Source organism: Macaca thibetana, chromosome 5, assembly GCF_024542745.1.
Source record: "Macaca thibetana thibetana isolate TM-01 chromosome 5, ASM2454274v1, whole genome shotgun sequence".
Taxonomy (NCBI): Eukaryota; Metazoa; Chordata; class Mammalia; order Primates; family Cercopithecidae; genus Macaca; species Macaca thibetana.
In genome coordinates, this window is record NC_065582.1 from 71,232,927 (window position 1) to 71,293,746 (window position 60,820).

General features: G+C 35.8%; 1 long non-coding RNA gene across 1 annotated transcript; it reads right to left on the reverse strand.

Annotated features, from left to right (window-relative positions):
• Nucleotides 1-23,558: 23,558 nt before the first annotated feature.
• LOC126955613 (uncharacterized) lies at nucleotides 23,559-60,570 on the reverse strand. The gene is made up of 2 exons (XR_007726003.1): nucleotides 60,212-60,570; nucleotides 23,559-24,046 (listed from the first exon to the last, which is right to left on the reverse strand). It is a non-coding gene; the product is annotated as an uncharacterized LOC126955613 (long non-coding RNA).
• Nucleotides 60,571-60,820: the final 250 nt, after the last annotated feature.

Consider the following 60,820-nt stretch of genomic DNA (forward strand, 5'->3'; position numbering starts at 1 on the left):
AGTACTTTCTAATCCAGTAATATTAAGGTAAGGGATGACTCTCAGTGATGTGAGAGTATAGGTGGCCAAACCCTTTGTTAAAAAACCTAGTTGATATCTGAAGCTCCTATGTTGCCTCTTCCTGGTCCAATGTCATGGCTAGTTCCTTAGCTCTGTTTCTTACTGGTTGGGTTACCTGGCAAATGAATGATGCTTAAAGGAAAAAAAGATCAAGTAATTTTCTCTCACTTTACCTGGTTTTGGCCCTGGTCTCTCACCCACTAAGTTCAGTGACTTCAAATAAATCTTCGACTGAAACAAAGAGACTGTCCCTATGGGCTGGACAATGGCAGCATCCTTTTGGCTGGGATAAATGGCACTTTTATTGTCAGAATCCCTTCTTTTTCTCTTTCTTCCTCTCCCTTGCACTAACTGAAATGTGTATGTAGTTATGGCAAGGACCGAGAAGGGGTTTTTCCAATAAAATGACAGACTACCATATTTAACAGTTTAGGTTTTTTTTTTTTTTTTTTTTTTTTTTTTCCCCTCACCCAATCAAAGTGAAAGCTTTTGTGGAAGTAGACAAGACAACAATCAGGATGTGGTAGTATCAACAATATTTTACAACTTATTATTTTTGCCATGATTTTTCTATAAAGTGGATACGGTTTGCTTTGTCAAACTAGAATGTGTATATAAACTGTGTTGACAGTCACATACTGAATCTCACTTATGAGTTTAACGCTGCTTTAGAGCAGTCTGAGTGGTGAGGGAACCTAAAGCACAGACTACAGGAACATAGTCTGCATACAGTCCTTTTCCTGGGGAATTTTTTTTTTTCTTTTTGGAAATTGCGGCAAAGCTACACAAATCAATAGTAGCGCATTGATAGAAGAGAAATTCTTTGGAGGTGCTACCAGCACATGGTGTTTAGGCCATAAAATGTGATATAATTGATTCTTACAGCCCTTGCTGCTTTCTAGCATCTTTATGTATATTTATGTATTTATATGTGAACAACAATCAAACGAATGAACGCCACTGACAAATGATTCACTCTATTTTTTTGTATTGGTTTCCTTCCTGTGCCCTCATTTTTTTGGTTTGTGTCTGTGTTGTATAACCTATATAAGCTGTCACAGCTGTTTGTCAGTTCTTTCTAACAGCCTTTCCTTCCTGAGAGAAGACTAGATCATTCTGGATACTTGGCTCCTCAAAGATGTCTGGAATTCCATCCAAGACTCCCCGTCTTGGCGATGAATGACTTTTCTTTCAAGTGGTTGAAATATAACTTTGGAAAGTGATTAGTTTCGGGAATGACATCTCAATGAATCATCCAAGGCTTGGTTATTCTACCTTGAGTAACTTTGCAAATACAAAAAAATAGACTAATAGGCAAGATACAGCTTTAGTTTTCTATTAACAGAGCTACCCAGGAATAGCCCAAAACAGCATGAGAGATTTTCTAACATTTATCCAACATTGTTGCTTATTTGATTGAAAGAGTAAGCTAGTTTTTGGAAGACTGTCTTACCTAGTATATAGGTAAGTTTAAATTTAGTTTTCTGTGAGGAAGCTCTGGAAGAAACAGGGCAGGTTATATTCACTTTTTAAAATTCCCAGCACATGGTTGGCATGTAATTTTTTTTGGATAATAAGGGTTAAACATGACGGAATGCCTGCATTTGCATCCACTCACTCTGCAGTAAAATGACATTAAAATAATTTTAGATTAGTTGAAGCTACCATAAAAAAAAAACCAGAAGAGCAGAGAATTTAAGCAGCAAAAATAGATCCTTAAGCAGTAGTTAATTTAGCTGACAGAAAAATTAAAACCTAAACTGGCTTGTAGAGAAACTTTCAGCCCCAACAACTGGCCTTGGGAAGGGGATCAGGTAGGGGGCTGGCAATTAGCTCTATAAAAACTCTCAAACATTGGGATTTGATGAGCTTCTGAGTTGGTGAATGTGTCCATGTGCTGGAAGGGTGAACATCCTAACTCCATGGACAGAAGCTCCTGTGCTCAGGACCCTCTGGATTTTGCCTTATCTACTCTGTCACCTTGCCCTTTATCTGAAGGGATGAAAATAAATGCATATGTTCAAGCCTGTTTAAAAAAAAAAGTCAGAAGTGTTTGTTTCCCACTAGGCAATGCCAGAAATCCTCAGGAATTGACAACAGCAATAACCTTTACAAAAGGGGATGGTGGTGGTGGAGGAGGGGCAATGGGACTGAAAACATTAAAAAGCTTCTGCACGACAAAAGAAATAATCATCAGAGTAAACAGACAACCCACAGAATAGGAGAAAATATTTGCAAACTATGCATCTGACAAAGGACAGGTATCCAGAATCTATTATGGAAGGAACTGAAACATATCAGCAAGGAAAAAAAACAAAACAAAACAAAACAGTAATCACATCAAAAAGTGGGCAAAGGACAGAGACATTTCACAAAAGAAGATATGCAAATGTCCAACAAATATATGAAAAAGTGCTCAACATCACTAATCATGAGGGAGATGCAAATTAAAACCACAATGAGACACCACTTTATTCCTGCAAGAATGGCCATTATCAAGAAATCAAAAAAGCAATAGATGTTGGTGTGAATGTGCTGAAAGGGGGACACATACACTGCTGGTGGGAATGTAAATTAACGCAACCTCTGTGGAAAACAGTATGGAGATTCCCTAAAGAACCAAAAGCAGATCTACCATTTGATCCAGCAACCCCACTCCTGGGTATCTACCAAAGGAAAAGAAGTTATTATATGAAAAAGACACATGCACATATATGTTCATTGCAGCCCAGTTCACAGCTGCAAAAACATGGAACAAACCTAAGTGCCTGTCTACTGACAAGTGGATAAAGAAAATGATACACACACACATACACACACATACACACACACACACACACACATGCAGTAGTTAATAATGAGATTTTCTAACATTTATCCAACATTGTTGCTTATTGGATTGAAATGGTTATATATATATACACACACACATATACATATATATACACACACATATATGTGTGTATTATGTGTATATGTGTGTGTGCATATATACACACTATATATACACACCATGTATATATATACACACATACCATGTATATATATACACACACACACACCATGTGTATATATATGTATATATATACACACACACATATACCGTGTGTGTATATATATACACTATACACACACACACACACACACACACACACCATGGGATGCTATTCAGTCATAAAAAAGAATGAAATGTCTTTTGCAGCAAGTTGAATGAAGCTGCAAAGTGAACTAACTCAGGAATGGAAAAACAAAAACCATACATTCTCACTTATAGGTGGGAGCTAAGCTATGAGTAGGCAAAAGCATGCATAGTTGATATAACGCCCTTTGGAGGCTTAGAAGGAGCAGAGAGAGAGGAGGGTATAGGATTAAAAACTACATACTGGGTACAATGTGTACTACTTGGGTGACGGATATACTAAAATTTCAGAATTCACCACCACTATGTAATTCATCCATGTAACCAAAACCACTTGCACCCCAAAAGCTATTGAAATAAAAATATATACATAATAAAAAGAAGAACTGTTTGAAAGTCTCTATATAAAGCAGTTCCAGCAGTTGACCACCCCCCCCCCCCCCCCCAACAATATCACAGTTGTCACTCTGAAAACCGGGTGAATGCACCTACCCCAGGCCTGCAGAGACTCTGGAGGGACAAAGAACCTTAGGGACAATGAATTCAGAAACACACATTCCATGCTGATAAGTGGATGCAAAGGGGGATTGGGAAACGTAATTCCTGCTGGCTGGGAGTGATAGCTCCATTGTGGGAAGTGAGTACGAATTTTGGACTACGCACCATCAATGCCTCATTATGATAAACACTAACCTTAAGGAACTTCGTGAATAGGACAAGTTACTTGCTGTAGAATAATACTGATTTTTGGTTTCACTTTATTCAGTGGAAACTCCCAAATCAAATTATTTTAGTTTAGGCATTTTGACTGGTGACCCCATCAACCTCATAATAAATATCTGAATTTGCAAATATGTCCCAAAATACAAGGGGTTATTTCTTTATTCTGCATGACCACTAGGCCCTGTGCACTAAAATCTTGCTAGTTATCTGTGACAAACTGCAATATGAGAAACTTTAGAAATCCCTTAAGACTTTCAGGGATCTAGCATATGGTATGATGTAAATGTGTTTATGTAGTTAGTTTCATTTGAGCTGCAGTCTTTAACTATTTCTTTAACTCTGGAACAGACATGTTTTGTACCATGCACCACATCTGCTTGGCTCACCTGTGATTTTAGAAGCAGTTGCGGTGGGGTGTTCCTGTGCACAATGGCGGCTTTGCACCTCAAGCACTTGCTGTGTTTCTTAGCATTTTCTGAAGCCCTGGACAGTTCACTTAGCCCAAAAATTGGGCAGCTTGGAGGTGCAAGGAGTTAATGCCCTTTGGGCAACCTTAACCAATAAAAGAAGCAGAATGGACAGATAAATCTCTCAATCACTCATCTGTCAGAGGAACAAATCAGAGATGTGGTCTACACAGTTTCTCGGAGGATTTCACTTGGGATTGACATCCAGATGCTTTAAGTGGTAACGAGCTTAGTTACCGCAGCCTTAATTAGCTTTCTTCCTATCCCTGTGTCACGTTTCATGGCCCTTCACTTCTGCTTCCTGAGACCACTTCCTATATATGACACCTGCACTGAGATTCTTGTCTTAGGCTCTGCTTTAGAGAAAAACCAAACTTAAACAATTCCCATCAAAACATTTGTTATGTCATAATGAAAACTCTGTTTGTTGTCCCAGTTCCACTCCCCTATGGAGCGGAGGGAAACAGGTGATTAGAATTCTGCAAATACATGTCTAGATTTTTATTGGACTTACCTGCCTTAGGAGTGGTAAGGGTAACATGATTACTAGCATTTATAAGAGATAAAACCTTTTGTATTTTAATTACTGATTCATAATAAGACAGGAATTTTAGAAGCTAGCATTTTGTATTAATTTAAATGCTGGTAATTATAATACATTGTAAAGTGGGCCTACAGTAGCAAAGGAGAATGGTTAGATATGTGGTCACCCCCACAGAGATGCCTGCAGCATTTGGAGATTCCAGAATGAAAGGCCTGCCTCCTTCTTTGCTCTTTTCAGAAATGATGGCAGTTGAGTTTGGAACTTTGCTGATGTGCACAGAATGTTAACCTAAGGAACCAGAGGAATTAAAAGAGAGTCTCTGACAAACATAAATTTCCCAACTTTTTTTTTTTTTTTTTTCATTTTTCTGCATCTTCTCCTGGCCTTGGATTCTGGAACACCTTTCATTTTTTTTTTTTTTTTTCCTTTAATGTACAGATTGGCAGACCCCTAAACAGAAAATATTTCAAATTTTATGGCTCTATTTTTTTCTGGAGCTGATCTCTTCCTGCCTAAAAGAGCCTATTCATCATCCCAACCAGCTTCACATTGCTCTACTCACTCTCACACAGAGAAAAGAGCAGAGGAACACTGAGAAAGACAGGCTAAAAGGAAGAGACCTTTTTTTTTTTTTTTCCCCAATGATGCTTGTTTAATTAAAAACTTAAATTTTATTTCAAATGTATTTTAGTTATTTATAGAATAGGTAATATAAATAGTACAAAGTATTTCTTTCAAAGACAACCACTAATAACAGTTGTTTTGTAAATACTCTAGACATATTGTATATGTATATGTACATATATATCACTATGTATCATATGTCTTTAATATATGTAATATCTAGTGGTATTATATAATGTTATATATAAATGAATATCCGATATATAATCAGTAATAGTAACATATATGCATGCTGTTCTACCTGCTCTGTTTCTTGTTTTTTCCACTTAGGGTATCTTAGAGATTTTCCATGGTAAAAATATGTAACACAATCATTATTTTTAATGTCTTCATAATGCCTAGTTTAGGAATATGCCATTAAATGTTTTACCAACCTTCAGTATAGGAGTTCAGTATGGATCTTTGCACTTTTTGTCAATCTTTTTCTAATGGAAACAATGTTATAACAACTATCCTTCTCTGTATCCCATTTTCCCCATATGTTACCAAATCTGCTATAAAGTCCTAGTAGAACTGCTGAAAGAAAGAGTTTGGAAATTTATAATTTTGATAAAAATTATGACATTCTTATTCTTAGAGTATTATTAATTTCAACTCTTATAAGTTATATTTGAGTTTCATTAATTGATTAGTAAGATTCTTATATATAAGGAAATTAGCTTTAAGTTGGTGATATAAGTTGTAATTTTTTCCTGTTTCCCATTTGTTTTTTTTTTATTATTTCCAGAAAATGTAAATTTTTATGCAGTTAAAAGTATCTTTTCTTTTATGTTTCTGAGTTTTGCAAACATCCTCCAGAAAGGCTTCTCTTTTCTAAGATTATATTTTTATGCTTTCTTTTAGTACTTTTAGAGTATGCTTATGTTTAAGTCTTTGAGCTATTTGGAATTGACTTTGTGTGAGGCATGAGTTAGAAAAACATCCTAATATTTTCTATGTATTTGGCAAGTGATATGAACTCCTTTATTAAATAATTCATATTACCCATATGTATTTGAAACACTATTTTTATTATACTAAATTCCTGCATGCATTAGATCTAATTATAGATTGTGTCATTTCTCTTTTATTGACCAATTTTGTTCATTGTACATAAATACACATTTTTAATTACTATAGTTTTATAAAAGGTTTTAATATCTGGACAACCAGTCTCTCCCCAACCCTTATTACCAGCCTTGTCTTGGTTATTCTTGCAACACACACACACATAGACACACACAATTTTAGAAGTGCCTGGTTTTATTTTTTAAAAGTAGTATTATTGGGGTCATATTAAGATTATTTGTTAATTTAGATAAGGGATATCCTTATGATATCAAGGGTTCTAATTCAAGAATGGTATTGTTTTTCATCTTCTGTGTCCCTTGGTAATATTGTAAAGTTACCATTTTATTCAGATCTCACGTATTTCTTAAGTACATTTCTAGGTGTTTTATCATTTTGATAGTAGTTATATTTGGCATTTTCTTCCTTTAGCTTCTGTTTCGTTGTTTGACTCTATGAAGACTATTGATTTCTCGATATTAATTTCATACTCAGGTGTCATAATAATTCCTCATAAAATTTGTAACAGTTTTTCAGTTGATTTCATTCACCTTTCCTAGCAAATAATAATATTATCTACAAATAGTAATAAGTTTATTTATTGTTGTCCAATTTTTATGTCTCATGTGCTTCTTTCCCTGAATTCGTTGACTGGTAGTTGTAGAATGAAGCTTAAAAATAGAGGTGAAAAGCATATCCTTTTTCATGTTGAGTATTTTTTTTCTTTCACTTCTTTTTTCAAATTTTATACTCTATTATTTTTGTAAATAATTCAGATTTTTTTCTTTTTTCTTTTTTTGAGATGGAATCTCGCTCTGTCGCCCAGGCTGGAGTTTTTGCAGTGGCGCGACCTCGGCTCACTGCAAGTTCCCCCTCCCGGGTTCAAGCCATCCTCCTGCCTCAGCATCCCCAGTAGCTGGGACTATAGGCGCCCGCCACCATACCTGGCTAATTTTTTGTGTTTTTGGTAGAGGCGGGGTTTCACCGTGTTAGCCAGGTTTGTCTCAATCTCCTGACCTCGTGATCTGCCCGCCTCAGCCTCCCAAAGTGCTGGGATTACAGGCGTGAGCCTGCGTGCCCAGCCAGAAATAATTTTTATAGAAAATAATAATTTTCTTCATAAAAGATAGGCGTCCTTATTTCATTGAGGGCTTTAGGTATTAGATTTAAATTTAACAAACGTTAAAGCTTATTTAAAGTATGACTCTAACATAGACCACCAGTTTTCACTGGTAACATGGTAACATTTTGTTAGTAAGTACATTTTGTTTGGCATTTTCTCCCTGTTTCTTCTGTTCTCTGTTTTAAAAATCTTTCCAGTATCTTCTCTGGTTTGTTTCTAGTTAATATATTCTTGTGAATGAGGTGAAGTTTTTCCGTATCAGTTACTTGCAACATGTCCATGTGGAGACGGGAACAGGGCTGTCTTCCCTGTAGCAGGAATTTTCTCCATAACCTATGGTTATCCACAGGTGAGTTCTTTTCACTTGTATTTTTCCCCAGCTCACTGATATTGGCACTTTAGACACCTCCTAATGCAGTCTTTCTCCTTCCCTGTCCAACTGACAGATGGTGTTCTGCAAATCGGCTATATTATGTGAATCCTTGTTCAGTGCCATTTTCTCTGCTTCTTAAAATCAGATGACAGGCTAGATACAGGTAGTCTCCCTCCACCTCCTTGTGTCCCTGTTGTTCCAAACAAAATATTATTGATCTTGAATATCAAGTGTTCCCCTTGTTTAGAGAGTTACGTTCTGCAACTTTGTCTCAGCTGCTTTCTAGCATTCTCTCTCAAGTTTTTCTGTATCCTAGTTGAACTTCACTGGTTTCAACAACCCTTCATCAAATTTTGTAGTTTTAGTTTGTGGAAATCTTCTAGTGTCATTGAAATTGGAGTTTGCATTTTTGTTTATCTTTTTCATTATTTTGGGTGATTTCTAAAACAGAATGGAGGGGGGAGAAATTATCTTATTAATGTGCTGTTATAAACTAAAAATATCCAGAACCTACAAGGAACTTAACTGAATTTACAAAGAAAAAGCAAACAGCTCCATCAAAAAGTGAGCAAAAGATATGAACAGACACTTCTCAAAAGAAGACATTTATGTGACCAACAAACATGAAAAAAAACTCATCATAACTAGTCATTAGAGAAATGCAAATCAAAACCACAATGAGGTACCATCTCACGCCAATTAGAATGAATGGCGATCATGAAAAAGTCAGGAAACTACAGACTCTGGAGAGGATGTGGAGAAATAGGAATACTTTTACACTATTGGTGGGAATGTAAATTAGTTCAACCATTATGGAAGACAGTGTGGCGATTCCTCAAGGATCTAGAACCAGAAATACCGTTTGACCCTTGAATCCCATTACTGGGTATATACCCAAAGAATTATAAATCATTCTACTATAAAGACACATGCACACGTATGTTTGTTGCAGCATTATTCACAACAACAAAGACTTGAAACCAACCCAAATGCCCATCAATGATAGACTGGATAAGGAAAATATGGCACATATACACCATGGAATTCTATGCAGCCATAAAAAAGGATGAAAAGGATGTGTTCATGTCCTTTGCAGGGACATGGATGAAGCTAGAAACCATCATTCTCAGCAAACTAACACAGGAACAGAAAATCAAACACCACATGTTCTCACTTATAAGTGGGAGTTGAATAGTGCGAACACACAGACACAGGGAGGGGAACATCACACACCAGGGCCTGTCAGGGGTGAGGGGCTAGAGGAGGGATAGCATTAGGAGATATACCTAATGTAGATGATGGCTTGATGGGTGCAGCAAACCACCATGGCACGTGTATACCTATGTAACAAACCTACATGTTCTGCACATGTATCCTAAAACTTAAAGTATAATAAAAATCAGTAAATAAATAAGTAAATAAACAAATAAATCACTGTAAAATCAAATTCTGAAATAAATAAAAATAAAAATGCCTATACTATTTTGGAAATTCAATTTTTCTAAGGACTACTACTTCATAATATCTACTAAATCCAATTTAACTTATTTCTTTAGTTTCTCAATCTTGGCTATAATCAACTTTTCAGGACCAGATATGTTTAAACCTTGATAAATGTAAAGACATACTTTAGGTGAACAGTTGCAGGACAACTTGGAGGCACCGAGTTGGACGTGGGAGAAAGAATGTGTAATAAGGAGAAGTAAGGAGTGTATACTATGTTTATTTAAAGTATGACTTTAAATATTTAATTCCAGGATTCCAGGATTAAACTAGAATTTTGATATTGTGCATATATGTATGTAATTTATTTGGTTATAATAGTTTTATAATTTTGTGATGTTATATACTGTAATTTATAGTATTAAACTTGTTCAGAGCTGTTCAGATAAGAGGAAAAAGTGATGGTTCTTTCTTTCAGTTAAACAAAAATCAAAAATAGTGGCTATAAAAGTTACTCTCAAATAATAATTTAATGCAATTGCCAATGTTTCGTAAGTTCAGTTCTCCAGGGTGAGAAAACATATTATCAGGAATTATTCTGCATTATCAGATTAATTGCGCCATTATTACCTTTATTGGCGTCTCTAAATTAGTACATTAGAATATTAATTTCAAAAGCAAATTAAAATTAAGTGAGTCCTTTGTTGAGGCATATCAACCCTTTTATTCAAAGTTGAATCTAAACTATTCTAAGTTCTAGACTGAATTTCTAGGCACATTTAATAAGGCAAGGATAAATTTTGCCTTAATTTCTGCTCTTTTGATAAAGCTATCTAATCTTATTAAGCACGTAAAATCTGCTAACTGGTGGAAAATACTTTTAAAAAGTAAAATGAAATACATTTGATAAAAGTACTTATCAGGAATTAGTTGGTAAATGTAACCATAGAATTCTACACATAGTACATAATTTGTAGAAATTATTTTGCAAAGAATCCCCCAATAGCCCAATTACATGTTGACAATTTGACTTTAAACACTGCTTGCTGAATTGAAGTAAAAATTTACAATGTCAGGAAATAATAGTTAGAATTTATTAATAATTTCATCTAGATGAGAAGTAAATCACAAAATATAGCCATGACACCTATCAAAATATGAATAAATTGTTCTGTAATAGCAATAATCCATTATGTATGGAGCTAAAAGAAGCAATATACAAACTGGAAGGATCATGGGCTTCGAATACAAATTTATCTGTGCTCAAATTCCCTCATCCTGCTTCACTTCCTATAGGGAATGTGACCTTGGTCAAGTTACTTGACAGTCTCTTTATTTTTGATTTTGTGATAATAGTTGCCATCTAACAGCATTCTTAGGAAAGGTACAAATATTAGACCATTGCAGTTTGAAAACAAGGTTTGGGCAAAGGAAGGAGTCAAGCACCTATCACGATATGTTGTAATTTACATTATTGTGGGACTCAATATTACAGGGTTTTACAGCAATTTATTGCCCATTTATCTTTACTATTTTATCTTCATTCTTTATTAGTTCAAAACTTTAGCAAAAAAGAAGTGATATTTGTGAGACCCCTGAAAAGCTCAATAGAAAAAAAAAAAAAAAACCAGCCACAATTAAAACTAGGACAATAGGCTGAGGAGGCTCAAATTCTGGCTTTACCACCTACCACATGGGGCAGTTACTTAACCAATCTGTGCCTGGTTAAGTGCAATTCTTAGTGTGCTGTTAGGGATCTGTGCAATCCCTCCTCTATCAAACAGGGATAACAATAGTAGCTATCTTCTTGTGGCTTATTACATGTAACAGTGAACAGTCTTAACTTACAAAGCTTACTTGTTCTGTGAAAAAGTAAGGAAAACCATTAATTGTGCTGTGAATATTAGGAGAGCTTTAGTTTTACAAAGAGGAGTTCGACCACAGGCCTCCCAAGACAAAGTTGTAAGCAACAATTGTATGGATGTTCATTTAATGTTTGAGGTTTGCAGCACCAGACCATCAACCACAGACTAATCTAAAAGTCCTCTTTTAGATTAGAGAAAGTTTGGAGTTGATAGGGAGACTGTCAAAGGGAGACTATCAAAGCAGTGGATATCTGCTTCACTAATAGTCTTGACAATTCATGAGTTAGAGAGTAGTAATAACCATCATAAAAAGTACTATTCCAAGAAAGAAGAAGAAAAAACAATTCAGGCAAAACTAATAGTTCTGGTTATCCGTATTCCATCTGAGCATCTTATACTTGAATTGTGTTAAAGAACACTTACTAAGGGAAATGGTAATAAATGTTTTGAATAAACTACATTGAAGTTCTACTATGTCACAGAAAGAGTAAAAATGAAGGAAATATTCCACTTATTAAGTATCTTCTCATCTAAAATAGTAAACACATATACCAAATGTAACACAATATTTCACTAGAATTTAAAACTAAACATATAATACTCTTTATTTCTGGAAGTAAAATGGTCTTTGTCCTTATCCAGCTTTCATTAAACAGAAAAAACTCCACCTGAGACCTCAATTCAGCACCTAAAGAATATGTCCTGTGGATATTCTTAGGGCCTTAAGGTCTCAGGTAGGTCTTAGAGAAACATCTACCTTTTAATTTTGACCTGTGTATTTGGGATATGAGTCCTTTGTCAGATTTATGTATTGCAAATATCTTCTTTTAGTATGTACTTATCTTTTTATTCCCTTAATGGTGTTTTTGATGAGCAGAATTTCTCTTTAAAAAGTTTACAGTTTTAATGATGTTCAATTTATCATTCTTTTCTTTATGATGAGTGCTGTTTAAGAAATTGTTGCTTCCTCAAGGCAAAGGAAGAGAATGCCAATATGAATTCATCTGAAGCATAATTTTGTCTGATATGTGACATATAGGCAAAAGTACTATCATTTAATCAATCTTGTTGGCACCATGTAATTCCCATTTTATTAGAAACAAATTATCAATGTAAGAAGTCATGAATTCTATTATTTTTCTGACAGCAATACACACTTAAGTAGCTAATACGCACAGAACACTCTGAAAATTCACATAAAATATTTTATTTTTAGATTGAACTAAAAATTAGTCTAAAAAAGTTTTAGAAATTTTTATATATAATAATTCAAAAATCTACCTTTCTGAGCCTTCTAACCTATTGGTGCTGGCTCTTTTCTGTGATACTTCATGAGACATCTAGTTTTTTTCTCTATATACCCATTCTTCAGTACTTAGAGGTGATTATCATCTTCTTACTAAGGCTTTGCTTTTAAAGAGCATCACACACCTGAGTAAAAGAGAGCATTTAGTTTTGAGGTGATGGGGAAGAGAGTCAACAGGTACAGAAAACACAAAAACGGACATCACCTTCTTTCTTTCTAACACATTTCACATATAGAACTCTTTGCAAATTCATTTGGTTTCCTGTTCTTCTAAATACAGTAATCCATTGACACCATGGATTTGTGTAGAACAATACCAAATCAGATCTAGAGCTTAGAGGTCATTTCAGAAACTTACGTGATTTAAGAAACCCTGGAACTCATTTGACTTGGAAATGTGTAATCAGTAAGCATGAATGTTTGAAGGATGTTTTCTTGGGACATTTCCACTTTTATATAAGGGTGAAAAAGGTACAGGGGTAATGAAGCCAAGGTTGAGAATCCCTTGAGCCCAGGAGTTCAAGGATACAGTGAGCTATGATCACACCACTGCACTGTAGCCTGGACAACAGAGTAAGAAACTGTAAGAAGAAGTAGAAGGAGAAGGAGAAGAAGTAGAGGAAGAAGGTAGAATCATTAAACTCATACAGGAGAGTTTATAAAAACAGCAACAACGTCAGTGGCTACAGAGAGTCAATCGAGTTAAAGCCTGACAAAAGGTCTTGGTATTTGTTGACTTTTAATTCATTGGTGCAGGTATGCAATTTTAGTTAAGTGAGGGATTAAAAGCTATATATTAGAGGGTTAATAATAAACTAGAATAGTTATTATGGGTATGAAAACCTTTTCTGTTTAATGGTATTGAAAAAATCTTGAAGCCTGGAGTATCTAAAAGTGATAATGTGAGGGCTGTTAGCTCACTGGTAAGAGAAAAAGTGTTGAGATCTGTGGTTGTGTTGAGAAATTTGTGCTTAAACATGAAAAAAGTGATACTTAAATTGTAGAAAAAGATTGGCAATGATGAGAAGTGTTTTTATATTCACTTGAGGGTGCTGTCTACTTTGTGGAAGGTTGCCACTTTACATTTTGCCAATCATCTGAGGAGTTGCATGCAGAAACCTGAGCTAACTTCTACAGATTTCTGACTATTCAGACTGTGCTTTGTTGCCCTTACAGATCAGTTTGGTTGAAAGTTTCCTTCAGTCATCCCTGGACCATTTGTAAACATATGGTTAAAAAATAGGGCATTTCAGAAAAGGAAGAGGTTCAAGAAAATATGGGAAGATAAATAGTACTTAGAAACTAGGAAAAGTAGGGCTTAGCCTTAGAAAATAAACTTTGAATCAGAAAAAGCATGGCATGGAAATCAAGAGCAAATGAGATAAAGACTAAGCTACAGAGATATGTAAAGGTGAGAAAAAGAGGGAAAACTTTAACTATTTAAGAGCACCAACCTCCTTGTAGAGTAAGGAAATTGATAGTTAAAAATTTAAAAAAAGAATGATCAGTTATATTTAGTTTGGAGAAGAGTGAAGACAATAATTTGCAGTAGTGATTTTAATGATCATAATAGTCATGTTATAAATAAAATGACATAGGTAACAATTATATTAGTGATTAAAAGAAAGTGCATTAATACCATGGATTTGTGTAGAACAATACCAAAGCGCACACACATGTAATTAGGTAATAAAAGGATTATTCTGTTGGACCCTCCCCATGAAAACATTCTGTTTTCTGCGAGCTAACCCTAAGTCAGGATTTTCTCTGATGCATAATCAATCCAAGATTGAAGGTCGATTGTTCAGGAGAGTCCAAGTTTCCTCACAGCAGTAGATATTTATGTTCTCCAAATATGGTGAAGTTCCTGGAAGTATTCCTCTTCTTGCCATCCAGTTTTTAAACTTGGGGACTTTCTAAAACGTCATCAATCTAGACTAGGAATCAGTCCTTCCTTATCAAATAAGGTGGTATTTTAGAAAAACAGACATCACCTTCTTTCTTTCTAACACATCCCACATACAGAACTCTTTGCAAAGTCATTTGGTTTCCTGTTCTTCTAAACATATCATTTCAAATTTACATTACTTTTTTTAAGAACTACTTAGAATAATTTTTATCCTTTTATATAGTGTATAGAGAGGGGACCTTTCAGAAATTAAGAATTTAAGTGTTAATTTCAGAGCCCAATTCATGACTGTTTCCAAGATACTAGAAAGGCTGAATTAAACTAGATACTAGAAACTAGATCGACTCTGGTTTATTTTATGTAGGCCTACAATATGTCATTGAGTTGGCTTACAAGTGAAACAATTACAATCTTCAGTGAAATTTGGAAGTCAGTATAATGTTTGCTAACATTTTTTGCAAATGTGGAAGGAGGATACTGCCTCACTTCTTCCCTGATCTTAGTGCTGAGTGGTAGCTTTTCCTAGGCCTAATTTAATTTTCTGTAGTGTGGCTATCCTCCATGCCTATCCCAGAAAGGGATCCCATCCCTGTAGAGAAATGAGATTTTTGTTGTTGTTGTTCACTATTCTATGCTATCTATCAATAAATGTACATGTGAGATTTTAAGCAGTTGGTTTGTGGCTATTCACTAAGAATCCAATTAGTCATGCAACAGACATTTATGTAGTTCCTGCTAGATCTCAAGACTAAGGAGCAACTAGGTGAAGAGATGAGGTACTAGTCTAGGTGGGAAGCATGACAGACAAATCATGACTTTCTTGGAACTTAATAGAAAATGGGCCAGAGAATTTTAAATGATTGGTATGCTATGAAGACAATAAACAGGGTAATGGGATAGAGTGAGTGGGAGAAGCTATGTTAGATTTGGAAATCTGAGAAAACCATTCTATGAAGTTGTTGAAATCTAAATGATTAGAACGAGTCAGTCCTGTGAATGTCTGAGAGAAGAATCTTGTGAGAAGAAGGAAAGGTGAGTGCAAATGCCCTAATGTGGAATCAAGTTTGTATATTCCAAAAGCAGGAAGTGATTGGTGTGGGTGGAGGAATGTGGAAGAGGAGAAAGTTATGAGAAGGTTGGGCAGGTGAGCAGAGGCCAGTTCTCAGTGTATATGAGAAGCTGGAATTCTATTCCAGGTGCCACTGAGAACCACCGTCAAATTTTGAGCAAGAAAATTGTATGATCTAAATTTGATTGCAAAATGATTATTCCGGATGCCATGTGCAGAATGCAGGAAACAGCTGATGCAGATAGACCAGTTTAGAGACTCTGTCTATAGTCTATGTGATCAAATTATGGAGACTTGTACTAGGAAGGTGGTAATGCAGATAACAGACAGTGGTAGACACAAAATTTATTTTAGGGTTGGATTTGACTGCTTTGTTAATTGATTATATAGAGAGAATGAAGGAAAGAGACAACTCAAGATTGATTCCTGGAATTTTGGCTCTAGAAACCAAGTAAATGATGGTGATATCTTTGGATTACAGATAGCACATGTATTCCTAGAGACAAGGATTCAGGATGACTTTCTAATGATCCAAGATTCTGATTTTTGCAGATCTAAAATATTTTAGGAGTAATCTCAGGACTCATGGGGAGCCTACTCCTCCAGCTTCTTTAATCATTCGGACAGCACATAATTCCTTGTATTACATCTCCTTATCTTTCAGGTGCTACAGTGATTCCTATTTCTTGCACCTGAACTCTGATAATGTGAACTTGAGGAAAAACAAGAGTATAACTCCAATGAAGACAAGATAAAATAGTGTTTTCAAACTGTTGACTGTTAAATGCTGTTGAGAGACCAAGTGAAATAAATAAAATATGTGATCTTTGGTTGTATAACATGAAGGAAACTGGTGATAATGGTAACTATAGTCCAATAGAAGACTGGAAAGAGAAGCCCAAGAGGATGATGTTAAGGAGGAATAAGAAGTCCAAGAAAAACTAGACAAATTAAACCTTTTAAGTAGTTTTGTTGTGACAGGGAACAGAGAAAGGTTAGAGTAGCTAGACAGGAGCAAGGGTCTAAAGAAGGACATTCTTTGGGTGAAGATACTTAATGTGTCAGTTATTTTACTGTTGGCTATAACATACAATTGAAGTTGGCTTAAGCAATAAAGAACATTGAATGGTTCATGTATCTGAAAAAGTCCAGAATTGGGGGCTCCAACTATATTTTTCTTCAGCTCTAAGTTCTGCAGTTTTTGATATTTTTTTTTTGCACTCAGTTTCAACTTTTATCATAATAACAAAACAATAGTATCTGATCTTTTAAATCTTCAGAGCATATATTTCAGAGTGAGAGGAAAACAAAAGTCCCAACATTTACTCTGATCGGAGCCACATATATTGAACATAATTTCCAGAGGAATTTCATGAACTAAAATGGCTGAGGTTTTGGTCCTTGTCACACCCTCAAACAATAGCCATATATAGGCAAATAATGTGCCCTTAATTGCTTACACTCTGAAGGTGTAGGTAGGGTTCAATGTCATCCAACATTTGACTGATGGACAATGGAGGTGGAAAGAATGATTAAGTTTCACAACTTAATCATTGGTTTTGTGTGATGGAAAAGAAGCTACAGAAAGAAATTAATGATAGACCAGACAGTAGAGGTCATTTGGGTGTAAGACCTTCAAAATCTAAGAAGGGTGCTCCATAGCACAGGGGCAGGGGCTGGCATGGAATAGGACAAGGCTTTCGTTATTCACTGAGTTAGGAGAAAGGGAGAAAGGGTGGCTGGGGAAGAGAGTAGCTGGCTGCGTGTGGGAAGATGGAGTTCCTACATGACGGCTTTTATTTTCTCAAGAAAGCGTGAGACAAGATTATCAGTTGATGGTGGAGGAGGCAGAGAGGCAGAGGAATGAAGAGGCAAGAGGAGGAGGTGTCAAGTCATCATCTTGGAGAGTGTGAAAGTGAAATGTGGGGGATACACAGAATGAGTGAGCAACTGAGAACCACTATCATATTTCTATTTTTGTTTAGGAGAACTGAAATTCGCCTAGAAACTCACGTTAGCAAACTTGAAGTGATTATTTACTCTCTTTGGTTTTTTATTTTTGTCACTCCTAATTTCTAAAAATGATATTCCTTAGGATTTTTTTCTTTTTTAGTATCCATTTTTTGGTCTCCCATCCCACTCTCACTCCCCTGGTACAGGCTGTCATCATGGCCACAGGGGGATTATTGTGGCAGCTTTAGCAGAAATCTCATATTCAGACTCTTCCTTCCCTGATCTAATCACGCTGTCAGAATAATCATTCTAAGTACAGCTTTTGTCGTGTTGTTTCCTTGTTCACCACATCTACCCAAGTTTCAAAGGTCTTTAGATTAGGTCTTCCTTATATTTTTTCCCTCTATTTTCCAATATAAACATTTCTAGTTCTGTCAATCTAGTCTTTTCCTTAGAATTTAATGTCGTATCATTTTCTTTTTTGTTCTGTGTTCACTCATGATCTCCTTGCTGGAACTCACAAACTTGACGTTTTTACTATGTCAAATTACATTCATCCTTTAGGACTTTATGTAATAATGTAAATATTCTATATCTGCATAGTCATATGTAACTATCAAGTATTTGAAATGTGGCAAGTGAAGAAGTTATGTTTAAATGTTATTTTATTTTAATTAAATTTAAATTTAAATGTAAGCAGCCCAGTGTGGCTAGCAGCTACTGCATGGACAGCACACCTTTAGGATCCACACCTTATCCTACTGTTTCCTAAAGTCTTTCTGGACCACTTAACCACTTAGCCTTTTGTAGCCACCCTTCTTCTCAGAAGTCCGGCAGCGTTCGTAATCTATGCAGAACAATTTTGTATTTATTTCTATATTTTCTTACTTTCATGCATTTACATTTGCCTTATTTGTCCCTTTTTCTCTTTTACTTACAACATAGAACTCATAGCATAACCTTTGGTATATGCTTACTGAGTTTTGAGTCATGTTTATGTAAGGGGAAGCTTGTCTCCTATTGAAGCAAAATAAAAAATCAGGTATCAAAAACAGAAGCATTCTGCCAGGCCAACCTTTTAGCAGGAACGGAAATTCAAAATGGCCTCTTTTTCTTGAATTCTTTTCTCTCTTTTGGGTTGCTCCCACATTTATTCCTGCTTGGATAAATTAAGATATCATTGATGTTATTTGCATTGCAAAGACTATTTTCTGATATACAGTGCAATAATACTTTATTACTATTAAGACAATAGTGTTTTTACCACTGTTCTGTGGGATTTTAAAAGTACATTGTTACTTTTCCTCTGGAGTTACTCAAATGTGTAACATTTTCCTGGAAGTTATGGAACTATTTGATCTTACGTTACTAGTCTAAATTGTGCTCTAGCAATTAAACCTAAAAGTCTTTTAATTTGAAGACATTCAGCTTTTTAAGTGGGAAGTAAAGGGGCATATTGCTGGTCTGGAGTGAAGTTAAATGGATTATTCAGTCATTCTGCTACCACCCCTCTTCTGAAGGGTTATTCAAATCTACTCACATAATACATGCATTTTTCTGTAGTGATTAGCCCACAAGCATTCAGTTGAAAGAAATGTAGCATTCTCCTTTTCCCTCCAATGGGAAGCTGGCCTTCATTTATGCAAATGATGGCACACATGCTGGGGGCTCACCAGAGACCCTGACACAATTGCTTCAACAGAGATATAAATCCCCCCACAAGCCTGCCTTTCCTATTCATGAAGCTGCTTCCGCATTCAGTAATGTTCATTTGCATGTTAACACTAGCAAAAAGTATTCCAAACATAAATGTCCAACTTTTCAAATGGGAGGAGGGCAGGCAGCCAGGAAGAGGAGAAGGGAGGAGGAGAAGCCTAGGACAGACAATTGAGTTCGATTTTGCTTTCTTGACAATGAAAGCCTAGGAACAAAATCAACTTGCCAACTCACCTTTTCTGAAAAATAGAAAGGAGTCAAGCCATTTTACCCCTTCCAGATTAGGCAACTTAACTTTCTCCCAGTGTTTTCTTAAACTTGGATTTAAACTCTTTCAAACTTGTTTTATAAGGCATATCAATTCAAATACTCACTGTGGTTCGCACATATCAGAGTTTGTTCCTAAGACTCAGAGTTTTATCTTTTTCATTTGCTTCCTCATGAGCACTTCCTTATTATCCCTTCACACACATACATGTAAACCCTCTATCAAGTAAATAATGTAATACACTATATGCCATACATCAGTGTTCCGCATAACGACAAAGTGACGTGACTTGGCTAAATTCTGTTTTATTTAAAATGACTAATACTACTCTATGGTATATGGAGTCCTCTGAATGATTTAAATGCTTTCACTTCTATTATACCATATGAATAGAGATGCAATGAAACAATAAGAGAACATAAAATGTAATAGTTTACTTAAATGGAAAAGTCTGGGGGACTTTTAGGAAAAAAGGGATACTTCAAGAATAGTAGAGCCAAATAGGATATTTAGTCGAATTAAAAAAAAATCTGGAGGAGAAATCAGGACAAGAACAACAAAAAAGAATGTTTAAAGGAGAGTAGTTGAAGAGAAATCTGACATTTAAACCTAGGCCCCTAATGGTGCCCATGGCAACTCTTCTGACAACTGGGTTTAAAAAAAAAAAAAAAAGACAAAAAATCTATTCTCTTCTTTGCTTTCAAGGATAATCCTTGCTTTTTATTTTTTCTTCCTGGGAACCATGACAATTTTTTTTTTTCTCTTTTGGGACCATGCAGAACTTTCTTTTATAATCGACCTAATAAATAATGGAGGGTTAATGTCCTTTAGACAACTAGCTGGGAAATTTGATCTTCCCAGAACACGTTTTTACACTGGTGTACAAGCACAGAATTATGTGATCTGTGTGCTGAGAAGCATAAGTTAGTTGTTTTATATTTGGGATTTATGCTACTTTACTATTATCAGGTTGAATAATACAGCATGAAGATGAGTAATAAACTTAAATTTTTCTTTTGAATCCAACAAGTGGAGGTAATCATTCTCTCTCTCTCATTTTTTTTTTTTAAAGATAAAATTCTTATCTATTCTTCTGGCATTCAGGTATCTCTGGTTGTATCATTGCCCAGGATTTGATAAAAATAGTAGGTGTACACTGAAAGTATGACATTTACCTTCTCATTTCAAATATAATTTCCAAGTTGAGACTCATTTTTCAAGAATTCTGTTGCAGCATCAGAATTGCTTTTCATTTAGAGCTGACCCCATGTGAGCCTAAACACTGGTGTGGGAACAAGTATTTGCAGGAAGATAGTGTTACTACTGCCCAACGGCCTTACTGCTATTTTGCACATAACTTGCTCTACATGGTTTTCTTTTCTTTTTTCGTTTTTTTTTTTTTTTTTTTAAGTAGAAAATGGAAAGGATGGTCACATTTTCACCATCTTGTTTGCAAAGCACAAGTCTGAATTTTAGGAATGCCAGTTTACTCTTAAACTTGTTGTTTTTGCTTTTAAGATAAAAATGCTCATACTCAACAAAATTAGTACAGTTTAATAATACAGATTACCCCTTTTATGTTTTGGAGAAGAATTTCCAGGAAGATTTAATGTCTCTAAAGGATCTTCCTGTTCATAATTTCCCAAAATATTGAGATTATTTTCTGAAAAGATTAATAATACTTTAGCAGTAAGGATGTTTATTGAGCATGGATTCTGTGCCAGGGCCATTTTACATAAACTATTTTTTATCCTCTTGACAGATCCATATGATAATATTTTATGCTCATCTTCAGGTGAAGAAAAATAAAAAGGAAGTTGTCCAGTCACATAATTCAAAGGCAGCTGAGCTGGCATTCAAACCCAAGCCTATCTAAATCCAAATGCTCACACCCCTTTTTGTATCTCACCTGACATCTCAGAATCAGCACCATAAGTCCCATCTCTCTTCTTGAGCAGATAAATTAAAGCGCATTACAAAAGAGATTAAAAAGGATGTTGCTTTTTGTTTTCTTTTCCTCTACAATTTTGTTGTAGTTATTGTTGAGTTCATGACTGGAAAAGCCTAACCAATCATAGGGTGTGGAAATGGCAGTTTTCTTCATAAAAATGTCAATGACCAATTTGCCTCTTCATCGCTGATATCAATTGCACCTGACATTTCCTAGCAGAGAGCTAAAAATTAACTAGTCACAACTATGAAGATGAGAAATCTTTTCAACATAGAATCCTATCTTGGCATCTGCTTCTTGGAGAACTCGAACTGACATATGCGTCAAAGTATTTGAGCTTGGAGATCACACACACTGAATATATGTTATCTCATGATGATACTGTTTCTAGGTGTTGTCAGTGTTATCCTAACGATCTAAAGAACCATAGATCTTTTGTAACTAAAAGTATATCAACGAATTTAAATCCTGGTCTTCATTAACATAAGTGCATTTGAATAACTGTCTATTTGTATAAAATCAAATTTTGGACGAAAAGATTAAGATTTCTTAAAGGAATACACCACAGTGTTTACTAAATTCTCCATAGACTATATGTAGGCATATAGGACCATGATGCACGGAACAAATAATTCGATAATCAAACTTACCACTAAACGAGGCTTTAGCTCTAGAATTATTTAAACAATACACTGAGATTTTTCTCATTTGAACTTCAGTGTCACTATCCCTTTTACCTAAGCACCATCTGAGTGCCTTCTTTATTGGAAACCATATTTCTACCTGATCCAGTTAATATTCTTAACACTAGCCTGTTAGTCCCCAGTACAATTCTACTACTGAATTTCTTTTAAATTTTCACTACAAATCTAATGATCTTTCTTTATACCAATCACTTACGTAGTGTCACTACCTCTGCACCTAGCTGATTCCCCAACCACTATCTTTTTCTCCTGAAGGACTGGGCTAGGAAGGCATAAATTTTCCCATCATGAGGAATTGGTTGACTAAGTTGTTCATCAGTCCAGGGAAGCAAGTATGTTCAGTTCCGTAGCTGTAAGTTTACAACAGTTATACTGACAGCTGATAGATGCTATAGAGTAATGTCTCTAAAGTTATACAACCTGGTAATTCTAACTCTACTGCTTATTAGTATTGTGACTTCTGAAGTTTATAAATCACTTTAAGTCTTAGCCATCTGCAAATATCTGTTTTTAATAGCATCTATTCACAGAGTTGTTATAATGATTGCATTATGATCTACATAAAGTAAGTAAATCTTACACATAGGAAATCTTTGATAAATGTCAGTTATTATTATTATATGTTGTAGTTCAGTGTGCCCAAAAATAAATACTTGACTTTCCCTAATCCAGATTTTTTCCTCAAAGTAAGCTAAAATGAAAACACCTCTCCTATAAATCAGGAAATTAAGTAACCATACAAATATGAGTTTGCTATGTTATTTATTCAAGCTCTGGATTTTCACTGAAGTTTTGCTTTTTATTCTTATTTATAAGTGTATATTCCTATAATGTGGTTTTCTTTAATTAAAGGCACATTTCAACCATTTTAGTAAAAGAAGGTAAATAAGTACATTAAAACATGGCCAAATCTACAAGTGGTTCTACCTCAAAAACCAGGCTGAAGATAAGACGGTATCTGGGATTCTTCAGCTCTCAAACTATGACATGTGCAATTTCTTTTAGTAATTATACTAATTGTGGAATTTAAAATACTTAGTAATCTCTTGTTTAAAGTGAATGTAATGAGAAATATGATTGCCTCTCACTTGAATTTCTAATGTCCTTTAAATGCGTCTTTTTCTCATTGCATTAAAATTTGCAGTTAAGCTTCAATGTTTTCTCAAAGCAAATTACTTTTCGGTTACATAAGAAATAAAACATTCCGGTTGTGCAAAGTTTCTTGTGCACATCATTTATGACATTTGAGAATAAATACTGGGCTGAATGGGACTTCTGGTTTCTATGTTGCACCTTATTTGGGACTCAAGATGTCCTTTTGTGACACCACTCATACAAAAGTATCCATGTGATCTCTCTTTGATAAAGACTGTTGAATAGCAAGTGGGCTACAGGTAATGGGTCAATAGAGCTGGAATGAAGAGAGAGTGAACTTTCAAGAGGAGTTACGAGTTCAGGTTATTTTCCTCCTTCCCACTTCAAAGACTTCACCTCCTTCATATGGTCCTCTCTCATCTCAATCTCTTCCCCATTTTGTTTCTTTCTCTCCCACATTCCTTTGTTACCTAATCTTTGGGGTGGAAAATGAATCTACAAGAGGTATCAGACTTTTTCTTTGTTGGTATCTGTCCAAAAGGTTTTCTGGGTTTTTATTTTTACTTTCGCGTTAACTAGAGTTGTCCTTAGAATTCCAAGGAGTAAGCTAAAAGAGAGGGAATTAAAGAGAAAAGAGGTTAATATTAATATTTTATTTTTTTTTTTTTTTTATTTGTTGGTCATGGAAGCATTCAGACATACAGAGTGGAGAGAATAGTACCATGAATTCGCGTGTTGTCATTATGCAGCTTAAACAATCACCAACGTGAATAATTTTTGTTTCATTTACCTTTCTCTATTTTCCATCTGTTTTTGATCCTGAAGTATTTTAAAGTAAAACCCTGACATATTATTTCACCATTAAGTACATCAATAAAGATTTCAGCAGATAAAGACTTTTGCTTCTGTTGATGATTTTACTCTGAAAAGTGGAAAACAGTCAGTACAATTTTCTTCCGTATTCTATGATAACCTTTCACACTAAATATATTGCATATAGTTGTGAAAAAAACCTTGCTTTGTTCTCAAACAACAGTAAGATTTTCTTACTGCTTATCATGCTAGCTGTGTTTACTATTTAATGAGAAACCATTTGGAGGACCTGAAATTCTATGTTGATAAACTCCCTATAGTATAGATATGGTTTTCTTGTTTTGTAGTAAAACTATTATAATTTGGGGTCTTAGCAAATGCAATAATACAGGTGTGACATGCAGCATGCAGTAGCATGTTAACTCTTCTTTAAGTCCTAATGTCATTAGTAAGATGTTTTAAAAAATCCTTCCAAAGAGTTGAACCTCAAGAGGTGAGACAAAAAAAAAAAAAAAAAAAAACAAAACAGGACAAATGATGTGTTCAGAGACACAGCATCCTATTTGGCCGGCTATGTAAAGGGTTCATGTTTTAATCCTAAACGTAGAGGGGAGAAGGCTGTCTTGGAGGAGGGAAGACTGAATACTAGTCCCAGGAAAGATGTCACCGTCATGCTTTCTCCAGCCACACTTAGTACAACTAATTCCCAGCTATTGTAGATATGATGACCAACTGCACATAAGAAGACACAGATGAGGTTTTGATCTCTGTTTTCTTTCTGAGTTATTGATAGCATGAGTTGGTAGGTCAGTAAACAGACCCCTGACCATTGCACTCACTCTAAAGAAAGAGTTATAGCACATGTAACCTCTGGGCTAACACATGTTAATCTCAACCATAACTGCAACAATGCTGGCATTTCTGTGCCTGTTCAGGATCATGTTCATTTCTTTGAGGGCAAGGATTTTATCTCTTTTTGGTACATTCATCTAATCTTGAGTCCCTGCTGGAAGCATATTTTTTACTAGCTACTTCTTAATAAATTCTTTATATCAAGTTTCTCTTCACTACATATCTCTTCAAAGGATAGGAGAGTGTTTATCCTGTGTCTCTACTTTTCTATTGCCTTTTGCTCATTTGTTTAGCTGCTTATAAGCTTTTATGGAAGATACATTTCCTTGATTATTTTATTCGTTCCAAATTCTATTCAATAGCCTTTTCCATAAATCTGTTAAGATTAGAATTAGAATTAGAGTTGATAAAGAAGACATTCAACTCTCTTCGCCTTTCCCTAAGGATACCTCTGATGTCCTTGACTCTTTTGCTAAAATATTTCAAATGTGCCTTTGCTTAATAAACTCAACAATGAGAAGTTTTTCAAAATAGTCTATTTCGTTATGGAAAGGCTTAATTTATTAGATTTTTTTTTTTTTTTTTTTTTTTTTTGGTATAAAACTGCCTCTCTAGCTTATACCCATTCATTTTTTTTTCCCTTAGGAAAACCGTTTAGATATTGGTAGACATTTCAAACATCCCTTTGTTAACTCAGGGACGTGTAATATAGGTTACAACTCCTACTAAGTTTAATTACTGAAAAGGATCTTTTTGTGCAAAGCTACTCTCTTGTCTGACAGATTAAGTAAAATTAAAATTTTTATACATTAATAAAGTAAAAAGGTAACTAAAACAGAACAGAGTAGAAAAAGAGAAAGAGAGAAAGCTTAAGTTTCATCCTTCTAAGCATCTCCATAATGCTACCTGAATGTATTCATAAATGAAGTTAGATTCACCAATATAAATATTCACGTACAAAATAAATGTCTTTGGAAAGTTGAAACATAAAAGTAGATTTAAAATATGAAGAAGTGAAAAAAAATTAGAATGCTAGTTTTGTTAATATTATTTTCTAAAGATAAAAAGAGTTGTACTATATACAAAACACACATCTGGTATTTATTTTCTTTCTAGCTTCTGAGATTTAAAAAATTTTTAATATTTTATATCTTTGTCTTTATATTTTCTCATGATATCTTGTATAGGGATTGAAACATTGGCATTTAATGCTGTTTTGTAAATGGTTAGTGATTGTTCATTGTCCAGCAACGACAAAAACAAAAACGGTCATATTTAGCAAATCATGACTGCATTACATTTTTATTCTTAATTTCAGAAATATCTATGTTTATTTTCAAGGGAGAAAGCTAGACTTAATGAAAAAAGTATCAAGAGTTCTAAATCTTTAACCAACAGAAATGTTTTCAATTTCAAACTGTTTTGAAAGAGGTTGAATGTAGAGAAGTTTAATAAAGTCTAGACTCTTCTGTTTTCTTCTTCTTTTTTTGTAACTAAAGAGGAAAGCTTAAATCACATCTTAATACCAATATGTGGCTCAAGGGGTCAAGAACATTACAATATTGAAAAATAACGTTAGCTCAATCTATCCTTTTCTTTCTAGCTTCTGATGCAATCAGGAAATGATTTAATGTGTTCCTGTCATTAATAATATAACAGGCTGTAACTAGAATGTACTGAACAACAATCAATTCATTTTGTTTTATTTCAAAATGAGGAAGAGAATGAAAAATAGAGCTCTCCAAATTGCTTAGTAAAATAACTACCCTTTCAAACTAGCAGCTTTCATTAATTCAGTACATTGGCACTGTGGAACTGTGGTGACATTTTGTAGCTCATTACCTTTCTTGAGAAAAATTAAAACACAGTGAAGTTACGTTTGTGTTCTTTTTCACTTGCCAGCAAGCTATTTTTAGTGTAAATTATCCATAATACAGATACATATCTTTAATCTTCATCTACTTTTGCACACTTGTATTGCTTATTTATATACTTCATTTATAACATTTTCTTGAAATCTTGGCGGATATTTGCTTTCAAGACAAGATTTATCAAATTTATGAACTCAACACTCTGTCCTCTGTTAACGTAAAACCTAGGAGGAAAGGTAATTCATACTGGGTCAGAGTGATTAATTTGTTAACAAGATTTAGTGACCATTTGTCTATCTTTACTTTGTCTCTGGTCAGAGTTATAAACTAGCATAAGATAGATTTAGTGACTATTTCTCTTTTTCAACTTGACTGTGTTTGTCATGAAAAGTCTTTTATTCTAAGGGAGTCTATGCCTTTTCATTACACCATACAGTACAGAGTGTTTAATAATATTTCATAGAATAAATAATAAAATATCTTTGATAAATAAGTGATAAAAGTACTTTATACATATATTTGGTATATAAAGAAACTGGGGCCTAGAAGGAGAAAGAGTGAAACAATTTATCCTTAAATTTCATCCTTTGAAGACATCACTTATGGTGTCTGGCAATCTGTTCAATTATTTCTCAGCCACTACAAGTGTGTCTTCTGCAGTGAGACAAGAAGAGATTGAATAGTTCTATTTAACAATAGTCCTCTTAAGTTACTTTCTGACAAACTGAAGCTATGAATAATTTGTTGAATTTTTCAGTAGATCAAAACATTACTCCTTAGCAATAGTGATTCACATATTACTCCCTCACACACATATCTTCAAGGAAATACTAAGGAGAACGCATTTTTTAAACTTTATTTTATAGTTTCAACTCACACACAACTTGGAAAATTTAAATTAATGATACCATATCTAACATATAACCTCTAACAAACGCAGAAAATATTCTACTTTTACATCTAGGGAGAATCTTCCTATACCAGTTTTTTAAAAGGTATTTCAGATGCTGCCTCAATGTGTGTGTGTGTGTGTGTTTGTGTATGTGTGTGTGTTTAAATATAAGAGGACTTCAAAAATTCATGGAAACTGAAATTAAAAGATAAAAAAAAAAAAAAAAAACTTTACTTCTCAACACAAGCTCCATGAAGTTCAAGATGCTTTTTGTAGTGATGATATCAGTCATTTATTCCATTCCTAAAGAGCCAAGGGTCCTGGGAATTCTACATGTCAATGGAGTCCTTTTTACTTTATTAACAGAGGAAAATGGGTGCCCATTAAAAATTGTTTTCATATTAGAAAACAAAAATAACTCAGAAGGAGCCAACTCAGGACTGTAAGGTGAATGCTTAATGATTTCCCCTTAAAACTCTCTCAAAATTGCCCTTGTTTGATGAGACAAATGAGCATGTGCATTGTGGTGATGGAGAGGGACTCTCTGGCAAAGCTTTCTAGGGCATTTTTCTGCTAAATCTTTGACTAATTCCAAACACTTATAACAAGTAGATGTTACTGTTCTTTGGTCGTCCATAAAGTCAACAAACAAAATGCCTTGAGCATCACAGAAAACTATTGCCATGACCTTTGTTTTTGACTGGTCTGCTTTTGCTTTGACTGCACCACTTCCATCTCTTGTTAGTCATTGCCTTGATTGTGCCTTTGTCTTCAGGATCATATTGGTAAAGCCGTGTTTCATCTACTGTTACAGTTCTTCAAAGAACTACTTCAGGATCTTGATCCCATTTGTTTAATTTTTTTTTTTTTAGATTTAAATTCAGCGGGGTACATGTGTATATGTTTTACATGTACATATTGTTTTATAGTGGAGATTGGGCTTCTAGTGTACCCATCACCTAAATATTGAATAGTTTACTCAATGTGTAATTTTTCAGTCTTCACCCCCCATACTCTCACCTATTTTGGAGTCCTAGTGTCTATTATTTCCATCTTCAGGTCCATGTGTATCCATTATTTAGCTCCCACTTATAATTGAGGACAAGTGGAATTTGATTTTCTGTTTCTGAGTTAATTTACTTAGGATAATGGAGTCCAGCTCTACCCTTATTGCTGCAAAGAACATGATTTCACTCCTTTTTAATGGCTGCATAGTATTCCATGGTATTTATATACTACATTTTCTTTATCCACTTATCTGTTGATCGACACTTAGGTTGGTTCCATGACTTTGCTATGCGAATAGTGCTGTGATAAACATATAAGTGTAGGTGTCTTTTTAATATAATGATTTCCTTTGAGTCGATATAAAAATGGAAAATTGGATTTAAACTAAAATGCTTCTTCACAACTAGAGAAATAATCAACAGTAAATAAACAACATGCATAATGGGAGAAAATATTTGCAAATTATGCTTCTGATGAAGGATTAATATCCAGAATCTACGAGGAACTCAAACAACTCAACAAGAAACAAACAATACTATTAAAAACTGGGCAAGGAATTGAATAGGCATCTCAAAAGAAGAGATATAAGTAGCCAACAAACACATGAAAAAATGCTCACCATCACTAATCATCAGAGCAATGCAAATTAAAACTTCACTGAGATATCACTTTATACCATTCAGAGCAGCTATTGTTAAAAGCCAAAAAAACAACACATGATGGTGTGGATGCAGAGAAAAGGGAATGCTTATATGCTATTGGTGGGAATGTAAATTAGTTCAATGCTTATGGAAAACAGTCTGGAGATATCTCAAAGAACTAAAAATAGAAGTACCATTTGACCCAGCAATCCCACTATTGGGTGTTCACTTCTTTAAAATTTCCATTGAAAACTCTGGTCTTGTCTGCAGCTGGTCTGGGTGCAAAGATTTTGGCACCCATCAAGTGGAGTTCATGCAACTTTAATTTTTTTTAGTCAGAATTGTATAAGCTGATCCAATTGAGATGTCTGTGGTGCTGTCTATTGTTTCTGCTGTTAACATTGGTCCTCTTCAATTAGGGCACAGCCAAAATTCATTTTTTTTTCCCTCACAAATTGATGTGGGTGGTCTGTAGCTGCAGTCTTCCTCTTCAACACTATCTCATTGCTTCCTAAAAATGAGTTATTCATTTGTAAACTGCTGATTTCTTTGGAGGCATTGTCCCAATAATCTTCTTGTAAAGTGTCAGGGATTTCACCATTCTTCCACTTAAGCTTCACCATCAATATGCTGTTTGTTCTTGCTTCAATTTTAGCAGAATTCCTGTTGCCCTGATAGAGGCTGTTTTCACACTGATTCTTTCCCTTCTTAGTGCTTCAAACTCGATCCTGTTCAGAAATGTGATAACAATCATTTGTACAAGTTATTTTGGTGCAGAAAATTGAAATTCATGCACTGATTTCTTTTTAATTTTTAATTTTAATTTTAATGTTTTTTTTTTTTTTTTTGAGACGGAATTTCACTATTGTTGCCCAGGCTGGAGTGCAATGGAATGATCTCGGATCACCACAACCTCTGCCTCCCAGGTTCAAGCGATTCTCCCGCCTCCTGAATAACTGGGATTGTAGGCATGCACCACCATGCCTGGCTAATTTTGTATTTTTAGTAGAGATGGGGTTTGTCCATTTAGGTCAGGCTGGTCTCGAACTCCCGACCTCAGGTGATCTGGCCGCCTCAGCTTCCCAAAGTGCTGGGATTACAGGCATGAGCCACCGCGCCTGGTCCCTGTTTTTTTTTTTTTTTTTTTTTTTTTTTTTTGAGACGGAATCTCACTCTGTCACCCAGGTTGGAGTGCAGTGGTGCAGTCTCGGCTCACTACAACCTCTGCCTCCCAGGTTCAAGCGATTCTCCTGCCTCAGCCCTCCGAGTAGCTGGGACTACAGAAACATGCCACCACGCCCGGCTAATTTTTTGTATTTTCAGTAGAGATGGGGTTTCACCGTGTTAGCCAGGATGGTCTCAAGTCTCCTGACCTTGTGATCTGCTCACCTCGGCCTCCCAAAGTGCTGGGATTACAGGTGTGAGCCACTGCATCCAGCCTGTTTTTTTATAACACACATTTTCCATGAACTTTTCGCAGACCCCTTATGTATCAACTTTATTGCAGCATAGTAAAAATGCTTTTAAATGTATTTGCAAATGTGACAACAATGGGAGAGATTTTCACAGACTTTCTGTTCCCTGCTGAGTAGGGATGTAGGTAGAAATGATGGTCTTAAAATTTCAAAGCTTTTAATGTTATTGTTTAAAACTAGGTCAATTATTAACTTATGCTAAACAAAGCAAGATCAATGAAACTAAAAAATTCTTTGAAGATATTAATAAAGTATTTTTATTGTATTGTTTTGTTTCAACTCCACTCTTCTTAACTTTCCAAGAGATTTTCAGGAAAATGTTTTTCTTTTCTGTATAATGCATGTTACTAGCTTATAAATTCTCTACCAGTATGTAAATGGAGTACACATATTCTGGATATTAAGCTTAAAAATAATATTTTCAATAACTTGTGTGTGGTCAAATGAATATTCACATGACAAAAATGTCTCTACTCTTTCATTTCAGTTGCATCTTTTCAACAAAGTTGACTCTCTCCCTACAAAGGAAAGTTTGTATCAGCTACTGAAAAGGTAATATGACATTTTCTAGTATTTTCAACTATTAATGTCAGTAATATGCATATATTACATGCTTCTTAAAATATGTCTCTGATTATATTATAAATTTTCAGAATTTGAATTGCTAGATTAATAATATGCAAGCTGTTCTTCAAACAAGTCGAATAATTTACATTGCCAGCAGTAAAGGTGGAGCATGCCTGTTTGCCCACAGTCTGATTAATACTGGTTAATATTCATTTAAGCCAATTTTGCAATTGGCAGATTAGAAATGGTATTTACTTATTTCAGAAATTATGTTTTGAGCTTATTTACATTAATAAATTGCTCCTCTATGGTATTTTCCTATTTTTTTTTTCTTGAACATCTATTACTTATTGACTTGGAATTTATATACACACACACACACAAAATTTTTTTTTTTTTTTTTTTTTTTTTTTGAGATGGAGTCTTGCTCTGTCACCCAGGCTGGAGTGCAGTGGCGCAATTTCAACTCACTGCAACCTCTGCCTCCTGGGTTCAACAGATTATCCTGCCTCAGCCTCCCATGTAGCTGGGATTACAGGCATGCGCCACCATGCCTGGCTAATTTATTTTTAGTAGAGATGGTGTTTTGCCATGTTGGTCAGGCTGGCCTCAAACTCCAGACCTCAAGTGATCCGCCTGCCTTGGCCTCCCAAAGTTCTGGGATTACAGGTGTGAGCCACTGCACCCAGCCACACACACAATTTTTGATTGCTTTTTAATTTGATGGTGTTACTAAAACTGTATACTAGTTAGAGATCTTGGTTTAGAGATCTTGACACCCACTCCCAAATTTATCTTCATGTTCTCTTTCAGAATCTGAAAAGTCCTTACAAATAAGTCACAGGAATTGATATCTCTACAGATTCCTCATGAAACATTCAGACATCTGTTTATGAGAGACACAGTAGTAAAGAGAATCATTACACTAATGTTTAAATAAACCTTTATTGAAGGATAATATACATATATTGTGCACAAGTCACTAGTGCACAAATTCATAAATTTTTCAAAAGTAAGCTATCATCCAGGTTAAGAAAAAGTACATTTCACACTTTTTGGAACCTTAAAAGCTCCTTTTGTGTTTTTTCCAGTGACTACTTCCATAAGGACTCATCACTATCGGGCTTATAATGTCAGAAACTGATGTCCCTTTAGCTTCACATAAGTTAAATAATAAAGTGTGTAATCTTTCGTGTCAGGTATTTTTCATTCTATGCTATATGTATGAGATCCATCTTGTTCACTGATTGTTATGTGCAATTAAAATTCTTTTATTTTTATTGCTATAAAGCATTCCTGTAGATTACTATTACACATTTGTATATCTCCTATGCAGATTAGAGATAATTGGTAGGTCTCAGTATTGGCTTTGTGAGCAGAACTCTTAGGAACATTGTTGTATATGTTCTGTGGTAAGGATATGCATGTGTTTGAGCTTTACATATACTTTGGAATTAAGCTGTGGAGTCAAAGCATTTGTGTGTATGTTTGGCGTTAGTAGCTACTGACGAATTGTTTTCCAAAATGGTTGTATCAGTTTACAATCCCTGATGAGACACCCAGTTTCTCCACATCTTTCAAATTACTTGATGTATTCATTTTCAGTTGTTGTATAACAAATTAATGCAAATTTAGTGCTTTAAAACAATATATGTTTGTTATTTACAGTTTTTGTAGGTCAGAAGTTAGAGCATGGCTTAATTATATTCTTTGTTTAGGAACTCACAGGCTGAAATTAAGGTGTTGGAGAGGCTGTGTTCTCATCTAGGGACTTGATGAGGAGTGGATTCTTTGACAAGCTCTTCACATTTTTGACAGAATTAATTTCTTTGTAGTTGTCTAATTCTTGACAGCTTATTTTTTCAAAACCATCAATGGAGGGAGTTTCTGCTCTTACTTCTAGACCTTTTTCAAAAGGCTCGCCTGATTAGGTCATATCCACACAGAATTATCAACATGGTGAAACCCTGTCACTACTAAAAATACAAAAAAATTGCCCAGGCATGGTGGCGCACGCCTGTAATCCCAGCTACTTGGGAGGCTGAAGCAGGAGAATCACTTGAACTTGACAGGTGGAGGTTGCAGTGAGCTGAGGACGTGCCATTGCACTCCAGCCTGGAAGACGATAGTGAAACTCCATCTCAAAAAGAAAAAAAAAATAGGTTTGGGGGTACATGTGAAGGTTTGTTACACAGGGAACATGTGTTTTGGGATTTCTTGTACATATTATTTCATGACCCAGGTATTAAGCTCAGTACCAACAATTATCTTCTCTGCTCCTGTCCCTCCTCCTACCCTCCCTGATCAAGTAGACCCTGGTGTCTGTTGTTTCCTTTGTGTTCATAAGCTCTTATAATTTAGGTCCCATTTATAAGTGAGAACAGTTGGTATCTGGATTTCTGTTCCTATGTTAGTTTGCTAAGGATAATAGCTCCATCCATGTTCCCACAAAAAACATGATCTCATTTTTTATGGTTGCATAGTATTCCATGGTGTATATATGTCACATTTTCTTTATCTAATCTGTCATTGGTGGGCATTTAGGTGATTATATGTCTTTGCTGTTGTGAATAGTGCTGCAATGAACATTCACATACATATATCTTTATGGTAGAATGATTTATATTCCTCTGGGTATTTACCCAGTAGTAGGATTGCTGGGTCAAATGGTATTTCTGCTTTTAGCTCTTTGAAGAATCACCATACTGCTTTCCACAATGGTTCAACTAATTTACACTCCTACCAACAATGTATAAGTGTTCCCTTTTCTCTACAACCTTGCTGGCATCTGTTATTTTTTTGACTTCTTATTAATATTCATTCTGACTGGTGTGAGATAGTGTCTCATTGTGGTTTTGATTTGCATTTCTTTAATGATCAGTGATACAGAGTTTTTTTTCATATGCTTGTTGACCACATGTATGTCTTCTTTTGAGAAGTGTCCATTCATGTCCTTTGATCACATTTTGATGGAGTTATTTTTCTCTTGTAAATTTGTTTAAGTTCCTTATAGATGCTGAATATTAGACCATTGTCAGATGCGTAGTTTGCAAATATTTTCTCCCATTCTGTAGGTTGGCTGTTTACTCTGTTGATAGTTTCTTTTGCTATGCAGAAGCTCTTAAGTTTAATTAGATCCCATTTGTCGATTTTTGTTTTTGTTGTGATTAATTTTGGTGTCTTTGTCATAAAATCTTTGCCTGTTTCTATGTCCAGGATGGTAATGCCTGGGTTATCTTCCAGGGTTTTTATAGTTTTGGGTTTTATGTTTATGTCTTTAATCCATCTTGAGTTGATTTTTGTACATGGTGAAAGGAAGGGATTCAGTTTCAGTCTTTCACATACGGTTAGCCAGTTATCTCAGCACCATTTATTGAACAGGGAGTCTTTTACCCATTGCTTGTTTTTGTCAGCTTTGCCAAAGATCAGATGGTAGATATGTGTGGCCTTATTTCTGGGCTCTCTATTCTTTTCCATTGGTCTATGTGCCTGTTTTGTACCAGTACCTTGTGGTTTTGGTTACAGTAGCCTTGTAGTATAGTTTGAAGTCAGGTAACAAGATGCTTTCAGCTTTTCTCTTTTTGCTTAGGATTGCCTCAGCTATTTGGGCTCTTTTATGGTTGCATGTGAATTTTAAAACAGTTTTTTCTAGTTCTTTGAAGGGTGCCATTGGCTGTTTGGTAGGAATAGCATTGAATCTGTAATTACTTTGGGAAGTATAGTCATTTTAGTCATAGTGATTTTTCCTATCCATGAGCTTGGGATGTTTTTCCATTTGTTTGTGTCTTCTCTGTGAAGAGGGAAATTTATAGCACTAAAGGCCCATATCAAATGTTAGGAAGAACTTAAATTAACAACCTAACTTCACAACTGAAAGAATTAGAGAAGCATGAACAAATCAACCCCAAAGCTAGCAGAACTGAAGGATATAGAGACATGAAAAACCATTCAAAAGATCAGCAAAACCAGGACTTGGTTTTTTGAAAAAAATAATACAGCAGATAGGCCAGTAGCTACATTAGTAAAGAAGAAAAGAGAGAAGATTCAAATAAACACAATTAGAAATGAAAAAGACAATGTTACTACCAACCACACAGAAATAAAAACAACTATCAGAAACTACTCTGAACATCTCTACATACATAAACTAGAGAACTTAGATGAGATGGTTAAATTCCTAGACACATACACCCTTCCAAGACTGAGCAAGGAAGAAATTGACTCCCTGAACAGACCAATAACAAGCTCCAAAATTGAATCAGTAATAAATAGCCTACAATAAAAAAAAGCCTGGGACCTAATGGATTCACAGCAAAATTATACAAGATATACAGAGAAGGGATGGTAGCATTCCTACAGAAACTATTCCAAAAAATTGAGGAGGAGGGACTCTTCCCCAACTCATTCTATGAGGCCAGCATCTACTAGATACTAAAATCTGACAGAGACACAACAAAAAAAGAAAACTTCAGGCCATTATCCTTGATGAACATCAATGAAAAAATCCTCAACAAAATATTGGCAAACTGAATCCAGCAGCACATCGAAAATCTAATCCACCATCATCAAGTAGTCTTCATCCTCGGGATGCAAGGGTGGTTCAATACATGCAAATCAATAAATGTGATTCATCACATAAACAGAACTAAAGAAAAAAAACCACATGATTATCTCAATAAACACAGAAAAGGCTTTTGATAAAATTCAACACCCCTTCATGTTAGAAACTCTCAATAAAATAGGTATTGAAGGAACATAACTCACAATAATAAGAGCCATCTATGACAAACCCACAGCCAACATTATACTGAATAGGCAAAAGCTCCTTGAAAGCATTGCATTGAAGGGCATTCTCCCTTGAAAACCAGCACAAGACAAGGATGCCTTCTCTCACCATTTCTATTCAACATAGTATTGACAGTCTTCGCCAGAGCAATCAGGCAAGGGAAAGAAATAAAGGACATCCCAATAGGAAGAGAGGAAGTCAAGCTAACTCTATTTCTAGACATGATTCTTATCTAGAAGAGCTCCTCCAGCTGATAAACAACTTCAACAAAGTTGAAGGACACAAAGCCAATATACAAAAAACACTATCATTCCTATACACCAACAACAGCCAAACCAAGAGCCAAATCAGAAAGGCAATCCCATTCACAATTGCCACAAAAGGAAGAAAATACCTAGGAATACAACTAACTAGGGAGGTAAAAGATATTTGCAATGAGAATTACAAAACACTGCTAAAAGAAATCAGAATAATCTTTTCTATTAACTTAAAGTAAACAGATTAGAGACCTTAATTATCTATGCACAAGCCATTCACTTTTGTCGTATTGTATTAGAAGCAAATTAGAGATGCTGCCCATGCTTTAAGGTTGGGGATTACACAAAGTCCATGGATACAAAGATGCTGAACTCATGGATCTTAGACTTCTGCCTACCACACTTAGTTTTGTTTACTTTTTAATTTTAGCCATTTTGGTGACATTGCATTTTGGTTTTAATTTCCATTTCCCTGATATCGTGAAATTGAGCACATTTTCATATTTCGCTATCCATTTGTGTATCCTCTTTTACCAAATGTCTGTTAAAGTCTTTTGCCTATTCATCTATAGGTTTGAGTCTATTGTTTATGGACTGAGAGGATTTCTTTACTGTTTCAGCGGCATGGTATAGTTAATAATAATGCTTAATTTTAATGTAGTTTTTCTTATAATTTATTCTTTATGCTTAGTATGTTTTGTAGCTTATTTAATTAATAAGTTTTTGTCTAACCCAAAGTCATGAATTTTTTCTCCTATGTTTTCTTCTAAAAACTTTCCCTTTTACTTTCCAGAATTCAATATTAAACAATCTAGAATTGATTTTACAGTATTGTGTTAAAAGTTACTTTTACTTTGTAGATATCCTCTTATGTGTGCATAGAATCAGTAAATGGCATCAGAGGAATCAGGGTTGTAGTTTGTCTACTAACTTTTTTATGTTTTTCTGCCTTCTGATACCTACACTCCTGTCATCCTCAAAGCTTTTGCAGCTCTCTAATACCTTTAAACAGATAATTTTTAAATTTTATTTTGCTTTTGTAACTGTTCTAGTGGGAGCCATTTATTTTAGTTTTATTGTTAATTCATAATATTTTACGTATTTATAAAGTACATGTTATTTTGTTACATGCATAAAATATGTAATTATGAAGTCAGGGTATTTGAGGTGTACATCATTTTGAGTTATTTCTCATCTCTATGTGTTAAGAACAATTCAAGTCCTCTCTTATAGCTAGTTTAAAATATACAATACATTGTTATTAACTATAGTCACTCTACTTTGCTGTTGAACGATAGAACTTATACCTTTTATTTAACTGTTTGTTTATATGTGTTAACCTACCTTTCTTCATCCCATGCAACCACACTTCCCAGCATATAGTATCTGTCATTCAACTCTCTATTTTTGCGAAATCAACTTTTTAAAAAAATTAACTCATAAAAATTAGTGAGAATATGTGATTTTTTCTTTCTGTGACTTGATTATTTCACTTAACATAATAACCCCAGTTTCATTAATGTTGCTGCAAATAACATGATTTCCTTCTTGTTTTAAATGGCTGAATGGTATTCCATTATGTATATGTACCACATTTTCTTTATTCATTTATCCATTGATGGACATTTAGGTTGATGCCATGTCTTTGCTATTGTGAATAGTGCTGCAATAAACATGCCAGTACAGGGGTCCCTTTAATATATAGATTTATTTTCCTTTGAATAGATAACCAGTAGTGTGATTGCTGGAGCTATGGTATTTGTAACTTTAGTTCTTCGAGAAATCTCCACACCATTTTCCATAGTGGTTGTACTAACTTAGATTCCCACCAACAGCTTATAAGAGTTCTATTTTGTCCACATCAGCACCAGTATGTTATTATTATTTTTTTGGTTTTTTAATAATAGGCATTCTGACTGAGGTAAGATAATACTTCATTGTGGTTTTGATTTGTGTTTCCCTGATGATTAGTATGTTGAGTATTTGTTCATATACTTGTTGGCTATTTCTTTGTCTTCTTTCAAGAAATGTCTATTCATGTCCTTAGTCCACTTAAAATTTTTGTTTTGCTGTTGTTTGAGTACCCTGTATATTCTAGATATTAGTCCCTTGTTGGAAGAATAATTTGCAAACATTTTGTTCCATTGAATAGAGTAGCGCATCGCTTTGTTAATTTTTTTTTCTTGCTACAGAGAAGTTCTTTAGTCTAATATAGTCTTATTTGTCTATTTATGTTGTAGTTATTTGTCCATTTATGTTATAGTTTGCTGTGCTTTTGAGGTCTTAGCTGTAAAATTTTTTGCATAGACCAATGTCCTGAAGTGTTTTCATTATAATTTCTTCTAGAATTTTACAGATTCAGGTCTTACATTTGAGTTTTTAATGTATCTGGAGTTGATTCTGGTATGTTGAGGATAGGGGTCCAGTTTCATTTTTCTGCATATTGCAATACAAATTTCCCAGGACAATTTAGTTAAAAAGGTGTCTTTTCCCTAGGATATATTCTTGGTGCCTTGGTCAAAAATCAGTTGGCTGTAAATACGTGATTTTGTTTCTGGGTTCTGTATTCTGTTTCTTTGATTCTATATTCTGTGTCCATTATTATACTAATACCATGCTGTTTTCGTTACTATAGCTTTGTAATATATTTTGAAGTCAGGTAGTGTGATACCTTCAGCTTTGTTCATTTTGCTTAGGATTGTTCTGGCTCTTTGGGCTTCTCTTTTTGTTCCATATGAATTATAGGATTATTTTTTCTATTTTGGGGAAAATGACATTGGTATTTTGAGAAAATTGCATTGAAGCTGTATATTGCTTGAGACAGTATGATCATTTTAACAATATTAATTATATTCTGATTCATGAGCACAGGATAGCTTTCCATTTGTTTGTGTCCTCTTCAGTGTTTTTCATGAGTATTTTACAGTTTTCCTTGAAGATATCTTTCACCTTGGTTAAATTTATTCCTAGATTTTTTTTTTACCTATTGTAAGTGGGATTGCCTTGTTGATTTCTTTTTTGTCTATTTTATTATTAGTGTATAGAAATGCTACTAAATATTGTATATTGATTGTAAGTGTACTGCAGCTTTATTAAATTTGTTGCAAATAGATATGATTTGACTTCCTTTGTTCCAGTTTGCATGGCTTTTTTTCTTTCTCTTGCCTAATTGTTTTAGCTAAGACTTTTAGTACTGTGTTGAATGGGGATGATTAAAATGGGCATCCTTGTCTAGTTCCAGTAATTAGGGGAAATGATTTCAACTTTTCCTCATTTAGTTTAATGTTGGCTGTGGGTTTGTCATATATAACCTTTATTATTTTGAGGTCTGTTCTTTCTATGCCTAGTCTGTCGAGAGTTTTTATCATGAAAGATATTGAAGTTTATCTAACGATTTTGCTGTGCCTATTGAGATAATCATATTGTTTTTGTCCTTCATTCTGCTGATGTGCCATGCCACATTTATTGATATGTGTATGTTAAAATACTGTTGCATTCCTCCTATAAAGCTCACTTGATTAAGATGTATTATCTTCTTGATGTGTTGTTGAATTTCGTTTGCTAGTATTCTGTTGAGAATTTTTGGATCTATGTTTATCAGGGATATTGGCCTGTAGTTTTTGTTGTTGTTGCTGTGTCCTTCTCTGGTTTTGGTATGAAGCTAATATTGGCTTCATAGAATGAATTAGGAAGATTTCCCTCCTCTTTAATATTTTGGAATAGTTTCAGGATGATTGGTGTGTATATGTATGTTAGAAAAGGCAGTGAATCCATCTGGTCCTGGGCTTTTCAATTAGTAGTATTTCAATACTACTAATTATTGGTCTATTCAGGTTTTCTATTTCTCCCTGATTCAATCTTGGTAGGTTGTATGAATCCAGGAATTTATGTATTTCCTCTAGGTTTTCCAATTTGTTAGCATTTAGTTGTTCATCAGTGACTCTGATGAGCTGTTGTATTTCTGTAGTATTAATGTCTCATTTTTTATCTCTTTGTCTTCTCTCTTATTTTCTTGGTTAGTCTAGCTGGTGGTTTATAAAGTTTGTTTATCTCTTAAAATAACCAACTTTGTGTTTCATTGATATTTATTCCTTATTTTTTATAATTTTAATCTGATTTTTATTGTTTCTTTATTCTGCTAATTTTTGGTTTGATATGTTCTTGCTTTTTCAGTTCTTTGAGTGACAATGTTAGATTGTTTATTTTACATCTGTCTGTTCTTTGAATGTAGGTGTTTATTGCTATAAACTTCTTGTATTACTGTTTTTACTATATCCCACAGGTGTTGATATGTTTTGTTTCTATTTTGACTTGTTTCAATATTTCTTTTGATTTCCATTTTAAATTCTTCATGACCCAATGGTCATTCAGGATCATGTTGTTTAATTTCCATGTAGTCATATAGTTTCCAGTGTCCCTCTTAGTATTGATTTCTAGTTTTATTGCCTTGTGATCTGAGAAGATATTTAATATGATTTCTATTTTTAAAAAACACCTGTTTAGACTTGTTTTGTGGCCTAACATATTATCTATCTTGAATAATGTTATATATGCTGATAAGAATACTGTATATTCTGCAGTAGGATAAAATGTTTTGTAAATGTCTATTAGGTCCATTTGGTCTGAAGTCCAGTTTTAATCTGATGTTTCTTGTTGATTTTGTATCTAAATGTTCTATGTAATGCAGAGAGTGGGGGTATTGGAGTCTCTCTCTCTATTTAGATCTAGTAATATTTTCTTATGAATCTGAGTGCTCCAGGATTTGTTGCATATATATTTAGAATTGTTATTTTATTTTGCTGGATTTGTCACTTCATCATTATATAATGACCTTCCTTACTTTTTTAAAATTTTCTTTTCTGTTTTTGGCTTAAAGTTTGCTCCATATAAGTATAGCTTCTCTTGCTCACTTTGGTTTTCTTTTGCATAAAATACCCTTTTTCATCCTTTTACTTTGAGTTTATATATGTGTTTACAGAGAAAGTGCATTTCTTATAGGCATCATATAGTGGAATTTGTTGGATTATGTTTTCTTATCCATTCAACCAGTATATCTTTTAAGTGGAAAATATAATCCATTTACATTTAAGGTAATTATTAATATGTGACGTTTTGTCCCAGTTATACTGTTAATTAGTTTTGGTTGTTTTGTATATTTTTGTTTTTTTCTCTTATTACTTGTCATTGCGTATTGGCAATGACCTGTAGTTGTATCATTTATGTCTCTTTCTTTTTCTCATTTTTGTGTTTCCTTTACTGCTGAGTTTTATACTTGTGTGTGTTTTTATGCTGGCAAATGTTATCCTTTAGCTTTCAGATTTAAGCCCTTCTTGTGCATTTCTTGTAGGACTGGTCTAGTGGTGATAAATTTTCTGAGCATTTGTTTTTCTGGAAAGACTTTATCTTTCACTTATGAAAGATAACTTTGCTGGATGTAGTATAATTGATCAGCAGTTTTTTTTTTTTTCTTTCAGCACGGTATATATGTCATTCTGTTTTCTCCTGTCCTGTAAGGTTTCTGCTGAGAAATCTACTGTTAGTCTGATGGAGGTTCCTTTATAGATGACATTTTTCTCTTTCTGTTTTTACAATTCTTTCTTTGTTACTAACTTTAAATATTTTGACTGTAATGTTAAGTAGTGGCTTTTTACATTGTATCTGTTTGGGGATTGTTGCACCTTCTGTATCTGGGTGTCTTAATCTCTTGCTAGACTTGGGAAGATTCGTCTATTAATTTATTAAATAGATTTTGTGCTCTCTTTTCCTTCTGAGGTACCAAAAATTCATACATTTGGTCACTTTGTGATGTCTCATATATCACAAAAGTTTTATTCATTCTTTTTTCTTATTTCTTTCTTATTTATTTATTAATTTTATTTTATTTTTTGCTGATACAGAATCTCACTCTGTCACCCAGGCTGAAGTGTAGTGGCATGATCATTGCTCACTGTAGCCTTGACTTACTGGGTTCAAGTGATCCTCCTGCCTTAACATTCTGAGTACCTGGGACTACAGTCATGTGCCACCATGCCTATCTAATTTAATTTTTTTTTGTAGAGCAGAGTCTTACTATTTTTCCCAGGCTATCCTCCAACCCCTGAGCTCAAGCAATCCTTTCTCTTCAGACTCCCACAGTGCTAGCATTACAGGCATGAGCTACCATGCCTGTCCTCCTTACTGTTGTCTAACTGGATTATTTCAAAAGATTTGTCTTCAAGTTTTGAGATTCTTTCTCTGCTTGATCCATTCTATTGTTGAAACTTTTGAATGCATTTTACATTTCCTTCAGTGAATTCTTCAGTTCCAGAATTTATGTTTGTTTTTATTTTATGATATCTATCTCTTTGTTAAATTTCTCATCATATCCTGAATTGTTTTTCTGATTTCCATTGTATCTGGTACATCAGTCACGTCTTTCAACATTCTGAATTTGCTTTCATAGGAGAGGACTTTTTCCAGAAGATCTATCTGCGATGTTGGTTGTGTAGGTCACTTTGCCTTTGATTTTTGTTATGTGCAGGAATGTAGTCTCTGTTCGATTTCTTTGGCTGTAAAAAGTGTCAGTGGTTTCTGAGATTTCCTCAGTTGCTTAGGGTGCAGTTATTAGTGGAGGCTGTGCTGAAGTTTTGTTGGGAATTAGGATGCTAGGTAGGCCAGTCTTCAGGTTTCAGTAGTTGCAGCAGTGAGCTGTCTTTTGGGCTCAGGGTGGTTTACACAGACACTGGTGTTATTGTACCCAAGTTGGTTGATTCTTGAATCTCCAAGTGGCTTACTCTGATGCTTGGTAGTGGCAGCCATAACTTTTACAGGTCGGTGGATTATTGGGCCCCTGTTCATACGGTGTGGTGTGGGTGATCAAAGTGGCAGTGGCAGGATGACCCTTTCGGTTCTGAGCAGTGCTGCTGTTGGCAGTGGCTACAGTGGGTTTTGGGTGGCCAGTCTCCAGGCCTGCAAGTAGCATGTGCAGGTAGATGATTGTTGTGGTAGTAGTGGCTGGGTGGGTAGGCCCAACCTCAGTTTCTCAGGAGGAGTGTTCAGGTGCCAAAAGTGATTGACTTGGCTGGGCAATCACCTGGCTTCTGGACTGTGCACACTGGTATAACGGGGGAGGGGGCAAAGTTGGGCTTTGTTGGCTTGTCTTCAGCATGTTATGGTGTGTCTAGGTGCACTGTGGTAGGCAGAAGTGGGGTAATCCCTGGGCCACCAGTGAAATTCTCAGGTTGATGGAAATAGCAGCTGTACAGTGCCCTTCCCTGGGAAAGAGCAGTGCCCACTTTAGTGACAGCAGTGTAGGCTGGCAGGTGAGGAGTATGCATACCACTTACACCTCATCTGAGGGTGTGGTAGTCACAGTCTCTCATACCTAAGCCCTGGAGTTAATAGCCAGCTCTTCTCTTGCACCTCAGTTGCAGCATTGCTGGAATTCAAGATAGTGCATAGTCTGTTGGGGGAAAGGGCTTTAGAATAGTGTCTCACTGACATCTCAGTTCTAAAAACAGCAGTCTGTGTTTCAGGCGTGTCTCTGCCCTGCATAGGATAACCTGGGGTCACTTTTGCCTAAGCCCCAGGAGCAGCAGCCTGTGCTTCTCTTGTATCTCAGCAACAGCATTGTGGGGCTCCAGGGCAGTGTACCATCTGTTGGAAGTGGAGTTATAAAATGGCATTTTGCTGGAGCAGCTTAGGTCTCAAGAAATATGAAAGATGCATTTGAGCATCCTTCTTGGGGCAATGACATAATAAAATCTCCCAGCCACACCCTCTATTAGTTTCATAATCTGTGAGGGTAGAGGACTATCTTGTGGCTAGAATTGCAGGAATCTATGGTGAAAATGTGGACCACTGAGAATCTTTCATTTACCCTTTTCTTGTGTTGAGGAGTCTCTCTTGGCTCCCAACTAAACCAGGCTGAGCAGACTGCTTTGATTCTTTTTCTTTCCTTGCTTAGGTATTGGCTATTCATATTCTGTTGAACTCCAGTGTTTTCTCTTGGATGATATCTTCAAAGTGTGATTATCTACTTGCTATTTTAGTTCTTTTAAGTGGAGGAAGCTAGTATAAAATGTCTTTAGTCAACTATCTTGAAGAAATGGATAAATTTCTAGACACATACCACCTACAAAGATTGAAACATGAATAAATCCAGAACTTAAACAGGCCAATAAGAAGTAACAAGATTGAAGCCATAATCAAATTATCCTAAACCCTGGGAACCAATGACTTCGCTGCTTAAAACTATCAAACATTTACAGAACTATAACAGGTGGTGTTTGATTACATGGATGAGTTCTTTAGTAGTGATTTCTGAGATTTTGGTGGACCCCTCAACTGAGTAGCATACACTGAACCCAATGTGTAGTTTTTTATGCCTCACCCCTCCCACCTTTCCTCCGAGTCCTCAGAGTCCATTATATCATTCTTATGCCTTTACGTCCTCACCTCTTAGCTCCCATTTATAAGTGAGAGCATAGAATATTTGGTTTTAAAATACACACTTGTGTTAGTTCTCCATCGCTACATAGCACATTACCAAAAATTTAGCAGCAAACACAATATATCTTCATTATCTCATGGTTTCTGTACATCAGGAGTCAGTGCAGGCATGGCTTCACTGGGTTCTCTGTTTCAGGATCTGCAATAAACGTTTCAGCTGGGCTGTGTTCTTATTTATAGGCTTGATCAGGGAGAATCTGCTTTCAAGCACATTCAAGTTGTGAGCAGAATTCATTTTCCTGTGCTGTATGACTGAGGGCACTGGTCTTTTGCTGCGTGTTGGCTGAAAGCTGTCCTCAAGTCCCAAAGGCAAATCAGTTACTTGCCATATCCATGTGGCCTCTCATTTGTCAGTTCATGCACGGGTGTTTGCTTCCTCATGTCAAGCAGGAGAGCCTCTATCTTCAGTTGGCTAAGATGGAATCTTGCATAATAAAACATAATCTTGGGAGTGACATCTTACCAGCTCTGCCATATTTGTTTGGCTAGAAGCGAATCACAAGTCCCACCCAGACTCAGATTATACAGTGCTTAATACTAGGGAGTGGGGATCATGGGACCATCCTAGAATTCTGCTGATCACAGCTTCCTAAAGCATAAGTACTATATTAACCTTAGTGGAGTTTATGATTAAATTATACTTCTGTGTGTAACAAGTTTTAGCGGTTTGTGTACATCTAGGTTTAGTACAAGCATACCTCAGAGATATTGCAGGTTCAGTTTCAGACCGTAGCAATACAGCAAATATTGCAATAAAGCAAATCAGATGAAATTTTTGGTTTCCCATGTATATAAAAGTTATGTTTGTACTATGCTATATTCTATTAAGTGTGCTATGGTATTATGGCTAAAAAATGTATATAACTTAATTAAAAAATACTTTATTCCTAAAAATTGCTAACACTCATCTGAGCCTTCAGAAAGCTTTAATCTTTTTATTGGTGGGAGGTCTTGCCTACCTGTTGATGGCTGCTGTCAGGGTGGTGGTTGCTGAAGATCGAGGCATTGTGGCAATTTCATAGAATAAGACAACAGTGAAGTTTGCTGCATCAATTGATTCTTCCTTTAATGAAAGATTTCTCTGTAGCATGCAATGCTATTTGAAAGCATTTTATCTTCAATAGAACTTCCTTAATATTTGGAGTTAATCCTCTGAAACCCAGCTGCTGCTTTGTCAATTAAGTTTATGGAATACCCTAAATCCTTCACTGTCATTTCAACAATGTTCACAGCATCTTCAACAGTAGTTTCCAACTGGAAAAACCACTTTTTTCCCTCCTGCATAAGAAGCAATTCCTCATCTGTTCAACTTCTATCATGAGATTGCCACAATTCAGTCACATCTTCAGGCTTCACTTCTCATTCTAGCTCTCTTGCTATTTCCACCACATCTGCAGTGACTTTCTCCGCTGAAGTCTTGAACCTCTCAAAGTCATCCATAAGGTTTGGCATTAACTTCTTCCAAATCCCTGTTAATATTGATACTTCTTCCCATGAATTATGAATGTTCTTAATGAATGTTCTTAAACATCTAGGATGGCGAATCCTTTCCAGATGGTTTTTAAAAGTTACTTTGCCAAGATCCATCAGAGGAATCACTATATATGCTGGTTATTGCCTTATGAAATATATTTGTTAAAAAATCAGACTCAAAAATTGAAATTGTTTCTAGATCATGGGCTGCAGAATGGTTGTTGTGTTAGCAGGTATGAAAACAACATTAATCCCTTGTACATCTCCATCAGAGCTCCTGGGTGACAAGGTGCATTGTCAGTGAACAGTAATGTTTTGAAATAATCTTTTATTTTCTGAGCAGTAGTTCTCAACAGTAGGCTTAACATACTCAGTAAACCGTGTTTCATAGAGCACAGGCAAAGATAGATTTAACATCATTCATAAGGACTCCCGGGTTTTCTAAATGGTAAATGAGCACTGACTTCAGTTAAAGTCACCAGCTGTATTAGCTTGTAACAAGAAAGTTAGTCTGTCCTTTGATGCTTTTCAGTCAGTCGTTGGCATCTCTTCTCTAGTTATAAAAGTCCTAGATGGGATCGTCTTCCTTACAAGGCTGTTTTACCTATACTGAACATCTATTGTTTAGTGTAGCCACCTTCTTCAATAATCTTACCTAGTTTTTTTTTTTTTTGATAACTTGCTTCAGCTTCTCCATCAGCACTTGCTTCACCTTGCACTTCCATGTTATAGAGATTCTTTCCCTAAATCTCATTAACTGACCTGTGCTGGCTTCCAACTTTTCTTCTGAAGCCTTCTCACCTCTCCTAGGCATCCATCACAGAATTGAAGTTAGGTCCTTGTTTTAGATTAGGCTTTGGCTTAAGGGAATGTTGTGGTTGGTTTAATCTTCTGTCCAGGTCACTCACATTTTCTCCATATTAACAATATGGCTGTTTCGCTTTCTTATCATTGGTGTGTTCACTGGAGTAGCACTTCTAATTTTCTTCAAGAACTTTTCCTTTGCATTCACAACTTGGCTAACTATTTGGCACAAGAGGCCTATCATTTGGCCTATCTCGGCTTTCAATATACCTTCCTCACTAAGTTTAATCATTTCCAGCTTTTAATTTAATGTGAGAGATGTGTAACTTCTTTTCACTTAAACATTTAGAGGTCATTGTGGGATTATTAATTGACCTAATTTCGACATTGTTTTTTCTTAAGGAACAGGGAGTCTTTGGGAGAGGGAGTGTGATGAGGGAGCAGCCAGCTGGTGAAGCAGTTGGAACACACACAACATTTAATGATTAATTTCACTGTCTTGTAGCAGTGCAGTTCATGGTGCTCCAAAACAATTACAATAGTAACAGCAATGATGACTGATCATAGATAACCGTAACATATATAATAACAATGAAAACCTTAAATAGTGTAAGAATTACCAAACTGTAACACAGAGACATGAAGCTAGCTCATGGTGTTGTAAAAATGTCCCAATAGACTTGCTAGCTTCAGGAAGCCAAAAACCTTCAATTTGTAAAAAATGCAGTGTTGGTGAAGCATAGTAAAGCAATGTGCAATTGAAGGAGAAGGCATGCCTCTATTTACTTTCTCTTCTCTGCACTGTGTTGCTGTCATCCGTGTGTTTATTCACTGCTCATTTGGACCTTGTGCAAGATATTTCTTTCTCCAAGATATTTAAAAAACATACCTCTGCAGTAGATATTGTTGTTGTCTCATCCAGTTTGCTTTCACTAGGCCAATACACTCATCCCTTTGGCCCAGTGAGAGCGGGTGTGCCTGGATATAACACCCACCTCTACCTCCACTCACTTTAGTGGGCAGTAGCAGTGATTCGATAATATGACAGTACAAAGAACTGGTCCCTTGTGTCAAAGCACAACCAACTAGGTTTAATATATACTCCTGAGTGCCCAGTGGGGTCAGGCTGAAGTGAAGCTCCAGCCAAGACCACATCCTTGTTTATCCTTTCCTGCCCTATCCAACTTCACACACTCCACCTCCTAAATACTATAAATCACTTTCATGAGAATCCTTGTCTTAGGGTTTGCTTTTAGGCAACACTTCTTGACACACTCTTTTAGATTTTTATCTTTAGATATGAAAGTCTGTAGGTGTTTACATGTCAAAATTGTTTGAGTAGTAGCTATTCCTTTAAGAATTATTTTTGACTTTACAGGAATTCAAAATGTTTGTTACATGAAATGGTGATGATGTGAATACTTAAGAAGGAAAATTCCAGGAATTATATTTGTCATGCAGTTAGAAGCCTTGTTGAGTTTTTACTACTGCTACATAGACAGGCATGAAAGTCCGGCTTTTGGATACTTAGAAAGAGACTCTCTACAGAAACCCCATAACTGTTTCTTAGCTTGTTGTTGCAGTTTGAATTAAGACAAGTTATATAATTACCTTGAAAACCAAATAAAATTAATTATCAAAAGGCACAAAATACAGACAAATACTTAAAAGAAAGACAGTGCAATTCTATTTCCTGACACTTTAATAAACTAATGCATAAATAATTCTTCAACAACCCATTTTTTTCTTTTTAATAGAAAAAATATTTAGACACAGTTATGTATTTTTTTCTGATTTATTAACTCATTTTCAGAGTGCTATTTTATCCTTTTAGAGATTTCTGTTAAATTCGAGTGTGACAGCTCTTTCCTAGTTTGTGCAATAGGTAGTGGTGACATTCATGGTATCTACAAGCATGCAGTGTGACCACTGACTCATCACAACAGCCATGAGTAATGAACAGCCAGTACCCCATTCTGCTGAAAACCAACTGAAAACCAACTGTCTTATTCATTAATACATATATATATTAATCTATTTTTTCACTAACTTGTAATCTTACTTTAAATCATTAGAAAACACTCTAAGTTAACACTAAAGAAAATTTCTTGTTGAGGAAATGGGGACAGGATTCCCTATTTAATAAATGGTGCTGGAAAAACTGACTAGCTATATGTAGAAAGCTGAAACTGGATCCCTTCCTTACACCTTGTACAAAAATTAATTCCAGATGGATTAAAGATTTAAATGTCAGACTTAAAACCATAAAAACCCTAGAAGAAAACCTAGGCAATACCATTCAGGACATAGGCATGGGCAAGGACTTCATGTCTAAAACACCAAAAGCAATGGCAGCAAAAGCCAAAATTGAGAAATGGGATCTAATTAAACTAAACAACTTCTGCACAGCAAAAGAAACTACCATTAGAGTGAACAGGCAACCTACAGAATGGGATAAAATTTTTGTAACCTACCCATCTGACAAAGGACTGACATCCAGAATCTACAAATAACTTAAACAAATTTACAAGAAAAAATCAAACAACCCCATCAAAAAGTGGGCAAAGGATATGGACAGACACTTCTCAAAAGAGGACATTTATACAGCCAACAGACACATGAAAAAATACTCATCATCACTGGCCATCAAAGAAATGCAAATGAAAACCATCATGAGATATCATCTCACACCAGTTAGAATGGTGATCACTAAAAAGTCAGGAAACAACAGGTGCCGAAGATGTGGAGAAACAGGAACACTTTTATACTGTTGGTGGGACTGTAAACTAGTTCAACCATTGTGGAAGACAGTGTGGCGATTCCTCAAGGATCGAGAACTAGAAATGCCATTTGACCCAGCCATCCCATTACTGAATATATATCCAAAGGATTATAAATCATGCTGCTATAAAGACACATGCACACGTATGTTTGTTGCAGCACTATTCACAATAGCAAAGACTTGGAACAAACCCAAATGTCCATCAATGATAGACTGGATTAAGAAAATGTGGCACATATACACCATGGAATACTATGCAGCCATAAAAAAGGATGGGTTCATGTCCCTTGTAGGGACATGGATGAAGCTGGAAACCACCATTCTGAGCAAACTATCACAAGGACAGAAAACCAAACACCACATGTTCTCACTCATAGGTGGGAATTGAACAATGAGAACACTTGGACACAGGGTGGGGAACACGCACACACTGGGGCCTGTCGTGGGGTTGGGGGACGGGGGAGGGATAGCATTAGGAAATATACCTAATGTAAATGACAAGTTAATGGGTGCAGCACACCAACATGGCACATGTATACATATGTAACAAATCTGCACGTTATGCACATGTACCCTAGAACTTAAAGTCTAATTAAAAAATAAATAAATAAAAAGAAAATTTCTTTCTCTTTCTTAGATTGAGGCAAATATGTCATTTTTTAAAAGAGGAAATAGTAACATTAGTCCTTTACATAAATCCCAATTTTATTGTATCAGGTTTGTTTAAGAAAGGAAACCCTTTATTAATTTATACAAGTATGTAATATAAATAATGAATCAGGGAATACACTTTAAATCATATCTATTGTCTTGAGTTGGCCTTAATTTTCCTTTACTTGCCAATATGTAAATCTTCAGGATAAGACTGTATGTATGATTTAGACTTGGAAACAATACTCAAGTACAAATTAGAAATTTTATCGATCTCACAGTGACACATTCTTTGTCTCCATATACCACTTGGTCACCCAAGTATGACACTTGGAAATGAATTTTCACTTTATCTTCCCTTTCTCTGTCATCTTTACCTTATACCATATTATTTGTCACTAAGTTCAGCTGATTCTAATATCTAAACATTTCCCTGATCTTTATTTATTTGTCTAAAATATAAATGTGAATATGCTACTGATTTTCTTAAGATGCATGAAGGACTCCATTCATTCAGGATTTATTAAAGACCAGACTCCTTGTGTGGCTATAAGACCCTTCACAGTTCTTTCTCTGCCATTCGCCTATGTTTCTGCTCTGTTCCAGGTTAACAGCCTTTTTGTTCAGGAGAACTGTCATGCTTTCTCATTCCTCTCGACTTTAGCTCATTGAGTTACATCTGGCTGGCTGCAATTTCTTTCTTTTATTTCTACACCAAGAGAGGCACTGCTTATCAATCATGGCACCATTTAAAGGTTAACTCCTGAGTGCATTCTCTGTCATCTCTGGGCTTAGTTAGGGGTTTCTTTATGTTTTCTTAGCACATTGTGAATACATCTCTTGTAGCACAGGATTATGAGTTCCTTTAGGATCTAGTCTGTGTTCTCTTTATCTTTTATTACCAGCATCTAGCCTAGCCAATTGCTTATCGCACAACACTCAATAAATTGTGACTTTTGAGTGAGTGAATAATTATATGTTTATAGTCTACTTTATTAGTAGTGTTATTTTTTTAGATTGAGTCTCACTCTGTCACCCAGGCTGGAGTGCAGTGGCACAATCTCGACTCACTGCAACCTCTGTCTCCCAGGTTCAAGCAATTCTCCTGCCTCAGTCTCCTGAGTAGCTGGAATTATAGGCATGAGCCACCACGCCCGGTTATTTTTTGTATTTTTAGTAGAGATGGGGTTTCAGCATGTTGACCAGGCTGGTCTCGAACTCCTGACCTCGTGATCCGCCCACCTTGGCCTCCCAAAGAGCTGGGATTACAGGTGTGAACCACCATGCCCGGCCTAGTCTACTTTAAATTACTAACCTGTTTCACTGACTCAAATTTTTTTGGCACTTTGTAAAATAGACTTGTCAGTCGCCTATAATTTACTATAGGTTCTTACAATATAAGACATGGTAAGCACTAAATAATCAATAAATATTTTTGTAATAAATGAATGATTTGATTGATGCAGTTCTGAAACCCCACAAGGAAAGTCTGTTAGATTTCTTTTTTGTAACTATCTCATTGTATCATAACTTTTAAGAATCTTATGCAATTTTTGCAAAACTCAGTTTTACTGATTTCATTACTGTTTCTTTTGAATGTTAAATATGGACCTCAAACAAATATGCTATTAGAATGACAAAATCTGAACCTATTCCCTGCCTTTTTTTAGTTTGTACCTCTTTCAAATAATATCTTTAAAGTCAGAACATAACATGTTTAGATGTCATTTTTTCATGCACTATTGTGTTCATAGTAAAATTGTGAGGAATAGAAATTTTCCATATACCCCTTGCTCCCATACATGCATAACTTCTTCCATTATCAACACCCCTCACTAAAGTTGTGTATTTGAGGATACAACATTCTTTATCTGGGCTTGAAGTAATCATAGGTATTGTCGCAATAATTATTGCAATGTGTTTGTTTATTTAGATGAATATCCTCTAAATAGGCAAACTATGCCCAATACTACCAAATATTACTAATAATAGCATTGAGTAATACCCCATCCTAAAGATGGGGTATTATAAATAAAAGACAAATAAGAAAAAGACAAATAAGAAAATATAACAGTTTATGTTCAAGAGACTCTTTGCTGAAGACAATGTCATGACAACATTTGGTGTTTCTTTCGTATGATAACATTTACCTGTTGTTTGCAATGTTCTTGGACAAATACCATGGTGGTTTTAAAGATAAGGGTTTAATCTCTGACTTAAAGAGTTACCAATGCTTTAGGAAAATTTGGATAGGATGGTAACTGTAATGAAAAACTATGTGTGTTATAAATGTATTAGCGATCAAGGACAATGGGCATTGGGAGGAAATAAATCAATTCTGGTTATAGAAAAATCACAGAGCCAATGAAATATGATCATATCTTAAAAATGAAGAGGATTTCAACATTAGGAAACGAACAAGTTTGCATAACTGAAAGTATATCAGGAGGGAGAGTAGAGAAGGGAAATCACTTATGCTAATGTATAAGGGTTCTTGTCTCCATTATCCCCAAATCACCACCCAGACTAGGTACATCTTCCTCCATTTCTGACTCTCATCCTCTAAGAGAAGTTCTATTTTTTTACAGACTAAGCACTGAAGGACATCAGACAAGAAAAAGTTCTTACCATTATGTAGTTTTGTTTACATAAAGAAGCTACATGGTAAGAAGCTGAGAAACAATGAGGAATGGGGAGAGAAAAAGGCATGCTTCAGGAGTTAAAGCAGAGAGGGTTGTTGGGGATTTGGTATGTAGGGAATTCCAGAGCACTGGTGAGCACAAGAGAACTGGGTATTAGTGGGAGAAGTTGAGATGAGTTTCTATGGGTTAGAAATGGGATTTCCTTTAATGTTTCTAAAGAGAGGAAAGCAGAGTGGATTTCCATGACCATGTGGCTGCTGGAGTGAGTTTCCATAGATATGACTTGAGAGGCTTTTGCATGAGGACCTGATTTTTATTGGGTTTATTATCACAGACCTTATCTCAAAGATCTATAGAGAACTCAAACAAATATACTATTATAATGGCAAAATATACTATATAGAGGCACTTGGTATGTTTTAGATGAGGATAGATGGTTACATTTCGTTGGGATGATGGGATTATGAAAATGAAAAGTGAAAATCATGCCTGGAAAAATAGTGCGTTTCATGTGCGCATGTTTGGAGGAGGGGCTGGTCGGCTTGTGATTGCCTTCAGGGTCATGTTATTGAGGTGAGTTTCACTGCAGTGGCAAGTATAAGACCTTAAAGAGCTTTGTTCAGACAGTGAGGTGACCATTGTTATTCCTAGGAACCTTTTATCTGGCAGTTATGTGTACATGAAGGAGAGGAGAGACACTGAAGATAAGAAAGCTAATTACTTTAGGAGGCTGTTGAAATATTCTAGTGAAGGAGTGTCCAAAACTTTTTGATTGTGCATCTCTCATGAGAGAAATTTGAAGCACACCAGGCACGGTAGCTCATGCCTGTAATCCCAGCACTTTGGGAGGATGAGGCGGGAGGATCACTTGAGGCCAGAAGTTTAAGAACAGTCTGGGTAACATAGTCAGACTCTGTCTCTACAAAAGTTTAAATGATTAGGTGGGTGTAGTGGCACATGCCTACAGTCCCAGCGAGTTGGGAGGCTGAGGCAGGAAGATCACTTGAGCCCAGGAGTTTGAGGCTACAATGAGCTATGGTCACCCCACTGCATTCCAGTCTTAGTGAGACAGCAGGATGTTTTATTTATTTATTTTTTTCTAGAAAAAGAAAAAGAAAAAAGACACCAATTTGGAGCCCACACTACCACACTACCATATTGGATTGTTTGTTTATAATAATCATCTATCTATCTATCTATCTATCTATCTATCTATCTATCTATCTATCTATCTATCTATCTATCTATCATCTATCTATCTTATGGACATTATAAAACATTTGGCCAGGTGCAGTGGCTCACGCCTGTAATCCCAACACTTTGGGAGGCCAAGGTGGGCAGATCACCTGAGGTCAGGAGTTTGAGACCAGCTGGGCCAACGTGGCAAAATCCCATTTCTACTAAAAAAGCCCCTAACAAACAAAAATTAGCCAAGCGTGGTGGCATGTGTCTGTAATCCCAGTTACCCAGGAGGCTGAGGCAGCAGAATCACTGGAACCCCGGAGGCAGAGGCTGCAGTGAGCCGAGATTGCACCACTGCACTCCAGTCTGGGCAACAGAGCAAGATTCCATAAAACAAAACAAAAAAATAGAAATATGAATGCCCTGATTTATTGAAATATTACCCTTTATAGGATATTCTGACCATTTTGAAAACTGCCTATCTAGAGAGAAGGTGACAACGATCTTACTACAATTGTGGAGGTAAAAATAGCCAGGGTTGGGGACAACTGTAAAGGTTGTCACATTTGACCGATGATTTGGGCGTAAGGGAGAGAGAGGTGGAATAATGACTCCCACATTTCAGACTTGTAAAAAAAATAGAATAGTAGTTTAAGTAACAGAAATGTGTTGTTGGTGTAAGAATATTGTTTTGAGGGGAGTATAGTAAACCAGTTTTTGGCAACATTAATTCAGATTTCTAGTGAATGGTAAGGCAGAACAATCTGGCAGAAAATTGGAATTTCAGCATTGGAACCTAGGAGTGACATTGTGTGGTTGGAAATTCAAACTGTATATCCTCACATTTGATGTAATATATATAGCTGAAGTAAAGAGTTTAAATGAAGAAGAAATATCTGAGGAAAGAGGACGAATCTCTGAAGTCTGTTTCCATTCATGAAGCAGGTTTAGGTTTAGGGTACTAGGTAAGCAGAAAAGGAATGGTGTAAAGAAACAATGGAGAAAGATACCAAGATAAGATCGATTTTTTTTTTTTTTTTTTTTTGAGACAGAGTCTCAGTCTGTTGCCCAGGCTGGAGTGCACTGACACGATCTCATCTCACTGCAACCTCTGCCTCCCGGGTTCAAGCAGTTCAAGCAATTCTCCTGCCTTAGCCTCCCTAGTAGCTGGGATTACAGGCATGTGTCACCACGCCCGGCTAATTTTTGGATTTTTACTAGAGATGAGGTTCACCATATTGGTCAAGCTGGTCTCCAACTCCTGACCTTGTGATCCGCCCACCTTGGCCGCCCAAAGTGTTGAGATTACAGGCGTGAGCCACCGCGCCCGACTGAGAAGATAAATCTTTAATAAACTCTAATGTGTTCAGTAATATCAATGGTTGCAGGGAAACTTATGAACAAAAACTGAGAAGTCTATTGGACTAGCAATTAAAAGCCAGCTTATTTGGGGTGATTAAAAAGCTACCATCTTTTGTAAATCTTAGAGAATAGATATGTCAAAAGTCTAAAGATGGTACTGACTTAATTTTCTGAAAAGAAAAAAAAAACATATTAAATATAGACTTGAATGAGACATATTTCTAGAAAACCAGTTTTATTTTAAAGTTAATATTTTTAAGTGTCAACTTCAATTAGGAGATAATATTTAAGTATTTTTAAAAATGTAAGTAAAAACTAAAGCCAGAGGCATGTCATTCTAACATAACTTTTTACTTTCATTGTTCTTTTATTTAAATATACATTTTTTCATAAACAATTTTGTTAAACTAATACAAAATGCACTTACAAATTTACATATTTATTAACGTTGTGTTTGATTTTGTATTTTTTATTAATAATTTTATGTTTTGATAGTCATTATAGTTATTATTTTAATGGATGTATGATAATTCATCTCAAAAGGTACTACAATTTCTTTTGGTTCTTGAGGTGATTTTCTACATAGAAGAGTGAAGGACCATCAGTCAAGAGGGATTTCAGAAGGGAAATATGAATTTTCCTTATTTTCTTTGAATACATTGAGACTTGGTTTTTACCTCACGTTTATAGTATTTGTTTTCTCTGTTGGGAGTTGTTTATTTTCTACTTGCACTGGATGAAATAACATTTTACCCTGAAGTCCATGATTTACTCCTATACTTGATTAAAATACTGCATTTAGAACTTTATAATCATATACTGAAATTTTGTTTAAAAACAAGATGCATCTCAAAAAGAAATTTTAACACATTTAAAGATGTTTTCTCATCTAACATGTTTTTGAACATGTAGAAAATTACATCATGTTAGTGTTCTTTATGCTGTTTGATTTTGAGATGGACATCAAATAGTGTGCCTAGAAACAAAATTTTGTAGATTCTTAAAACTGTGGTAGAACTTTTAAAGCAGTTCAATTTTTCTGACTTAGAAATGAGTCATTTGAGAATCTAGTACCGATGGAAATCAACAGAGGAGAGTGTCTCCACTGAAGTATTGACAAATCTCCATTCAAGATATTATTAAAAGTATATAATATTTTTGCATCAAAATTTTTAGCTTGTAATAATTTTGATTAGTATATCAAATTGACCACACTGATGGAGTAAATCATCAAACTACTCATATAAGATGTAGTCATTTCAGATCACATAATAATTATAGTCATTTCTCTGTATACTTGGGGATTGGTCGAGGACCTCCACATATGCCAAAACCAACACATATTCAAGTCCCAAAGTCAGTCCTGTGGAACTCATGTACATATAAAGTCAGCCCTCCCTATAGGTGGGTTTCCCATACATAGATACAGTATATACATTTTTGATCCACTTTGGTTGAAAAAAAAAAAAATCCATGTAAAAGTGGACCCATGCAGTTCAAACCTATGTTGTTCAAAGATCAGCTGCACTTTACTCTCAGGAAACTGAAAAAAATCTTCTTTCTTATAGCTAGAACCCATTTCCTCTTTTTTGATCTTCAGGAAGTAACTTTCCCAGTTTATTGATGTGTATTGTATGTAACAAAACTACCACATTTACTCTAGTAAAGCAGAGATCACATCTACAACTTGTCTTCAGTCCATCACCTCTGTCCTTTAGTTATAGAGGCAGTATAATCAGGTAGTATGCTATTCTTTGAGTAAGCATTGTGTGTGTATGCATGTGTGTCTTTATGAGTACATTAACCATTTAAATGTAGGTATTATAGAATGCAATGAATCTATAGTTTCTGTATTCAAAAGACTTAGAAGTTCATTTGGTGATAATGAAAGGTGAAGCTGGCTGGGCTTCTGGGTCCTGTGCAGACTTAGAGAACTTTTCTGTCTAACACAGAGCTTTGTAAACGCACCAATCAGCACTTTGTAAAAACGCACCAATCAGTGCTCTGTGTCTAGCTAAAGGTTTATAAATGCACCAATCAGCACTCTGTAAAATGGACCAATCAGCACTCTGTAAAATGGACCAATCAGCAGGACATGGGCGGGTCCAAATGAGGGAATAAAAACTGGTCACCCAAGCCAGCAGAGGCAACCCGTTTGGGTCCAGTTCAACGCTGTGGAAGCTTTGTTCTTTTGCTCTTTGCAATAAATCTTGCTGCTGCTCACTCTTTGGGTCTTCACTATCTTTATGAGCTGTAACACTGACCGCAAAGGTCTGTGGCTTCACTCCTGAAGTCAGCGAGACCACGAACCCACTGGGAAGACCAAACAACTCCAGACGTGTCACCTTTATGAGCTGTAACACTCACTGTGAAGGTCTGCCGCTTGACTCCTAAAGTCAGCGAGGCCACAAACCCACTGGGAGGAATGAACAACTCTGGATGTGCCACCTTTAAGAGCTGTAACAGTCACTGCCAAGGTCTGTGGCTTCACTCCTGAAGTCAGCAAGACCACAAACCCACCAGAAGGAAGAAACTCCGGGCACATCTGAACATCTGAAGGAACAAACTCTGGACACACCATCTTTTAGAACTGTAACACTCACCGTGAGAATCCGCGGCTTCATTCTTGAAGTCAGCAAGACCAAGAACCCACCGGAAGGAACCAATTCTGGACACAATAAGATACCTAGACATAAAGAACTACTTGGGACAAACTACACAATCAGGTACAAACCATGTAAATGCTTGCGGTATTAAATAGTACAAGGTGGCTTGGAGATCAAGGGAAGGCTTTGCAGAGGTGAGTGTGCTGCTAGTTCTGGAAAGGATGTTATTATGTACACATAAATACACAGAAAACAGGAACAGAGGGAGATAAAGAAAACGGAAGAGAGAGGTATCTTCTGCCTCTCACCTGGGTGAATAGGCTGGCGATGAGCATTTTTACATATCTACCATGTTCCCGATTCTATGTCTCATGCTTTATAGATTTTTATTGATTAAGCATGAAGCAAATAAGATTAAGCATGAGGCAAATAAGAAGTTAATGTGTCTTTTTTTTTTTTTTTTCTTTTTAGACAGGGTCTCCTCTGTTGCCCTGAGTAGCTGAGACTATAAGCACCTGCCACCACACATGGCTAATTTTTTTGTATTTTTTTTTTTTTTTTTGTAGAGGCAGGGTTTCACCATGGGGACCAGGCTGGTATTGAACTCCTGGGCTGAAGTGATCCTCCTACTTCAGTCTTCCAAAGTGGTGAATGTGTATTTAATAAATTATGCTGATGCTTTCCCACTCAGAGTCTTAGTTATCTTTGTTTTTCAAGTACCTTGCAGATTGACTTTTCTTGTCATCTTTAGCACAAACAAGTAGGATCACATGTTTAAAACTCTTTGACACTCCTTTGGGATTCAGATTCCCTACAGACTTACTAGTGAGTCCATAAAATGTCTAAATACTTTTCTCCAACTCTTGTTACATAATACAAAACTGTCAGATGTGTCTCTTTTCCAAAACCCTACCATGTCTTTCTCTTTCGTGCAAGTGGTAGGCTCTATTTACCTTCACGGAGTTTTAAACTGCCCTAACGGAGCTGGTCAAAACACCTAGACTTCGTCTATTTTCTCTCTCTCATGGTTTGAAATAGCTCTTATCTCTTCTTTTATAATGTTAAAGTTTTGCTACAGGCTGCCACCATGTTACTAAGTAAAATGAGTGTTTGGCTCAGCCATCAAAGGTGCAAATCAGACCAATTGTTCCTAGAGGTGCCATCTTCACTTCCGCCCCAACAGCTGCAGACCCACGCAGCTCAAGGCAGCTCCCCTTACCCTCTCCCCTCCCAGCTCGGGTGCCTGAGCACAGCCACAAGGGATTGGGGGGCAGGAGAAAACCATGGCGGTGGCCAGGAACCCACAGGGCACTTCTTGCCCACTGTGCCAACAGAGCATTTCTACCCTGGCGGAGGAATTCAACCTGGTCTGAACTGGGGAAGGATGCAGGAGTAAAGTGACCCACTTGCACTGAACAAGGGATTCTTCTCCCAGGACCTTCCTTTTTGCCCATTATACTGTTTTTCTCGTTTTCCCTTTTGTGTGCGAGGACTGACCCCTCCCAGCACTCTGTTTCTCATAGGGAAGTTGGAGGAACAGCCCTTCTGGCTGATAACTGCACATTTGGCCAGGCTCATTTGAAACAGTCTAAACAGATACAAACAGCCTCTGAAATACCTTTTCAGTCCCAAACTCGATTCAAAGCTTCAGGCTGTGACCCAGGAAAGAAAAACCCCATGGCATAAACAGGCCCAGGGAACTCAAAGGTTGTCAGCAGCAGGAAAAAATGGAGGCATAGGTGATGGCGGTTAATTCCTATTATCTAGGTTTTCCCTGCTTTGTGGGCACATACGTCATGGGTACCTATGACCGGCACCTGTCAAGGTCACCAGGACTCAGGGATAAGAGGTGGAAGGGAAGGGACAACGCCTACTTTGCTTTCTCTCACACCCTGTGTTTTCGCTAAAAGAAGGAAGGGAATGAGGGGCACCTCTATTCCCTGTCTTTCAGAATGGGCAACTGGCTCTTCTCACCAGCCCCAAGTCATATTCCTCTCGAGTGTATCCTGAACTACTGAGACTGCTTTGACCCTTGGAATCTGTAGGAAAAATGATTCAGACCCCTCTGAACAAAGGTTTGACCAAATTATGGTTTACAGCAAGGACAGACTTGGCCTCAGGAAGGAACCATTCATTTCAATATTATCCAGCAGTTGGAACTTTTCTGTAGACGTGAGGACAGATGGTCTGAGGCCCCAAATGTGCGGGCTTTCTATACTTTGCAAGG